The sequence below is a fragment of the Octodon degus genome, unplaced genomic scaffold (assembly GCF_000260255.1).
Source record: "Octodon degus isolate 3935 unplaced genomic scaffold, OctDeg1.0 scaffold00051, whole genome shotgun sequence".
Lineage (NCBI taxonomy): Eukaryota > Metazoa > Chordata > Mammalia > Rodentia > Octodontidae > Octodon > Octodon degus.
In genome coordinates, this window is record NW_004524627.1 from 4,721,663 (window position 1) to 4,784,056 (window position 62,394).

The window sequence follows — 62,394 nt, forward strand, 5'->3', positions numbered from 1 at the left end:
TTTTTTTTTTTTTTTTTTTTTTTTTTTTTTTTACTGGAAACCAAACTCAAGACTTTATGAGGAGAACTGTTATCGCCAGTAAAGTTTTCATGGCAGGAGTGAGATGCCTGCAGCTAAAGTCTTTACCCAGTTACCTGAGGTGGAGCCAGGTGTTGTTAGCTGTGTCTTGTCCTCTGAGGCACCACGGCTCCATCTATCATTATAGGCCACAATGGAGCCAGTGACTCACTGAGGTCCACTTACTATGAGTTGGTTGCCCATCTCCACACAAGGGGGCTAGGTTTTGGGCAGACTCACAAGTGAACATGAAAAGCCAATTGGTTAATTTCAGTCCTGCTCAGAGCCTCTTCATAGTGGTCTTCATCACAGAACGATTGTTATGAATTTGAGGCCAGCCTGGGTTACATAGTGAGTTGAAGGCCAGCCTGGACTACCTAGGAAAAACCTAGAAAACAAAGAAAGAAAATTAGAGCTGGAGATAACTTCAGGATCAGCTGCCTGGTCCTCCCCTAATCAAACAATGGGGTCATGTGAGGCGGGCTGTTTGCAGAAGTGGGAGGGGTCAGACTCGGCTCTGGCTCACCTGTGGAACGGTACCATGGCCTAGGTGGCCTAGGTCTGAGGGTCACTTTCAGCTCACAGGCCCAGTTGTCAGGTGCACAGTCGTCTACGCCATGCTTCTGACAGTACTTCCGAAGCTTCATGACTTTTGTTTGAGGATGAACCTAGAAGACCTGATCCCACTTGGAGCCTCTGAAATAATCACTGCTGACCCCAGAAACCACAGTGTGGACCTTTGTATAAATGCCCTTTTTTGTTCAGTGTATTAAGTCACAAGCAGAGGCTAGGGGATCCACACTGCACTTCCCTATAGCCCCTTCATCCTTAGAACTCTTCAGGATTCTAGACATACTGCCTCCTAGATGAAAGCCTGCATAAATCCTGCCCTTTGTCCACCAAGAGGGGCCTACCCTAAAGAGTGGGTCATGGTCCTTTTAATGCACAACTCCTGTCCCCAAGCCATGCACCCATCCCAGAGTGGGAGCCTGACAAGAGCACCCCTTCACTATCTAACGAACCCCTCTTCTGCTCAGTAGACAGCATATGATCATGAACCTCAGAAAACCCGCCTGGTGGGCCCCCTCAGTAAGGCTGAGTGATGCCTCCCACCACAGCATCCTCACCACACCCGACACATGTGGCACCGGTCACTTTGTGCCCTGGAGCTGCTCCCTGGTTCATCTCCTTCATCATCAGTGAGTCCCTGGAGCATTGAGCCTGCATCACCAGAGCCAGCTCAGCCTGAGTGTTACTGCACAGGATGTATGCACTGGTGCCTGCATGTGCTAGAAGAGGAAGTTCACCTGAGTGGCGTCGAGGTCTCGGTGGGGGCAAGGGCCTGACAGGCACTTGGAGAAGTGAGGGCTCTGGGAAGGGCCAAGACAGGATGCTGGCTGGAGAAGCTATGCCAGGGGCCCAGTGGGCACTGAAAGAGGAAGCAGATGGGGCACTTGGGCTGCCCTGGCAGCTCATAGTGTTACAGTCATAGAAAAGAGGAACTTGTCCTAGTCTGCAGTTGTAGCAAGAACCAGTCTCTGCCACCTGGCTGCAAAGAGAAAGGAAAGGTTTGTGCTTTTGTCTTTGCGGGAGCCTGAGCATCTACGGGATGGCTCTGGCCTCCAGAGGGCCCTGTGCCCTGTATCTGAAGTGACATCTGAGCACAGCATCTTGCTGCTGATCCCACCTCCTCCCAGAATGTGTGGTGTAAACGGGCCTGGAAAGGCTCTCAGGAACAGTTTAGAATAGCATTCAGGACATCCTCCTCAGTTCGACAAATGGCAGCCTTCAAGCTGATCTCTGAATGTATGAGGAGGTAAGATTCTGTATTGGTTGAGGAATCTGACCACAGGTTGTCATGACAAGAACAGGTGCACTAAGAAACAGGCTTGGTATCAGCTCTGCTGTGGGCACAGCAGCATCCACACACAGAGCTGTACCTGATGCAAGTTGCTCTGGGGAGACACCGTGACCCTGAGGGCCATTGCAGAAGCGCACAGGGACAGTAAGCACAGTGGACTCTGCGTGGCCTCAGGGACAGCACCTCATCAGACCACCAGAATGAGGCAAGGTGGACTGGAAGCCAAGGCTGGGGAGAGGAGTCACCCACCCAGACATGTCCAAAGGTCATGCTCTGTGCCTTCTGCCAGGCTGTTCTGATTGATATCAACTTCAAGCACACTAAGAATGTCAGAAGAAGCCAGGCACAGTGGCACATACCTGTAATCCCAGCATTCTGGGAGGCTGAGACAGAAAGATTGCAAGTTAAGCCCAGCCTGGGAAGGTTAGCAATTTAGCAAGAATTTGTCTCAAAATAAAACATTTTAAACGGACTGAGGATGTAGCTTAATGTAAAGTCCTAGGTTTGATCCTAGCATCTTTCCTCCAACTAAAGAATATCAGAAGACAGGCTGGAGTTCTGTGGTAGAGAGCATGTCTCACCCACTCAAGCTCTTAGGTTCTATCCCTAGTGCCATGGGAAAAACAAAAATGGAAAAAGAAAGAAAAAAATTAGGATTCTGTTTTAAAAAGCTACATGTGGTGGCATATATTTGTAAGCCTAGCTAACCAGGAGGCTGAGGCAGGAGGATTGTAAATTCAAGGCCAATCTAGGCAATTTAGTGAAGACCCTTCTTATAATAAAAAAGAGTTTGAGTTTATTCAGCTGTAGAGCTCTTGCCAAGCATGTGGAAGGACCTCCCCACCTCCGCCCCAGTCACAGGAGAGTGTCTCAGAGGTAGTAAGAAATAGAAAGTGTTGGATTTTAACTAGAAGGACTGAGAATTCTAGAGGGAGTGTCACTTTGGTGAATGAAGCTCAGGTCTGGCATCTGTACAAACCAGGAAACAACACCTAACTGCTGTCAGGCTGTAAGGGGCTGTGTAACGCGGTGGCAGCTGGGCAGTAGGTGGTGAGTGGCGGTGCTCCGCGCAGTGCTGCTTTCACACAGGACCTGTAAAATGCAGGTGAATTCCTGTAATGCCGCGATGAGAGCTTCCGATTTTTACTCCTGATTCAAGAGCGTGGAATCCTGGAGGTGGCTTCAGGTTCTGAATGGAAATGAAATGGGGCATCTTCCTTACCAAGACATCCCTTTAGATGAAGGCTGGGCCTCCAGTGTAGTTAGACCCTGTCTTTGCAGTTAGCATTTCAGGGCACTGCTTGAGTTGGCTTTTGCTACTTGAACCTTGTTTTTCTTCAGAAGGATCTCAGTTCACGGAGAAAGGGCTTCTCTTTATCTTGGCAGGAGGCAGGAAAGACTGTTATTTCCTAGTCCTACAACCAATTCTTCCTTTGTCACCTGGTAGAAGTGGAATGGGGAGGAGAAGACAACAAACACGCTGGGTGTGGGTTGCCCTGATGCTAATTTCATCTCTAGACATAGGTCATGCCCAGGTTTTGCAGATGCTTTCAAAAGAATCCTTCCCTGACAGGTGCAATGGGATTCAGGGTTCTAGTCTGTTCAGCTCCCTGCACTTAGGAGACCATCTCGGCTCCTCTCTCTACCTTGTGAAAGGGTGTTCTTCAAGAGAGAAAATAAGCAATTTTGTGAGGGGAGAATCACTTTGTGAAGAGTTAGGAATTGCTTAGGTGGCGGCAGGCAAGACTCAGAGCATGGGGCTCTGGCGATGGCAGCAGCTGCTCATGCAGCCCAGCCGGAGGGCAGACTCTGCTCCTACCAAGGTGAGCTGTGGGGGAGACTTCTGGCCTCCTGCATGGCTTTACTCACTCCAGAACCTCACCTCCTCCTTCCTCCCTGCCTCCCTCCCTCCCTCCCTCTCTCCCTCCTTCCTTTCTCCCTTTCTTTCTCTTTCTCTTTTTATTTTAAGACAGAGTCTTGCTAAGTCCCTAAGTAATCCAGGTTGGGCTGAACCTGCAACCTTCCTGCTTCAGTTTCCCAGAGTGCTGAGATTATAGACATGCACTCACAGGCCTGGCTCTGCCTCAGCTCATGTTTCTTTAGAAATGTATCTTTGCTCTTGCTGCCTTTTTTTCTAGTCTGTTGACATCCATCTGGCTGTGGTTTCTGGGAATGGAGGGTGGGAGCGTGCTGCTTCCCAGCCAGTCAGCCACTTGGAGACTTTTACTCAGAGCTTCAGAAAGGTTTTGCAAAGCAATAGTAACCTAAAGCTCTCCTTCACCACAGACACAGCAAACCTTGTAAATGATATGCAATTTGAGAGCAGTCCCAGTTCGCATTGGCCCTTCCCTGGCCATTTCCATCCTTTTTCAGCTTGCTCATGTTTCTGTCCTGGCAAGAGCAAGCTTGTGAACACCCAGAATCATGAAACTGGATTGACTGGTGATTGTATTTATGTGGTTGCTCCACTGCAAATCAGAAAGGTCACAAGTTCCAGTCCAGCCTGGTCAACTTCAGGCAAAATAAAACCAAGTGCTGCAGATGCAGCTCAGTGCAAAAGCCCTGGGTTCAATCCCCAGTACCGCAAAACAAAAGGAGAGAGAGAGAGAGAGAGAGAGAGAGAGAGAGAGAGAGAGAGAGAGAGACAGAGACAGAGAGAAAGAGACAGACAGAGAGACAGAGATCCACACAGAGACAGAGGCAACAGAGAGACAAGAAGACAGAGAGCACAGCAGGTGGCCGAGTGCTTTTGGAGCACCTATACCCATTTAGCCAGGTGGCCCCTCTCAGGTGCATGCACACACTCCCCATTGCCTTCCTTCTGGTGATGCAGCCTCAGATCCCTGCCCCATGAACCTGAGCCCCTGGCATCTGCATCACTGAGGCAGACCTTGTCTCCAAACATGCATACTCCCCATGGCATCTTAGGTGGATGAGTTTATCAGTTCCTTCCTTGAGAGCAGATGTTTAAGAGGGAAGACAGAGAAAAGGGAGGAGGTGGGCAATACAGAGGTGCTGAGGCCAATGTGGTGTCTGCCTTCCCCAGGGCCCTTCCTCAAGCCCTTACCACCACCCAGAATCAGTTACTGCCCAGTGCCCTTCAGTGCCTCCTATATTGGGCACCCTGCAGGAATGAATACCACTTTCTGGCTGGTGCAGTCATCAGCATGCATGGCTTGGCATGTTGACAGATTCCATAAATTTTTTAAAATCACAAAGCACATGGCTTAGCAGATAAAGCACACCCTAGATGGCAAGGGAGTGTGGGCAGGTATCCTTGTACAGTGTCCACAAGGGCAGGCTGCCTTTGCCCTGGAAATGGCACATCTCACAGGAGGGCTGCTTATGCCAAATTTGCCTGCTCTTACTTACATGACTTTTTCTTACTCTGGCACAGTCATTTTTTTGAAGATTATTCAGGGAAGCCAGTGAACAGTCACTGTTGCTGGGTCCTACAGGACTGTACACAACTCCCAGGAAGGAAGACTCAAGTTGCCCTGTGAGACAAGCATGCAAATTGGAGTAGACAAGGCTGGATGGGTATGGATGTGCAGGTTGGGCACTGTACAAAGATGCCTGCCCACACACTCTTGTGACCTAGGGTGTGCTTTATTTGCTAAGCTATGCTCTTTGGATTTTTTTTAATGTATGGAATCTGTCAACTTGTCACTCCCTAAGTCTGAACTTTACTCACCAGAGATAGTGCCTCTTAGAAAGCTACAAAAACCAACTTTGCATGTTAGGGTGTGCCAGACAGGGTTGGGCTTTGGGGCCTTGGAGACCGAAGGCCTTACATTACACCCCTCTTTTCATTCTGTACTCAGGGCTTCCAGAGCAACATTCAGTCCTTCTGCTGGCCTCTCTGCTTCCCTTCTCTTTCTTCCCTCCTTCCCTCCCTCAGTTCTTTCCTTTTTTGCCTCTTATCATCTTTTTTGTTTTTCTAATCCTTCACAGTATTGGGAAACCATTATGTATAGCAAAAGGTAGAGAACACAGGCAGAGAAAGTTGCAAGTGTGTTTGTGAACTGAGCCTCTGGAAGGCTTCTTGTATTTGACCCCAGCGAGGCCTCCTGGCTGGCAACCCTGAGGCCGTGGCTTCCCCATGGGTCTAGGCAATCAGTCTGGCCTGGCCTGTGGGATCTGGGTCTGAGTCTCCCTTCTGGTATTCACTTTGTTCCGCCTCCAGGCCCTATGCTCCCTGCCCATGCCTCCAGTTAAGTCCAAACAAAGACACACTCCCCCCACCCTCCCTTGTCTTAGACTGAGCCTCTTTTCTGGGCCAGGATGACTCATTTCTTTGTCAAGCCCAGCTCCCCACCAGCTTGTGTATTTGAAGGGAGGTTTTGCTGCTGGGCTCAAAACCCAGGAGGTCAAAGGCCATGGGAGGTAAAGACGGGATCTCCAGCTCTCCCCTGAGCACAGAGGGGACCACACTTGAATCCTCATGTACATTCTCAGATTGTGACAGGGCTAAAGGTGGCGCATGTACAGGTCTGCTTCAGCCTGTCCTGCACCCCACATGTGTCCCCACTGCCCACTCCCACTTACCAAAGAAGAGTCCGTCCCAGGGGAGCATAGGGGAGCAAATGTGGCAAGCCTTTCCCCTATGACTGCCAAGATCTAAGGTAGGAGTCCATGCAGGAGGACTCTGATTCTTTGTGTGAGATAATAACTTGGTGTCCAAAAAAGACTCACAGGGTCCCATGGGTTAGTGAGTTGGGGACTGAAAGGGCTGGGTGCTTTGACAGAAAGGTGAAAAAGAGTTTACTGTCCATCTTGGTTCATATACTCATTTGTGTAATGAATGAAACTCACACTTCCTTCTGAAGTTCCAGGTATGCAGAGTCCTCTCTACTCCAGGCTGACCTAGGACTGGCTGCAGGCAGAACCTGGGGGAAGGAAGGGAGAATAAGTCTGAGGTCTGTTTTAAAGGGTGTAAGGAAGGAATAAACTTTAAAAGGGAAATTTAAACAGAATTTTGAGATAGGAGAAATTTGAAGAAAGCTGAGAAAAAGTAAATCTGGAAAACTCCCTGTAATCAGGAGATTCCATTAGACAGGCTTCTATTCTTGACAGCCTCTCCTGCCTAGTTCCTTTCTTCTGGAACTGCCCAAAACTGGAGAGTTGGTGGCATGGCTGTCCCGAGTAAAAGAAGGCTCCAGAGTACTGATGCCTCTCCCCATAGGGAGGCCCTGGCTACCGGAAGGGAAAGCAAGGCCAGAAGCACCCCCTGGTTCCCAGCCAGAGGAAGGTCAGGGAGGGGGCTGGCATGTTCCCCATACTGCTCAGCCCCCTGCTGGACTCTCCCTCCCTTAGGCCAGTCACCAGCAGCTCCAGAAAAAATAGCCAGGCAGAAATCTCTTTCTACCTCATCCTGGCCCTGAAAGGATCTGTAGCCCTGTAGGGAGCCAGTGGTCTTCCAAGAAGCCCTTCACAGACAGCTGCCTGGGGCCTGAGGCTGGGGGAAGGGTACGAACCATTGGTAACTGCAAGGAAATGAGTCAGGGAAGGAAAAGATGAGAGTGAGAGGCCAGGCCACAGCCCAACACTCATCCAGCTAACCTACTTTCAGGGCTGAGCCAAAGGCAAGGTGTCTGGAAACCGAAAATGTGGGATCCAGGAAGATCTGAGTCTTTGACCAAAACCAGATGCCACTTCTATTTTAGCAAATCTGGATTTTGCTAGCTCTGTTACAAGCCTATAAAACAAGTTAGACATTCTGATGGGTCAGTGGGAGGGATGGGACATTGTAGTGGAAGGACCAACACTTTGTGGGATGAGGCAGCAATGAGAAAGTGGTGCTGTCTGCAAGGAGTGCTGAGCTGAGCAGGCTGCAAAAGGGTGGCCGGTGCTGGACTTGCAGCTGTGAGATCCCTACAGCATCCTCTGAAAAGGCAGGATGTCTGTGGTTGCATCTAGCCGGCCAAAGGGCAGGAATTCCCTTCCTGGAAACTGAACCTCTATCCCTGGACTGCCAACAAAACACAGGGATGGTCTTGCCTTTCAGTTCACAGATATCCTGAACAAATTGCTTGTCCATCACCAAGGCCACATCACAAGAGTGGACAAGCAAAGAGATTCACCCAGACAGCAGACGCCTTTCAGCCAGGAGACACTGGGGAGGGGCACTCTGACCACTGAGACCTGGAGATACCTCAGGCACTGTGCTCAAGGGAGTCACCAGGCCGAGTGCAAACACTGTAGGAGCCCACTTTTGTTTCAAGTGCGACTTGTCAGGGTGATAGAGACTATAGAAGGTTGGCTACCAGGGCTGCAGAGGGAAGTTGTTCTTCAGTGGCTGTAGACTCGGCTCATGATAGAGCCTGGAGGTGGCTAGTGGTGACAGCTGTGACATAGGTCCTCAACACCAAAGCACTGAAGGTTTTTAAAATCACCTTTCAGACCCTTGGGTGGAGGATTAGGTGATGGGCTGTGTAGAGTCTTGATCCTTTAGTTTTGCTGTACTCTGCCCTCCTATTCCCCACACTCACACTCTTCTTTTCTCTTCTAGAAGAACTGAAGGGAAGCTGAGGACACCCTGAGGAGGATGAGGCAAGCACTCTTGTGTGTGCTGATGCTTTGCGGGGCTGTCTCCGCCCTGCCCGGCCAGGTATGTGACCCTGCGTCTCTGAGGATCCTGCCCACGGCTGCCCAGCATAACCAGGAACCTGTCCTTCTGGCATCCCAGTGGTGGGAAGCTGTCCAAGAGGGAACAAGAGAAGCGGCACAGGCCCTGCATAGCCATAGCTTGTACGAACGTGTCCCTTCTGGACGAGAGGGCTGGGGTTCAAGTTCCCATGTCAGAACCTGGATGCTTATTCTGACTCCAGCAATAGTTCTTACTTCCACTCCCCTGCCTCTGCTTTCTTTGGAGATTGATTGATTGATTGATTGATTGATTGATTGATTGAAAGAAAATGTTTGGGTTGATCCATAAAGCACTTATAAAAGATACCACAAGCACTTTGAGGTATAGGAGCCAGAAACCTGCCCCCTAATGCTGGTTGGAAGAGATGTGCACTTTCCCACAGTGCCAGGCAGGCAGCAGAACCTCTCTTGTGAGGTTGAAGGAGCGAGGACCAAGCTATTCAGAAAACACAAGGAGCCACAGTGGTACTGTCCAGGGTGGTGGCCCCTAAGTACATGCAGCCACTTAAACTTAAATTAAGTAATACGAAACAAAATTGAAAATTCAGTTGGTTCACACTAGCTACATTTTAACCCCTCCTTGGCCATAATGGGATTAGTGACTGCTATATGGGAAGCATTTCAGTCTTGCAAAATGTTTTCTGGACCGTGCTGGGCTAGGAGGAGAGAGGAAGAGTTAGAGGCCAGGCAGGAAATGGCTGTTGTCCTCCCCAGGACCGCTGAGGCATCTGCCCAGCAGGTCCAAGAGGCTCTTCTTCTGGTGTATACTGATCCCCTCTTCCCTCTCTCTTTGCAGAAAACCCACATCCGGTTCAGAAGAGGTGCTAGGTCCTACAGAGGTGAGAAGAAGCGGTGGTGAGGGGATGGAAACAGGAGGCCGGTGCAGGCCCTGGGGCCAGGATATCAGGTGCCCTAGATAAGCAGGATTCCTCTTCTCCCTGTGAGAACAGATTAGTCAGCTCCTGAGAGGAGGAGCCAGCTACTGGGAGTCCCAAAGCAGGAGGAAGGCTGGGGCTTAGCGGCCCAGGGGCCTTGATACACTGAAGAGAAAACAAGGTCATGATAGACTGTGTAACCTGTGTAAGGCCAGGCAGTTGACAGGCCCAGAACCATGATGGCTGCTGCTAGGCCCTCCTGGGCCCTTCAAACTGCCAGGTCTTCTTAGCCATTGTTAGTTGGCATCTGCTTCCATCTCTTCCTATTGGTAAAATGGGGATAACTTGCCTGGGCTACATCACAGACACTGTGGCAAAAATCCCTTCCTAAGGTCCGTGGCTAGTGCTGACATTCATCCAGATCCCAAGGACAAAGATGATCACAGCCCTTGTCTTGACTGAAATTGCTTTCAGCCCACTTCAAGTCCCAAACTAGTAGTCTGGAGCCCCAGCCCTCTTCCCTCAGACTTGGTCGGGTCTGGAAGACATCAACCCCCACTGCCACTTTCTGCAGCACTTGGGATTGGACCCAGGGCCTTCAAACTGAACCACATCCCCAGGCCTTTTTTTATTTTCAGACAGTCTTGCTAGGTCACTAGATTGCCCACACTGAGCTTGAACTTGGTGCTCTGCCTGCCTCAGCCTCCCACACTGCTGCAGTTAAAGGCTTGTGCTCCCAGGCCTGACCTCAACTCTTTCAAAGTGGAATTTTCTCCAAGTCACACTGGCTTGTACTAGTTTTGCTGATGGAGAGCATCTTGGCCTTTGCAGGCCTTCAGAAGCAAGGACATTGTCTCCAGGGAGGATATGTCACTGCCTGCATTAGTTATAGTGTGTGCATGTGTGTGTGTGTGTGTGTGTGTGTGTGTGTGTGTGTGTGTGTGTTTTAATTGGACTTCTGGTTTGAAGGATTTTTTTTTTTTTTTTTTTGCCTTCAGGTTTCCCTCCTACCAAATTTTTTTTTTTTTTTTTGGACTGGCTCAGAATGTCTTCAGGGCAGGTTTGGCTGGCTTGAGGTCTGGGGATGGAACCGCAGCAACCTGAGCCTGACTGCTTTGTTTAAGCAGCCACTTAAAGAACTGAGCTAAGGGACAGGCCCCCTGGACTTGTGGTTTGAAAACAGAAAAACATTAAACATTAACAGAACTATTTTAACTATTCTCATTATATCAAACATACCATAGGAAGCAGCATAATTTCTGCAGATTTTTCAGACTAGAAGATCAATTTTTTCTATTTGGGGCCAGAAATTGCATATATTTTAATGGATTAAAATGAAAAGGGGGGCCTGCCCCTTAGCTCAGTTCTTTAAGTGACTGCTTCAACAAAGCAGTCAGGCTCAGGTTGCTGTGGTTTGATCCCCACAACTCAAGCCAGCCAAACCTGCCCTGAAGGCATTCTGTGCAAAAAAAAAATAAATAAAATGAAAAGTTATAGTATTACTTAATACATGTATTTTGAATGATAAATAAGTGCTTTTAAAACAAGGGCTCACCAGAGGGAAAAACAATCAAAGTGGTCCTTGGTGATAAAACATTAGCTATTCATTCCCTTCCAGTCACATTCCTAAGGGACCTACAATAGACTGTAGCCATCCCTCGTGTCCATGGGGATCAGTCCCAGGAACTCTGGCATCCACAAATCGCCCCCAGATCCTCGAGTCCTTTATGTGAAATGAACCTATGCATTTCTTCCTGTACACTGCATAGCACCTCTAGGCTGCCAATACAATTTTCTAATGCTACACTGTGTAGAGGGTGACAGGCATGCCCGTAGGTTGCAGTATGGACATGGCCACGGCCACCTTAGACCCAGGTTAATGAAGTCCATGGACGCAGAACCTGCAGACACAGAAGGCGGACTATGTGGTGAAAGATTTTCCTGTAGGCCTCCAGTAAGAGCCTAAGGAGGTCAACTGTCTGTGTTTCAGGGACCTGCAGGGATGAGAAGACGCAGACGACTTACCAGCAGAATGAGTCATGGCTGCGCCCCCAACTCAGAGCCAACCGCGTGGAATTCTGCTGGTGTAAAGGAGGCAGACCACAGTGCCACTCGGTGCCTGTCAAGAGTAGGTACCCACACCAGCCCAGGCTCTCAGCCCCAGCTTACATAAACCTCTGAAGGAGATGGGGCCAGACCTACTACAGGCAAGGGGAGCGGGCACAGCAAACAGGTGCAAACCTGGGTGCTCAGGGCAAGGTCTTCCCTTGCCCAGCCTCAGTTTCCTCCTATATGAACTGAGGAGGATGACAGTAGTATGTGTCATGGGCGGCTCAAGGTTTCCATGAGTTCATCTGAATAAATGAGCAGAACAGGGGCTGGGATGTGGAGGGCACCAGTAAAACATCAGTTCTTGCTGTCCTCGCAGTGGCTCGGAATGTGACAGGGGCTTCTTTGTCTTCATCTGACAGGCTGCAGCGAACCCAGGTGTTTCAATGGAGGGACTTGCCGACAGGCCCTTTATTTCTCAGACTTCGTCTGCCAGTGCCCTGAAGGGTTTATGGGGAAACGCTGTGAAATAGGTGAGTGCTGAGGTAGGGTGTGAGAGGCACCATACCCCTATACCCCAGATCAGTCTGGATGGGAAAGAAGGCACAGGGTGAGGACCAAGGCAGGCTGGAGGGGGGTCAGGGAACCACATAGTGGCCCAGGGGTAGGAGGCAAAGGCAGTTGCTGCCTGAGATCCTGCCAGGAGCAGCTGGGCCCTCACACACAGGGCTGTGCCCTTTCTCCATCAGATTCCAGAGTCACCTGCTACAAGGACCAGGGAATCTCCTACAGGGGCACGTGGAGCACAGCACAGAGTGGGGCTGAGTGTGTCAACTGGAACAGCAGCGTGCTGACTCTGAAGCTCTACAATGCTCGGAGGCCAGATGCCATCTGGTTGGGCCTTGGGAACCACAACTACTGCAGGTGAGCACCACCCTCCTGCATCTTCCAGCTTCTGGAGGGGAGAAGACCTGCATCTCACTAGGCAGGTTCTTAGAGAAACAAGCAGTATGACAAACAGACAAATGCAGAGGCTGGTCCCACCCTTGTGGTGCCTGAGGTCGGTGAGGAAGCCAGCAAACCAGAGTCTCAGACAGGTGTAGAGCAGTCCCCTCAGGCCCAGTCTCCCAGTGTTTGCTGCAAATGCTTGGCTGTATAAGCCTGGGGACTAACTTTCACAGGCCTGCCGCGTTATCAGGGCTGATCTCAGGAAGATCGACTGATAGCAAATGCTAACTACAGCCACTAAGAGCCTTCCCTGCGACACCTACATTAATGTTTGGTCTTTATCTGCCACTGTGGCCTATCCAGAGTGATGTCACACAAGAGTGGCTTTTGTCCGGCCTTTATCACTTCAGCACCCATGTTCATTTCCTTTAGCCACACTTAAACTCCACATAAAAACTGCTAGGTTCTTGCCTGAGTACAGACTGCTAGATTATCCTGGCCCTAATCCAACATGGCTGAATCCCCAGAACAACAGTTTATCTTCCCAGTAACCACTTGCTCCTTCTTCCCCACTCCAGCCCTGAATACAACTTCCTTTTACCTTTCCCGCCCACACAAGGGAGCCTCCAATCAGCTCCCTTTATGTCACTGACCCCGCCCCTCAAGCTCCGCCTCCAGAAAAAGTCCATAAGGCCTCAGGCTCCCTGTCTCACATCAGAGGATCTCCCCATCTCCTTGCCTACAATCCTCTCTGGGTCTTCAGAGTTATTAAAGCCCCCCCCCCCCTTTTTATTTCTGCTTCTCTGCTGCACTGCCACTGCCACCAATGTCGATAAAATCTAAGAAAGACAAACAAGTCATGCTCAACCCAAAACACACTATTTCCCTCAATGAGTACACAGAATCCTTTCCTGAGAGGTAAGCTTCATTCTTTTTTTTTTTTTTTTTTTTTTGGTATTGGGATTGAACTCAGGTTCTTGCACTTGCCAAGTAGGCACTCAAGCTGCTGAGCTATCTCCTCAGCTTACTTAACCTTCATGACCTCCTTGGCTGATTTTGCAGAAACCCAGACGAAGACTCGAAGCCCTGGTGTTATGTCTTCAAGGCAGGAAAGTATACTCCGGAGTTCTGCAGCACGCCAGCCTGCTCTAAGGGTGAGTGACAGCCACCCTTCTGCCCCCGCCATTACTTGGGAGATGCTTCAGGAGGACAGGGCTGACATTCTCAAAACAGAAGGAATCGGCTGGGAGGTGCTTATTACAGTTGCAGGGAGAATGCAAGTCCTCACCTGGCTTGGCCTCTGGCTTTGTGCTGGACCTTGAGCTCTTCTCTTCAGCCCTCTGACCTTCAGTGTCCTCACCTAGAGGAGTGAATGGGGCTGATGCAGTTGTTTCCAGTCCTTTTTAAAAATGAATGGATATTCTTTTTGCATTGGTAAGGTGCTCTGTCTTTCTCTCTCTCACTCAACTTCTTTTTTTTTTTATGTTATTAGTTTTTTATTTTTTTAAATAGAGTACAAGTTAGAGCTACAACGAAAAATTACAAATGATATAGAATTTCACTTAACAAAGTATGAATTTCACAGTATTTGTTGTAATACATAGTGTTGTCTTTCAACCAGTTATCCATATTACCAGATACACACATGTAAAATTGGAAGAAAAAAGAAAAAAATAAAGAAATGTATAATAAAATAAGAAAAACAAAAGGAAATTAAACAAATTAAAGCTTTATCTCTCCTTTCCATAGACAGGCAGAAATGCACAGGACAGTTGTCCAAACCATCCTGCTTACGTACATAGCTAAATCTCTTTCCTTTACTCCCTCTCCTGTCCTTCCCCTCAACTCAGGAACTTTTTTTTTTTTTGAATAAGTTCATTCCCTTTTCCCAGTACCTATTTTACCCTTCAGATTCCATTTTTCTCTTTCAGTTTCTCACAAAAGGATATAATACAATGTTTGCACATGCGGGTCTGATTTATTTTTCTTGTGCGTATGTTCTCTAGTATATGTAAACATATTTTTCATTGTCAAGCTTCAGTCCATGGGGTCTTACTTTGACCTTCAATTAACATTATGAACTTTATTCCCCCAAAATACCCTTAAAATAGGGTGTAAGCCAAGGGACAGTTGGAACACCTTTGGTTGTCTGACAGTACTTGCCTGTTTGTCATAAAGAAATAAAAACCAAGCTACAGTGATAAAGATTTTGCTGCATTATTGGAGTATTTCAAGTTCTCTTTCACTTATTAGCCTGGAGAGTATGAGATGCTTTATCAATCGGCTCACTCAACTTCTAATGTGAAATAATTTCCCAGAATGAAAAAAAAAATACAACTGGGAATATGAAGACTTTTTTTGTACAGGGTCTCACTATACAGATCTGATTTGCAGTGATCCTCCTGTTTTTCAACCTCCCAAGCGCTGGGATTACAGGCACGTGCCACCACACCCAGTGTCAATCGCCATCTCAGCATGCTCTGGGGACAGGGCCACACTCCAGGGATCCAGTCTGGCCCCTTCATCTGCCTAAGCAGGCTGTTTAATCCCCTAGACTATCTGGCCAGCCTAATATGAAGACTCTTGACAAGTCTAAAACATCCTTCCTACCCCAAGGATTTGGTCAAATTTGGAGTTGCAGTTTGAGATATTCTCACAGTCTGTTTCTAATTATGGCATTTGTGTAAAGAGGTGTATCAGTTTTTCTTTTTCTTTTTTTTTGGTGGAACCGGGGATTGAACTCAGGCCCTTGCGCTTGCCAGGAAGGGCTTATTCCACTGAGCCATCTCCCCAGCCCCAAGTGTATCCGTTTCAAATGGGAGAAAAGAAGGAAGGATGGGGCAAGTAGGTGAAAGTAGGTGGCACTCTAGGGCCGTCCTCTGTCTCCCAAGCCCATGAGTCCTTTGTAACACTGGCAGACAAAAATCCAAGAAAGCAGGACCTGCCAGCACAGCAACCACTGAAGGCCATGCAACCATCAAATACAAAGAGTTGTAACTCATATTCAAAGCAGCTTCAAGAGTCAGCACCACAGTGGTAACCTGAATAACCAGCCCCTGAGGCTCTGTTGCACACAGAACCCAGGAAGCCAAGTCAGTTGATGGAAGCTGGTACCTGACATGAAGTCTGGGCGAGCTGTGTATCACTATAGTGCTTTCCTGAGACAATTAACTTTTAAAAAGAAAAGATGTATTGTGGCTCACAGTTTTAGAGGTATAGTCTGTGATTAGTGAATCCTTTACTTTGTTCTTGTGGTAGCCATCGTGGTAGGAACCAGTTCTAAGATAAAGTGGTTCATTCATAGGCAGGAAAAGGAAGAAAGACAACTGTATCCATTCACCTTCAAGGACACACCCCCAGTGACCTAAAGACCTCTCAATAGGCCCCACTCCTTAAAGGTTCTACACCTCCAACAGCACAGGGCTGAGATCCAGCCTTTATTACGTGGGCCTTTGGGAGACACTGAAGATCAAACTGTAGCAAAGCTCATTTGTCATCTCTAAATAAAAGTGCTTGAAGACAAAAAATGGAGAAACTGGAGAGGCCACACCCTTCTCCACAGAGGAGTGGCCACCTTATGTTCCCAGGCCAGCCCTCCACCTCAATACCTGAGCTTGCCTGCCTCATTAGACTGGTCTTGTTTCAGCTTGAGATTTCTTTTGTTCCAGGAAAGAATGAGAACTGCTACGTTGGGAATGGGTCAACATACCGTGGCACCCACAGCCTTACCACATCCGGGGCCTCCTGCCTCCCGTGGGACTCTGTGATCCTGAGAGGAAGGGGCTACATGGCATGGAAGTTCCACTTCCAGGCTCTGGGCGTGGGCAAACATAATTATTGCCGGTATGCAGCATAGGGTTGGAGGGGTTTGGGCCTGGGTAGAGAGAGGATTTGAGGTGGGAGGTGGGAGAGGATTTAATGCTGAAAGTTATAGGAAAGGTCCGTTCAGCTGGAGAAGGAACTGTGGACGTTATCTAGGTCAGCAATGGTGAACCTTTTAGAGCTTTCAATGATGAGCGGCTGGCTGCAGCATGGGTGCTGCCCCAGGTCACCACCACTGCTCTAGGCCAAGTTATTCATTTTCTAGAATAAGATTTAGTTTTGAAAAATATCCCTAGTGTTTCTGTGCTGACCCCAGGTCCCAGGTCCTGCCCAAGACCATCAGTCCCCCTCTGTGCCCCATGACACTGCAGTGCCTGTAAAGGTTTCTTCACAGATCAGCTCCTAGTTTCTCCCAATAACCCTATGAGATGAGAGTATGTTACTGATAAAATAGCAAAGTCAAAAGAGAAATTTATTTGCCTGTGTTTGGGATCTGCTGGAGTTCCTCTTGCCCTCCCCCCTCCCCCATTCAGATGTGTACCATTGGTTTAATGAGCCTTGTCCTACCCCTCTGTGGCCTGCAATGTGAGTGAAAATGTGCCTGGAGACCTTAAATTCCCTTCTCACCTAGGAACCCAGATGGGGATGCCAAGCCCTGGTGCCATGTGCTGAAGGACCGCAAACCGACCCGGGAATACTGTGATCTGTCCCAGTGCTGTAAGAGCAGCCTTTGGGCACCTCCCTGTGCCTCATCTCAGTTCTCTACTGTACTCTGAGCTGCAGTGTGCCTTTTAGACTGTGAAAATGCCAGGCTTCAGGGGTCACGTGTGGTAGGGAGAGGCTTCCCTGACTCAAAATGGTGGGCGGAGATGCTCCAGGAAAGGGTTCGGGGTGATGGTAAGGTGCCAAAAGAAGAAAAAGAGCACACCGATTTCCCTCAAAACTTCCTGTCTGGCTATCTCTCTCTAGGGAGGTCTGCACTGATGGATGAGGAGAGGGAGGAGATCATGCCTCTGTGGCTCCTTAGAGAAGGGGGTGACTCTCCACATTTGCCTGATCCCCCAGTGAAATTAGAAAATGTGCTCTCAGAAGTCCCACACAGCCCGCACAGGCTCCCTGGGCTCCGAGAGGCAAAGCTGGGGCCTGTCCCGTCTCTCAGGATTGCACTTTTGCTGTGAGCTCTTCCATATTTCCTGCAAAATCCATTTATCACAGGAAAGCTGAGTTATAGTAAGGGGTATGAGACAGAAACTTCAAGCTGGCAAGATCTCAAAACAAACTTTAGTTTGGAAATTGCCCAAGAAGAGCTAACTCAGTTCCTGTGAACATAAAATGAGCTGGGATGTTCTGAAAGGATGCAGGGTCTGACTGGGAGAGGAAGGTGAATTCTTGGTCAACTCCCCATAAGGTCACCAACAGTGAGGCCTCAGGAGCCGTGCCAGGGGCTCCCTCAGTGAGGAGGCACCTCTTCCTTTCTGAGAAGAGGATGGGAAGGCTGGGTAGATGTAGAAGAAACATGCTGATGTTCCTGAGGAGGAAATTCACAATACTTCATTATTTTTGGCAAAGAAGTAGTTGCAGGAAAAAAAGAGAATGAAACAGCAGAAACATTGCTAGGTTGGGAGTAAAAGCAACCTGGGTTCTGCTCCAGATGACACTGTGGTCTTGGACAAAAACTTCTCCGCCTCCTTGACAGTCAGGTTGAGAGGGATAAGGGCAGTGGATACACATCCCTGCTATGTGTGTCCACTCCACAAGTGAAAATGATGTTTCTTATGGCATGGAAACTCACTATCCCTCTGGACCCCGGAGAGGCTCGGGCCAGCCATCCAGGTCTGAGCTCCCTCTCTGCTCCCCAGCCACCTGTGGCCTGCGCCAGTACCAGCGGCCGCAGTTCCGCATCAAGGGAGGGCTCTACGCAGACATCACCTCGCACCCATGGCAGGCCGCCATCTTCACCAGGAGCAAGAGGTCACAGGAAGACCAGTTTCGGTGTGGGGGCGTACTCATCAGCTCCTGCTGGGTCCTGTCTGCTGCGCACTGCTTCCTGGACAGGTAGGGGCAGCAGAAGGCGCTGTGCTCTGAGGCTGTGGGACCAGGCGCTTGAGAGTACAGCATTCTGAAACCGTTTCTTCCTTAGGTCTTTTCAGAAACTTTGGGTGGTCTTGGGCAGGACATACCGGGTGGTCCCTGGAGAAGAGGAGCAGAAATTTGAAGTTGAAAAATATATCGTCCACAAGGACTTTGATGAGGACACTTACGACAATGACATTGGTAAGATGTCATGATTTCCTGCCCATTCACGCTCCAGAGCGCACAGAGAACCCCACGTCCCTCACTGGCAGGGGAGGTTGTTCAGGCCCCTTCCCTCCTCCTTCAGCCTGCACTCTGCTCCAGGCCCCAGCTGGGAAGGGCTCCTCCCCACGTCAGCTGCACTCTCCCCTGCCCTCCCCCAGCCTTGGTGCGCCTGAAGTCGGATTCACGGCACTGTGCCCAGGAGAGCAGCGCTGTGCGCACTGTCTGTCTCCCCGACGCCGACCTGCAGCTGCCCGACTGGACCGAGTGCGAGCTGTCCGGCTACGGCAGGCATGAGGCATGTAAGTGGAAGGGTCCCAGTGGTCCTGTCTGTCTATCTGGTGCACGGCATGCAGTGGTGGCCCACACAGGAGCAATGGTGGTCGCAGGAACTGGCACTACACTACACAAATACAAATGAGGCTCCTGCCTCCTTGCATGTGAGGAAAAGGTAAAGGCAAAAGCCTGAATGGTACAGGTTGTTGTGAAGAACTTGACCTCCAAGAAAGTTCTGTGCAGTAGTGAAGGGTATGGGGTTTGCATGCTATGCTGTGGGGCCTTGGAGTTGTTCATTAGTTTTCTGTTGATGTAATAAATACATGAGATAAATCAACTTAAAAAGAGAGAAGGTTTTGGGAGTGTAGCACTTTGGGGATCTAGATATGTGGGTCATCATGGTGGGAGCTTGTAGCACAAGAGGCTGCTCACCTCATGCCAGCCAGAAAACTAGGAGAAACTAGACATGGCAGCATATCCCCAGGACCCCAGCACTTTGGGAATTCAAGCCCAGTGCAGGCTACTTGGCAGCTTAGCAAGACCCTGTCTTCTCACAACAAAAACACCTACAGAGCTGGCAATGGAACTCAGTGTGAAGGCCCAGGCATTGAGGCATGTGTGCATGACTGGAGGGGGTCCCAGGATCTCCAGTGACCACCGGGCCCCACCTCCCCAAGGCTCCATCACCTCGCAGTTGCACCTCAGGCTGGGAGCAAGCTTTTCACACTGAGCTTTGGGGGACAACTCAAGACCTGCACCATAGTACTAAAGCAGTCTTCTTAGTTTTATTTGAGATAGGGTCTGACTAAGTTGCCCAGATTGGCCTTTAACTGGTGTTCCTCTTGTGTCAGCTGAGTACCCAGAATTACAGGCACACATACCACACTCAGCTGGGCCTTGACTTCTGTATCGTGAAATGCCTCAAGCCTGCTTCCATAGTGCTAAGGTGGATGCCCAACTAGCTCCTTGCTAGATGATAGGATTAAATGAGATAATATGCTATGAAACCGGTGATCCTGCTGCCCAGGGAACATGCAGCATGTCTGGACACTAGGGGCTGTGGCCTCTGTGATGGAAGGCTGAGTGCACAGGACAGTCCCTGCATGAGATGCCCTCTGGGCCAGTGCCGCCCGTGCTGCTATTGTGAAACTCTGCACCAAATTCAGTAACATTGCAAATGCTTGATCAACATTAGCTGTTACTAAAATTTTTGGTTTTCTCTCCACATAACTTTCTCTACAACTGTAAGACATTTCCCCCCTCTCTTCCAGCTTCTCCTTTCTATTCTGAGCGCTTGAAGGAGGCTCACGTCAGACTGTACCCTCCCAGCCGCTGCACATCAAAACATCTGTCCAACAAAATTGTTACTGACAATATGCTCTGTGCCGGAGACACGCGGAGTGGAGGAGAACAACCAAACCTGCATGATGCTTGCCAGGTGAGCGCAAGCGTCTTTCTGTGCTGTGTGCCTTCCCAGGATAAAGTGCTCCTTAGCCAGTGTGCCCTTACCCAGGAGCCAAAGTAGAGCAATCTCATTTTGTTGAGGCCCTGGAAATTCTAGATGAAGATATCAGAGGATAAAGCAATTGCAGAAAGATCACAAATTACCCAAATTTAAGAAATCTGACTTCAGGAAATTTCCTGTGTCCACACAGGAAACTCCATCTGGTACACAATTTCCTGTAAATCAAGCTATCAAAGTGATCAGTGAAGCAGAATCTTAAAAGTTATTTGCTCTTGGGCCAGTGAGATAGTTCAGTGGGCTAAGTGCCTGCTTAGGCAAGTGCAAGGACTGGGTTTCAATCCCTGGCATGACATGCTGCACAAGCCCCTCTGAGCCAGCCACCAAGAACGGGCATGGTGGCATATACCTATGATCCCAGTGCTGGGGAGGCTAAAAACAGAAGGATCACTACAAGTCTGAGCTGTGAAGTGAGACCCTGTACCAAATACATTTTAAAAAAGAAGCTATTTGCTCTGTAGGTGCTAGAGAATTGAAGTCTGCTTCATGGTAGGACAAGGAGAAGGGCAACTTTCTAGGAAGCAGTATGTGGGTGGGCATGAGAACAAAGTTTTAAACACTCATATTAAGCTCTTATACCCCAGGAAGAAACCACTTAGGTGCTCTGTGTTGGGACCCTCACCAGAGCTCGCACTTGTATTTCATGGTTAAAATATACTGGGGCACAGTGATATGAAGGCCTGAGCACGCTGAGATGTTTGCACAGCTCAGACACTTCAGTACCTAAGTTGTATCTGGCTCTCCTTCAGGGCTGAGGGGTGGGGAAGGTACAGAGACAGAAGGAAACCCAGTCTCGTGCCTCAAAGGCTTTGTGGGCTTTGCTGGCATACAGTAATCGTGATTTCCCGTGGGTTTCTTTACAGTACTTGTCTCTTTGTATATGATTTCTTCAGAAATCTCAAGTGCATCACCTTGTTATAGTCAAAACAAGGCTGTACACAAAGTGAAACCTCAAAGTGTCTGCATGCTTAAAAGTCAAAAACAAAACAAAGAAATCATTTTGTTTCAATACTACAAAAACAGCTCATAGTCACCAAGAGGTTTACTGTCATTCATTGTTCTCAGCACTTTTCATTTGTCCTCCCAATTGCCAGGAGGGTTTCCTGCCTCTGGAGGTAAATAGTTTTATCTGTGTTTACAGTCAGGAAACAAACTCAGCTGAAAAAAGTCTTACTTTTTTCTCATTGCTGAAACAAAATACCTAAGCCCCAAAGTTAAAGGGGAAGTTTATTTCAGCTCACAGTGTGTAGAGCGTTCAGTCCACAGTTGGCTGGCTCCAAGGTAGGGTGCCGTGGCAGAGGGCCATCACAGAGAGACAGGGTGTGAGCGCTACTGTAGCCCTACCCAGAACTGTGCAAAACCAATCAGTGGACTAATTTATTAATCACCCACTTCAGATCCAGCCATCTCCACTAAGCCCCCCACCTAAGACTTTGGGGATACACCTAGACACAAACCACAACAGTTGGCAAGTGGTAAAGTCAGTTATTCTATCAGTTCTGGGGTTGAACCCCAGGCCTTCCACACAGTAGCATTTGTTAAACAACCCATCCCTGAACCATTATCTCAGGAGGTACTACGAGATTCCCCAAAGTAAACATGGTAAACCTATGGCATGTGTGTTACTGTGTTTTCCTTTTAAGGCAAAGTATATTAACATGTGAGTTTTTTAAAAAACTAAAACCTAAGTATTCAGGTTTAATTGCGTTGTTGGCACTTAGTGATAAATAAGTGGGTTTTGAGTTGTAGTTGGTCACTCAATCTCTGAAAGGTTTGCCCTAGAGGATCAAGATGGAGGGATAAAACCTTTGTTCTCAGAACTTCACACTAAAAACAAAAACCCTAATTTTCTTATTCTGCTGTTTGTGAATAGTTACCCTGTGGGTCTTTTGCAGGGTGACTCAGGAGGCCCCTTGGTGTGCATGAAGGATCAGCGCATGACTCTGGTTGGCATTATCAGCTGGGGCATTGGCTGTGGGCAGAAGGATGTTCCTGGTGTGTACACCAAGGTCGCTAATTACCTCTCATGGATTGAAGACAATATGCGACCATGACCAAGAACACCCAGTTCCTGCACTCAGAGGAGAACCTGCTTTCCTCCTTTTCCAAAGACACTGCAACACCAACTGTTTCTCTGTGCCAGTTTCTCATAATCCACCAACTGTGGCAAGGAGGAGAATCAGCAGAAGAGAATGAAGTGTAACTTTTTGGGGGTAAGGTTTTAGGGACTGAAGTCTGACTTGAGAATGTATTATGTCAGGTGAGAAGACAGGTCAATAAATGCTACCCTCTCTTGAGATCCAGCAGGCAGAAAAGCCTGGCCTCATCATGGGTCAGGAGCACTGGAGCACTGGGACCTCAGAGGAAAGCGGGCCTCAATAGTAAGAAGCGACCAGGTCCTGCAGGACAGGAGGACTGCCTTAGAACTAGAATGTGTATTTATAGTTACAGGAGAGCTGACGAGGTCTGAGTGAGGGACGGGCTGGCTGGCCAGGTCACGCTCTCCAAGACCACCCTCAGAACTCAGTATTATCTTGCCCCTTCCCATTCACTTTGTGCTCTGAAGAAGTATTCCTTATGTGTACAGTAGAAGTCTTTCTTTATAGACTTTATAGAATGGGAGAATTATTTCATCTTAATAATTGATGAGCTAGGCTCCAGCATATTTATATCAATCCATTTTAATTTTTACTTTCTATTGTCACAACTTTGTATTATATTATCCTTAATAAATTCAGATATATTTTTCACAGTGTTCTCCATCAGAGTGGAACTTTTGTTACAGACACTGCTTGGTATTCATATTCACATTCTTTGATCATTTGAAGTATCTCCTTTCAACATGTCTGGAATACCTGCTGCCAGTACTGTGAACAGTCAGGGCAGGGACTAAGGGAAGCTTGGTGTGAGGACAGCAAAAGGCACTTGATGGGTCTGCGCCCATATGAAAGTCCACTGGGTCATCATGCTGGTGAGCCAGCATGGCCTGGGGATCCAAGACCAAGGGCATACTGCTCCTAGACTGACTTGCATCTTCTTCCCCTCGGTTAGCCTCAATCTTCCTTTACTGCTTGTTTTCTGTTCTTACCAAGCCTTCTCCAATAAGCAACTGTTACGATACCCTACCGCCCATACAATGTTACTGCCCATACAATGTTACTGCCCATGCAATGTTACCGCCCAAGCCAGCCTGCTAAATTCTCTGTCTCCCTGCCTCTTCCTGAGAGGGTTCTTGCTTCTCTTCATCAGCCCTCCTGCACCTGAGCAATAAAGTTTTCTTTATCTGTTTTCTGCTTTTCATTCATGCCAGAGGAAGGAAACATACAGCATCGATAGAAAAAAAGCAAGGTCGGATGGATATGGGCCAAGACATGACAAAAACTTACTGGAATTCAGTTGCAGTAGAATAAGGAGTCTTATGAGAAACACATACATATGGAGGGTTTTCACAAACTGGGTGAGACATGGACAGGTGGTCAGGTTCGGGAAAGGCAGTCCCAACACAGAGTTCAATAATGGACCTACGGAATGTTGGAGGCAGAGACAGAGGAGGGTGGGGAGGAGTGGGTAGTATTGGAGTGAACCTCACAAAGAACTGTAGTTTGGAATTTAGATTATGGAGCCTCTGAATGCCAAACCAAGTTTGAACCTAATTCTGGAGCACCAGGGAAGGGACCAGCTGAGTATGCCTTTGGGAGATTAACCACATGGTGGCCAGAGTGGGAGCCTCTGGGAAGTAATTTTGTAGCATAAAAGAAAAACCGACCTAACCATGACATTGCTAACACTGTAACTTTTTGATTCTTGCTTCAGACTAGAGGCTGATATCCCCCAACCCCATTCTATTCTACCTTTCTGCTCATCAGGAGAATGAACTCCTGAGGACTTGTCCACACCTGTGTTACTTAAGTACTGCTGTCTTGCTGCCTCCTGCTTCCTAGACTACATTCTTCCCATCCATGAGAAGCTACCTGTGTCCTGGCTGCTGCTTGCATTATTGTCAATGAAATGCTGGCTTCAAGAATATATCTGATGATGCAGTGCTTGCCGCTAGGCATGTGCTGACAGTTTTATAAGAGGGAAGAATGTTCTTTATCTTGTGGGAGACTGTCAGGATTGCCCAGCTAGAGGTTTGTGGATGACAAGTAGCTTAAACTCACAAAAGAAATTCTCTAAGGCTCAGGACTTTGATGGGGTCTGGGGTGGAGGTGGAAGGCAGGGGCTGCCCTGAAATGCTTAAATCCATAGTCCACTTAAATCAGTGCAGGTCCCAGACTTGCACCATACCATTCCTGACTTCATGCTACTTGCCTACAAGTCCTAAGATTTTATTTTAGATAGATGTTCATCTCAGCTGTTTCCAAGAAACACTGCTTGAGGAGAGTGGTAAGCAAGAATCCCCTTGACTTTTCATCTGTGGCCAAAACACAGCGTCCACCTCTAGCTCTAAAAGTGAGCTTTTCTTTAGACAGTGGCTTTGTGGGCTGGACTGAGTGGCGAGGCCTCCTGGGGTGTGAATTCCAAGGCAAAAGGCCCCAGCATTCCTCGGAGCAGAGCCCTGGAAACTGCAGAGCAGACGAAGACAACTGCTCACAAGAGGCCACCAACTGACTGACAGCCCAGAAGACAGTCATTTCAGTTATACTAAAATATCAAAGAGCAACACACTACCCAGCATGGGCAAGAAAATTCACACAAAACGTCTGGAACTTGTCAGGGGAGGGGAAATGAGTTCAAGAGGAAATTAAATATTATTTCCTCAGTATCCCTTGTTGATTATTAAAACAAATGGACGCCAACAGTAGCAGAGAACAAGAAAGATTTCCAGGGGCCTGTATGCTTGGCTTTAAGAGTGAAGACCTAGCAGAACAGAAGCTAAAACTTCTACAGCTCCACTCATTCCTCTCTCAAAACTTGTCATAAACTTTTGGTTCCACAGTTAACTTCAAAAGCCAAAGACCCACCCAGTTTCCAGTACTTAGGATGTTGGAGGAAGTGTGAGTTTCAAGTGAAATACACTTAAAAATTCTGACCATTACAAACATTAGTACTGATGGCAATGAGTCCCCACCTACTGGCAATGTAGGAAAGTACAAGTATATAAGAAAATTTCCTGTCCCAGCGCAATGCTACAAAAACATCAGCCCTCACCTTTGGGAAGCAGTCCCAAGACACCTGTGAACACCTGAAACCACAGCTAGTAATCCCACACGCACTACTTTTTCCTATATATACATACCTACACTTACATTTCCCTATATGTACACAATATAGTTTAATTTATAAGTTTTAATTTATTAAGAGATTAGTAATAACGAACAAAATAGAACAATTATAATAATGTTTGTTTACACAAGGGAAACAACCAAAGCCATGGGCATAAGCAAAGTCTTCTTGAATAGCACAGAAAATAATGGCAACAATCAACAAATGGGGTTACATCAAATTAGTTTCTGTATAGGAAGGAAATCAACAGTGAACAGAAGCCTCAGAATGAGGGAAAAATCCCTACCAGCTACTCTTCCACCAGAGGGTTAATATCTAGAATATACAGTATTTAAAATCTTAACACCAAAAATATAATAGTCCAATCAATAAATTGACAAAAGAACTCAACAGACACTTGAAGAAAGAAGTACCAGTGACCAATAAGTGCTTTTAAGGTCCAACATCTTTAGCTATTAAGGACAGGCAAATCCAAACTACATTGAGATTCCACCTCACTCTGGTCAGAATAGCTATCATCAAGAATACAAAAAATAAGGGCAGACAAGAGCTCAGTGGATTAAAGCACCTGCTTAGGCAGACGCAGGGACTGGGGTTCAATCCCCGGGTGGCTGGTATGGCAACTAAGACTGGGTGTGGTGGCGCGTGCCTATAATCCCAGCACTTGAGAGGCTGAAAACAGGAGGATCATTATGAATCCGATTGTGTAGGGAGATCCTGTAGACCCTGTACTAAATATAAAAAATAATAATAATAAATGCTGGCAAGGATGTGGGGGTGGGGTGGGGTGGGACAGGGGGAGGAATGCTTCTACTCTACTCTGCTGGTGGGAATATAGATTAATATAGTCACCATGGAACAGGAAGAACTAGAACTATCATTTGATCAGCTATACCATTCCTTGGTATATACTTGAAAGAATTAAAGTTAGTGTACCGCAGAGATATTTGCACCCTGTACTGTGGCACAATATACAAGAACCAAGCTATGGAACCAGCTTAGGTGCCCATCAATAGATGGATGGGTAAAGAAAATGTGGTATACATCCACGATGAAATATTACTCTACATAAATAGGTTAAAAGTTTGTCATTGGTGGAAATATGGATGAATCTGGAGATCATTAAGTTGAGCAAAGATGCCTGACACGAACATAACATGTTTTCCCTAATAAATGGACTCTTAAAAAGATGACAAGAAAGTAGAAGGTAGACATTACTAGACAAGAAAAAGGAAAGAAGGGGGAGGGGGAGGAGGGCTAGTAATAGGGAACATGGTTATGATCAAACACATTACTCATGTGGAAGTCCCACCCAACATGGATAATCAGGCAGATAATTAAAATATAAATGTGCCTGTGCAAATCTGCCAAAAGGAAATCTAGTGATCTGCATAACCAAAGTATAACAATAAATATGTGACCAAAACACATTACATGGCTTTATCTAAAAGTTACATGACTGTGGCCTCTTTCTCTCCCTCTCTCTTACTCCTGCCCCCCATGGAATAAGTGGATTAATGCCATTATTTTGGGGACCTCTTACTGAAGTCTCTGGATGGGCTCAAGTCTTCCTAGAGTGACACGCCATTAGCAACTGCCATAAGCTTTCCACTCATAGAGTTGAAGCCTCATGCATCTTAACTAAGCGATTTTAACACACTGTGGCTGTGAGTGTTGCAGCTTGAGGTACAAGAGCAAAGTTAGTACAAACTTCTTTTTTCCTTTACAACTTCAGAGAAATTCCATTTTTACCATACATCTTAGCATCCCCAGGGAATATTTTTTTTTCTGTTTTTATAAAGAGAAAAAAATTTCAAAACAAGGTAATAGGATGGTAACAATGGCTAATACATTGCACATTGTTATCTTTCTATTAGTCATTCAGAGTACAAGATATAGGCATTTAGTTGTCCAAACAATATTAGCACAAATGCTTCCTTTCAATGAATTGATAGAAATTAGTACTATAGCTATCTTTTATGTTTTTCTTTTACCTTTCTTTTCTTCTCCATTCCCCTATAGCAGTTTCTCTTCCCTTTTGAAGTTTCTTCCCATTTTATAATACCTGTTGTACATTTTGGATCTTATTTGCTGTTTCACTTCCTCATACTGGTGAGGCTGGCACAGTTCATTTATTAGTATGGTCTCAAGTTGAATCCATTTACCTGTAACAGTCTCAAGTTTATCTTTTTTATAGCTGAGTAGTTTAATACACCCTTATACAAAAAGACCACATCTTTTTTATCCATTCCTTGTTTGATGGGCATTAGGTTGTTTCCAAGATCTAGTGGTTACAAATTGTGTTGCTATGAATATGGGTGCATGTATGTCACTGTGGTATGAAGTTTTTAATTTTTCCAGGAAGATACCCAGCAGGGGAACAGGTAGGTCAAATCAGACCTCCATTTCTAGGTTTTTTGTTTGTTTGTTTTTGGGTGTTTGTTTGTTTGGTTTTTGTATTTTAGTACAGAGTCTACAGGGTCTCAGTACACAGATCAAACTCATAGTGATCCTCCTGTTTGCACCGTCCCAAGCACTGGGATGACAGGCATGCATGCCCTGGGGGTGGGGCTGGCACAGCAGACCAGGGATCAAACCCTGGTCACTGTGCCTGCCTAGGCAGTATTTCTAGGTTTGTGAGCAACCACCACACTGATTTCCAAAGTGGGTGCTCCAATCTACACTCCCACCAAAAGTGGGAACATGATTTTTTTTACCCACAGCCCCACCAGCATTTGTTACTGATTGATTTCTTGATGATAGCCACTCTTTTCCAAAGTGTGATGGAATCTCATTGTTGTTTTAATTTGCATATCTCTAATGACCAGTGATGCTGAACATTTTTTTTTAACATTTAAAAAAAAATTTTTTTGGAAGGGGCGCTCAGAATGCCTTCAGAGTTATCTTTCCATTTTTCATATCTGCTTCAATCTCCTTTTCCAGAGTACTACAGTTTTCAATGTAGAGGTCTTTTACATCCACTAGATTGATTACTAGGTATTTCATTCTTTTGGATGATATTGTGAAATGTGTTATTGCTTTAATTTCTCTCTCAGTGAGTTTGTTATTTGTGTAGAAGAACACTATTGATTTTTGAGTGTTGACTTTGGATCCAGCAATGTTACCGAATTTGCCTATTAAATCTAGTAGTTTTTTAATGGAATTTTTGAAGTGTTCTACGTAGAGAATCACGTTATCTGCAAATAATAATTTAACTTCTTCCTTTCCTATCATTATTCCTTTTATTTCTTTCTCTTGTATAATTGCTCTGGCTAACGTTTCTAGGACCATATTGAGTAGTAGTGGATACAGTGTACATCCTTGTCTTATTCCTGATTATAGAGAGAAAGTTTTCAGTTTTTTTCCACTTGTTATGATATTGGCTATTGGTTTGTTATAGATGGTTTTTATCAGATTGAGTTAAAGGCCATCTATTCCAATTTTATGTAGTTTTCATCACGAAAGGGTACTGGACTTTGTCAAAGGCTTTTCTGTATCTATTGAGATGATTGTATAATTTTTTTGTTTTGGGCTGTGTTAATATGCTGTATTATATTTATTGATTTATATATATTGAACCATCCCTGCATCACTGGGACGAATCCCACTTGATCATGGTGTATGATCTTCTTGATTTTATGCATTCTGTTTGCTAGTAACATTTTTTTTTTGGCAATACCCTCAGGATTAAAAAATATTTTTTAATATATTTGATATAAGTTCTCACTATGCAGTTCATACTCATAGTGATCCTCCTTTTTCTGCCTTCCCAACACTGGGATTACAGGCATGTGCCACCATGCCTGGTCTCAGTGGCCAGCTCAGGGTGCCCAGGGATGGGGCCAGCACAGTATGTGGTGCCAGGGATCAAACTTCATTCCCTGAGTTTGCCTAAGCAAGTGCTTAGTCCACTGAGCTATCTCATTGGCCCTATCTTTTTTTTAAATTTCATTTTAGTTTTTCCCATAATTTTATTGATAAACAAATAGCAACGAGACAGTTTCCAATCAAATTGGTAGGACAGTTTCAATAATTAACACATTGCATACATTCTTTTTAGTGGTTAATTGCTGTACAAGATGCAGGCATGATATCCTATTTACAAACACCATTAGAACAAATCACTCTATTCATTAAGAGAATGTAACTACATATCTATCCTAACCACCTTGAATACACAGATACAAAATGGACATTCATGTGTATCCCCCTTTTTTGTTAAGTTCCATTATTTGAATATTATAGGTGTGTAAACTCAGCAAAATGTTCTAAAAGAGTCCAGTAGCCGATAATAGTACTGGGTCTTCTGCTTGATTGGCAATGTCAGAAACTGTTGACCTGAGTCCCCGACAGCTCAACATAACAGCAAGGCTTTACTTCTTGTATTTCCTTTTTATACTTTTCTGCTGGATGATTAAGACCAAGGTAAAGCAGGACCTATGCAACAAGAGTTGTAGCTTTTGGGTCTGATAAGGTCAGTGAAATCTCAGATTGTAGAACCTTGGTCAGTGTCAGCCATGTGGATGAGTCACAGCCATTGTTTGGCCTCTGTGCTCTCTGTGAAAGCCTTAGAGAATGCTTTCTCTCCATGTGACTCTCCTTAGGCACACTCTACATCATCGATCACTTTCCTCTTTGGCCGCATAATCTCCTTGATCAGAAAATTTGGGACACTACTGAGTTACATGACGTTACAGTACAAGTTCTCATATGTCCTGAGTCTTAATTGACCTTAGAAGGCTAGGGCCAAAATGTTGCCTTTCCTTGCAGCCCTCCTTCTTCTCTAATTTTGGTCAGCAAACTTAGGTTGTTAACCATCCAGAAGACAAGCTTATTGTTATTACCATACAACTTAGGCTGTTAAGCTTAACCTCACTGTCTGTCTGCATATCAAACATCTTAGGCATAATATGGAATAGGTATTTTTCATCAAGTATTGATATGTTGAACTTGAAGTCCCTACAGAATATGATAAAAAAATTTGAAATTAGAATATATTTTTAAAATAGGCATAAAGAATTATATACTTCTTATGTTTACACATAAGTCCAAAAATCTCACCATATACAACCTTGAAGCAGGACAGTCCCACAATATTCCTTTTTCTGTCTCTTGCTTTCATTCACCACCCCCTTCTTCTTGAACAACCATCTACCCAAGAGACATCATAGCAGCAACTGGCATGTCATGACAAGCAGCCCATATTCACAAGACCAGAATGACAGGCACTTCGAGCACGAAACTACTATTACAAATTACCGTCTGCAGTGCAGTAGCTTAGTTCATGGGTATCAGTATATATAGTTAGGGTGAGAATCTTTCCAATTAACTGCTAGATTAAAAAATCTTCTGAAGAATCTCAGGATCATTGTTTTGTCATTGGCCCCATCTTAAAGATTTTTGCACCTATGTTCTTTAAAGAGATTGGCTTGTGGTTCTTTTTCTTAGTTGGGTCCCTCTCCACTTTTGGTATCAGGGTAGTGTTCCAGTAATGAATATAGAAGTACTGCTTCCTTTTCAATTTCATTGAAGAGTTTGAGAAATAGTGATGATAGGTCTTCTCTAAATTTATTGTAGAATTTAACAGTGAATCCATCAGGACACAGCCTTTTCATTATTGGTAGGTTTTTAATTACATCTTCAATTTCACTGTCTGATATTGGGTTATTTAGCATTTTTGCATCTTACTGATTCAGCTTTGGTAATTCATATGATTGAGAAATCTATTTTTTCTGCAGATTCCGTCTTACTAGAATGCAAGCTTTGAAAGTAAGTATAGATGATCTTCTGGATTTCTACAGGGTCTGCTGTGATTTCACCCTTTTCATTCTTAGTTGTGTGTATTTGAGTCTTTTTTCCCTCTTTTTGATAAAGTTGGATAAGGATTTGTCCATTTTATTTAATCTTTCAAAAACCACCTCCTCAATTCATTGATTCTTGGTATTGTTTTCTTAGAATTCAATGCATTAATTTCTGCCCTGATCTTTGTATGATCTTTTGGCTGAGGCTGCTCTTCTTTTTCTAGAAGTTTGAGGTTCACTATTAAGTTGCTTATTCATACTTGTTCTGTTTTTTTATAGAGGTATTCATGAATATAAATTTCCCTTGCAGGACTGCTTTTATTGTGTCCCATAAGTTCTGGTATATTGTCATTATTATTTAGTTGTATAAACTGTTCAATTTCTTAATTTCATCTGTGATCTATTAGTTGTTCAGGAGGGTGCTATTTAATTGCCATGTGTTTATGAAGTTCTTGTGGTTTCTTTTGTCATTCATTTCCAATTTAATTGCACTATGGTCGATAGTAGGCATGGAATAATTTCAATTCTTTTGCATTTACTTTCTAAGCATGTTCTATGAGCTAGTGTGTTTTCTATTTTGGAGAATGTCTTGTGTGAAGCTGAGAAAAATGTATATTCTGATGTTGTGGAATGGAACACTCTGTAAACATCTACTAAATCCGTTGATTCAAAAGTTTGGTTCAGTTCTAAGATTTCTTTTCTTCTTCTTTTTTTTTTTTTTTGTCGTTGATCTTTTTGTGACAGTGTGATATTGAGATTCCCCCTATGCAATTATACTAGTACTTATTTAATTTTTCATGCCTGTCAATGTTTGTTTTATATAGTTGGGTACAATAGTACTTGTTGCATATATACTTTCAGTTGTTATACATTCTTCTTGTATTGCTTCCTTTACAGGAATGTGGCAACCTTCTTTCTCTCTCCTAATCAGTCTTGGTTTAAAATTCACTTTATTTCCAAATAGAATAACTACCAATGCTTTTTTTCTGGGTTCCTGTGGCATGGAGTATTGTTTTTCACCTTTTGACTTTCAGTCTATGAATTTCTTTTTTAATTAAATAGTATATCTTGTATGCAGCATATTGTTGAACCTTGCCTCTTGATCCATTCTGATAATCTGTCTTTTAATGGTGAATCAAGACCACTAACATTGATGTAACTGATATGTATTGATTTATCCTAGTCATGTTTATTTCCTGTGGTTGGCTCTCCCTCTTTTTCCTCTTTTTTCCCCCTCCCTCTGTTCAACAGTTCACCTTGCCTGGTGGTTTCCTTCTGTTTGGGTTCATGGAGTTGTAGTCCTTGTTATCTCTTTTTAGAATGTCTTTCAAAACATTTTTGAGTTCTGGTTTGTTGGTTATAAATTTCCTCAATTGTCATGGAAATAACTTATTTCTTGATTAGTTTTAAAAGATAGTTTTGCAGGGACATCAGTTTGGGTTGAAGGTTGCTTTCCTTTAGAACTTGAAACACTGCACTTCAAGTTCTCTTTTACTTGAAGATTTGTGCTGAGAAGTTATCTGTGATTCTGGTGGGCTTTCCCTTATAGGTAATTTCTTTTCCCTAACATCTTTTAAAGTTCTATTATTTTTTATTTCTGGAGGCTTGAATATGATGTGCCAGCTATAGATTTTTTTAATCATATCTAATTGGAGTTCTATATGCTTCACTTACCTATATGTCAAATTCTTTTTCTCCACTAGGTAAGTTTCTGCCATGACTTCTGCAAATTCATTTGTGCTATCTCCTGCTTTTTTTGGACTCCAATAAATTAGATTTTATGGCTATACAACAAAATCTATATCCAGAAAGTTATATGCAGTATACAAGTCCTTAATATGTCAATTTTGCCTTCAGCGTTTAAAATTTAAAGTGGATTATGGAAATAATAGAGAAGTGGAGGAAGAGGGAAAGATTAGAAACAAGGCTTAAGGACAAACAGGGATCTTGCTAATTTTGGGAAACTGATGCAGGAGATTGGAGGGAAGGATAAAGGAAGAGATCAGAGCCTTTTTACCAAGATGGTGCCAAAAGCGAAGAAGGAAGCCCCTGCCCCTCCCAAAGCTGAAGCCAAAGCCAAAGCTTTGAAGGCTAAGAAGGCCGTGCTGAAAGGCATCCACAACCACAAAAACAAGATATGAATGTTGACCACCTTCCGCCATCCCAAGACACCGTGACTCTGGAGACAGCCCAAATACCCTGGAAAGAGCAACCCTAGGAACAAGGTTGGCCACTATGCCATCATCAAATTCCCCCTGACCACAGAGTCAGCCATGAAAAAGACTGAGGACAACAATGCACTCATGTTCCTTGTGGATGTCAAAGTCAATAAGCAACAAATCAAGCTGTAAAGAAGCTCTATGACATTGATGTCACCAAGGTCAATATCCTAATCAGATCTGATGGAGAGAAGGCATATGTTCAACTGGTTCCTAATGATGCATTGGATATTGCCAACAAAATTGGGATCATCTAAACTGAGCTCAGCTGGCTAATTCTAAATATATACTTTTTTTCTCAGGAAAAAAAGGATGAGATCAAAAGAGCAGAACCACAACCACAAAGAGGCTAGAAACCACACTTGCACTCATATAAAAACAAGATCAAATGATGGAGAAATAACAAAAGCATAGTAACAGCAATAAAAGAGAAAAAAAATGCACTTCCAGGTTTGTCTCTACTAACACTTGGAGACAACATGCGGAGATAAGAGTCCTGATCCATGTTGATTTATCCCAGCGAGTCAGTAACAGTTTTGGGTTTTTTTGGCATGGTAGTGGATAATCTCAGAGTGCCTACACCTTCTGCCCAAGACCAGACTCATTTTGTGTGCAGCCATCAGTGCACTTTCTGTGCGGCTGAGCCCAGCTGGGAGTTGCTAGATGGCACTAACAACTGATGGGTTCTAATCTCCACCGGCCCCTCTCTAAGATGGTTCTGGGTCAGTTTCTGTCTTGCATGGGACAACTGATCCCTCAGCAGTAACTGTCAGCTAGTGCAGTCCTTCATATCCACTGCTCCCCTCCACTACTATCTCTTCATTGGAGGCCTCTGGATCACCAGCAGGTTTAAACTACTCTTCTCATGCAGTCATCTCAGGGAGAAGGCACCAGCAGCCAACTCCTTCTTCACTGAAGTTTCTCTGTTCACTGTCACCATGGGCTTCAATTCTCACTTCACATCTTTCCTGAGCCCAGGGGACTCACTTGCCTCTTGTCTTCCTCGCGTTTCTCTATTCCAGTGTCTGGACAGTGACCTTCCAAGAGGCTCTTTCTCTGCTGCTTACTACTTTGCCATCTTCTTGCATCTTTCTCTGAGTCCCATTAAATTTAAAGCAGGAATTGTAGTCCCTTCCCTGGAGGAAGGTCTTGCCTCTTGTGCCTCAGACTGTTCACTTTTTCCTTTTGGGGAAGCACCAGGATATATATATATATATATATATATATATATATATATATATATATCTCCAGCATCACTATTCTTGTAGTTTGAACCTTTATTAAGAAAAAGAAGGGTTACTTGAATACAAATACAATACCATGACAGTATAATCCCTAAGGGACCATGGTGCAGTCAGTGTTAATGGTGCATTTGCACTGGACAAGAGGATGATTCACATCCAGGAAAGATGGAATGGAACAAAGCAGGAGGAGACTGGGGAGGACGATGCAGGGCAGTGGGTGACTTCCTCCACCTATCAAAACAATGCACAGTTTAAAAACATATGAATGCTTCTTTCTGGAATTCACCATTTAATATTTCAGACCTCAGGCACTGAAAATGGAAAAGGCAAAATTGTAGGTAAGAAGGAGACTACTGCACTACAGAATGGCCAAGAGAAAAAGAAGCCAAGTAGTAATAAACACTAGACACTTGTGGTTGGTAGACAGTCTCCAGAAGAAAACTGATACACATGAGAATCTCAGTGTGTACGCTGTCGACTACCAATCCCTATCTTCCAAGGATCCTCTCCTACAGTAAATACATCTGTCTAGTGTCCTGCAGTCCTGCTTCCTACCTACATGTTTGCCACAGGAGCATGTGAGGAGAAGAAAGCACCAAAATACCAGTGGCAGCTCCACTTGTCTTCTTTCCTGCCCTGATGAAAAATAATTTGGATGATCTGAAACTTGGTTGCCACAACCTTCAAAATGACCTTAATATCCACATCCCTTATCTTTCAGAGGTGAATAGAGTATCAAACTACACATGTGTGACCTGGGGCCTTGTCACTTCTACTGAGGAAGACATGGCATGACATTATTGTTCATGCTAGGAACAAACCACACAGACCACTGAACACTGGAAAAATTCAACTTTATTAGGGTTTCAAGCTACTTCAGTTAACCACACACAGATATGGAGAGCTGTTAGATGTCCTGTACTACTCATGCTGAGACACTGGTGGGCGGCAGGTGTGATGCTTGTCTGCTACATCCACATGTAACACTTCACACATGCTTAGGTTCGAAGGTCCTGCACTCTATAGACACTTTACTTTCACTTAGTATATCTCATAAAATGGGATGAGTTGCCCTAGAGGAAATAAAACATAACTCATAAAACAATGTTTTCAGGAACCAAGATTACTGGTTTCCTGTGACCTAAGGAACCTTAAACCCTTCAGAGCCCTCAGGAGAAGTGGTTTCTGGAATCCCCACACAGAGATACTTCCCCTTCCAAGGTAGGATATGTACAGGCCATAGGAATCTAGGACAAATTCTGGAGTGCTGAAGTATGAAACATCTGGCTGTGTATAGCACAATTTATCCTAGAGGAAAACCATAAAGCAGTATTATGCTGTGGCAGAAATAAGTTCTGGATGCAGCAAGATAAAACTAGCCAAAAAAAAAAAAAAAAAAATAAGTATTGGGAAATGGGGCTTCAGAGACAAGTTCTACATTTTGGAGAACACAGTTCTTCCCTTTTTTCCATGCACAATATAGAGCACAGATTCACTCCCTCAGCTATAATTCAAAAATAATTAAAGCCCCAAACCTGTCTTTTACCTAAATATTAAAATGGGTAATTAAAACATGGGTGCAGAATAAAAATTAGCCATTCAGAAAGCCTTAAGTAGTCCTTAAATTGTCCTGCTTCTGTCACTGACTTGGTTACATACCATCAATATTGCCTGTCTTCTTACAGAATTAATTGTATTCAAAAATTTTAAGGGACTTGTCTTAAAAGTAGACCGATAAAAGTTACCATTAGCAGATATATTACAGACGAGAGTACGGAACATGAGACTGAGGAAACAACTTTACCATGAAGCTTTAACAGCCTCTCAGGCCCTCACTAGCCAGTAGTCTTTTTATTCAGGGCTGCTGATGGAGAAGCTTCAGGCAGGAAAGCTTAAGATCCAGTACCACAGGCACAGACATGGTACGCATATGAGTATGGGGATCACTGAGTTACAGTTGTGGACTCCCTTTCTGGGGAAGGAGCTGCCATCTCCACTCCAATGCTGACTCGTGAAATCTGGCTGCACTGAAACTCTCCTATGCTTTAGGAAATTCTGAAGAAGGATCAGGTAACCAGAAAAGGCTAGCGAATTCTGCCGAGTGATGTGAGTACAACTGTTTTGGCAAGAAGTTGGATCACCTCACAGAAGATAACAGCCTAAGTATTAAAGGCAAGCAACAGTTAGAACCTGAAAGGGAAAATCTTATTCTATTGGAGTTTCCAGGGCAAGAATGGACTTGGGTGTAAGAAGGCTCTATTCATTTCCAGAAGTACAAAGGATTTTTCTATATTAAAGGGATCAGAAAAAACCAACTCAACTCTACTATTCCCAAACCTCCTTACAGAGAACTGATCACTTTTCTTGGCCCATCTTTCTTACAACTCTTCCTTAATATTATTTCCCCTTCCTCCTTCATAGAACACACACACACACACACACACACACACACACACACACACACACACGACATTGAACCCAGAGTCTGCTAGGCAAAGACTTTACCATACAGTACAACCTCAGCCCATTTTCTTCAACATTCATTTTTTACTTTATCTTTTCCTTTCCCTTCCCCCTTTCCTTTTTCTTCTTTCTTGTTTATCTTTCTACCTTAAAAAGAATCAATAAAGAAATCTTTCACTGGCTTTAGATAATTAAAGCCAAGCAAGCAACAAATGCTTATCATTTTCCACAGGAGCCACGTTAAGAGCAGTTAAACATGGTGGTACCACCGGTCTTCAGCACACACCTCCTTCAGACTAAGCTGGCACTCACTGTGTTTCAGTTTAGTCCCATTTTCCCTGGTAACCCTTTTCTCCCTTCATGAATTCCATGGCACTCAAGGCTAAGGAAAAAAGGGAGCTGGTGAGTCCTGGGGGGACTGACCTAAGAGACAGGCTGATTTTTTTTACTTTTAGACAAGTAAGAAATGAAAAAGTGTTCATGGTTGTTCCTTCTACAAAACTCTCCCTTCAGGTTCGAACTTGGAATTTTCCAGCTTTGGTCATGTATTTTATACCCTTAAAGGGTTTGTATTTTTCTCCATACATATCCAGACGATTCACTTTGAGTCCTGGAGAGGAGGAAGGAAGGAAAGATAAAATAATGGGAATTATTCAGGATAACTATGTCTCATTACTACTTACATTCATTTAATTCAGTTTGTACAACAGAAATTTCTGAAAAAATAAACCACTTCCATGAAGCTGACAGATTCTTCACTCTGAGCAGATATGCTGACAACAAGAAATTGCTTCAACCGTAAGTTATCCTATGAGAAGATCTCTTGCTAAAGTGGAAAGGATAGAAAATTATTTGCAGTCTTAAATGACAGGAAGAAAAAAATAAGATGACATTATGTTTTTCTGAAGTTACTGGACTTAGTAAATAAATTAGTAAGAACAAAATTAATGAATTATAATGCAATAAATTATAACTAAATGAGAATGAATTAATCAATGAGAATGAGTTCTCACTGTAATGAGCAAAAAATTGATGCTATATATAGCTTTATAGTTTATTAAATGCTTTAAAATAAAAGCTTATAATTTAACTTAATTCTAATCACTTAAATGAGGTTTTTTAGTAAAGAAAAACAGGAACATTATAAAAACTTAAAATCATTTCCTTTCCACTTCATGGGGTTGTAAAATAATAAAATACAAGAGCTAAAGAGTGCTTTGCATATAATAAATACCCAGTAAATGGCAAGTTATGATCATTATCATCCTAAAGAAGGTGCAGACCAGAGAGCCTAGGCTGCATAGGTCCAATGGTTCCACAGTGATACTCAACATAAACAAAAGTCTTTTGTAACTTTTTCAATTACTAGCTAAGGATGCAGGAGCACTCATCTATTGAAGACTTCAGGAAACTCCAATCAACAATGGTAACACGACAGAAAAGCAGCCCACAAACACTGCTGGCTACCAATGGCATTTCTTTTGCAGGTGTGTCTTAGACACTCAGGTCAACTTATAAGTAAGGACCTTAAACTTCCCCCAGAAGTATGTTGGAAAAGACTTCCTTAAGATACACATCAGGTAACAAAACCACATCTTAAAAGTAGGGAGGAAGGCCTCCCTCCTAATGCCCACACCATATGAGAGAAAGCCACGTCCATTCCCAGATAGCCACCCAAGGTATGGGTCACTCACCGGAAATGGCCAGCTGCTGGATCTTAAACTGCAGGTTAATTGTGGGGTTTTCATCTGGCTTGGAAGCTCCAGCCTGTAGACTCATGGTCCCCTTCAAACTTGGTAGCTTTTGAGGATTTATTTTTCCCACATCCCAAGACAGCATCTTTAAAAAGAAAAACAAAAATTTTTTTTAAAAAGTGGTCTAATTTATAGTGAAAAAAATGAAGTAAACATTATGTTCCTTAATTCCAATCACTTCATTGGAGGTAGCGGAGCTCTAACCCGAGGTCTTCTGTTCAAGGAATCATAAGCTGCCTTTGAGGTGTTTTTCAATAGAGTCCTATTTGTCACCAAAAGTTATTTCAAAGGAGAAACTGTCTCTTTGTTAACCTTGCCTTCTAAACAAGGTCTCAAGTCTACCTGCAGATATACTCATGTAATTCAAAATATCCTGTTTCTCCCCCTACCTTTGTCACTGGGTCAAATGTATGCGTCCCCTGGGATGGAGTGAGGCTCATGTTCAGGACTCCTCTGGGCATCTGGCTGAGGACAGTCACTCCCTCTATGGTCTTCCCCATCGTTTGCTTCGGCCCCACTGTTATCTCAAAGCGTCCAAGCGAATTACTGCCCCGGAAACTGATACTGTGTTTCACATACACTGGAATTGCAACCAGACTAGAAAAGAGAGACAGAGTCTACTTCACAAATGTGCTGGAAAAATTATTTCCTCTCTTTATATTATTTTCTTTCTTTCCTTCCTTCCTTTTCTTTTTTCCCAGTTTTTTCTCCCTTATCTATGTCCTTATTCCTTTTCTTAAAAATATAAAAAAAGCAGTCATAACTCTTGAAATATTAAGATGCTATCTAGTAAATAAACTAAGGGGTTTTTTTTCCTTTTTTTTTTTTTTTTTTTTGGTATTGGGGATTGAACTCAGGACTCTGTGTTTGCCAGGCAGGTGTTTATGCTACTGAGCTATCTTCCAGCCCTAATTTTTCTGTTGACTCTGAAAAATATTAGCAAAATCAAATCAAAGAGCACACCAAGGGTACTATATGCAAAAAGAATAATAATCAAAAATGGAGTCATTATGTTTCTATGCTTTGTGAAATATAACCAGTCATTTTTTATATTGTGGAGAGTAACACTCATACCTCAGAACTTTTTAATAATTTCTTTTTTTTTAATGTATTTCATCCAGGGTCTGCAGGGTCTCACTATGTAGATCTGACTCATAGCGATTCTTCTGTTTTCCTCGCCTCCCAAATGCTGGGATTAGAGGTGTGCCACCACACCCAGTCTCAACTGCTGTCTCAGTGTGCCCCGGAGGCTCCAACAGAATGGCACTTAATTTCTTGAGGGTGTTTTTATCTGACTTCACAGGAACCTCACAAAATCCAAGAGGTACAGTTGTGATTTGAAAGGAGAGGAAACAGAGAAACCACAGAATAATTCCAAAATAATAATAAATGTTCTTGGCATTTGCTAAGTAATTCTGGTGTGCCAGTTGCCATGCTGAATGCCTTTGGCCTGTACTACTGACCTCACGTAACCTCCCAATAAGTATAAAGTGTTAAGTGCACAACGGCTGGGTAGATGAACATTGAAGTCTTTATATTTAACCGATGTTACATACCTTGCCTAAGGTCACATACTCCATGTACTATTCTCAAGGTGGAGTTAAAGCCCAAACAGTCTGATTTCAGGGCCTCTGACCTCAAGCACCCAAATATTTCCCTAAATGACTGATTCCAAATCACACAGGAAGGTCCTGGCAGCTGTGAGGTCTCAAGATATCTTCAATGCATACCTTTGGCACAATACTGCTTCCAAAGCTTTTTCTACTCCAAACTGAAGAGAATATTCAGGACTATTTACTGTTTCACAGCATGATTTAGAGTGTTTTGGGGAGCCAGGATATTGAATATAGTTATGCTGAGTTTCTAATTTAGGAGAAAAAAATGTTCTTCTTTGGACACGATAACAAAAGTAACTGCAGCAAACTTAATGAACCCTTACTTCATGTGAAGGACTACTTATATTCTCACACCTAATCCTCATAAAAAGGTAATTTCATTATTTTCAGATAAGAAAACACAGAATAGGGAAGCAACTCCCCCGAGGTGACAGTTAATAACTACTGGAGCTGGGACTTGAGGCCAGGCAACTCTAGAGCCTAATTTGTAATCACTACAAATCCTGTTTTCACATAAATGTATAGACACAGTTCCTATCTGAGTGATGAGAGTTGCTTACTTCTGTGCACTGACATGGTAAGAGAGTAGGCGAAAGTTCCCGTCGGGAGGGATGAAGGAGAGGATCCGCTCAGACTCCCAGCGCTTGAAACGAACACAAGGATGGAAGCTGACGTCATCCAGCAGCCTGGGGTTCTGCAGTCACCAGGCAGGAAAGTGAGAAGTCAGATCGACACTGTACTTCTTTTAGGAAAAGCAAGTTAGATGCTATTTTAACCAAAAGATATGTGCACACACAGAGAAATTCTGTACTTGCAGAAAATTCAAACCTGATATTAAGATTTGGTGCTTCCCTAATTATGTCTTCTTACTCTATTCATTCGTACCACTCCATCTTTCGAGAAGCATTTAATTTCCCATCTCAAGAACTCAAGCTCTGCCCAGAATTTACCATGAAGGAAAGCGTAAGGTCTGGCATCCCAGTCAGCTTCACACAGGCATCAATCACCCCCTGGATCTCTGCAGTGATTGTGGAGCCTGAGACAGGAAGGAGACAAAAAGGTCACAGACCACTTCTCTGGTCCTCCCACATAACTTCCTTATTTCTTCCTATCTTTCCTTCCTTTTTTTTCTTCCCCCACCTTCCTTTCCTCCTTCCTTCTGTCTCACCATCAATTCACTTGTATTTGTGTATCCTTTCAAACTTTACCAACTCAGACCAAGTATAAGATGCTATTAGGAAGTAATGGGCACAAAGGTTAACGAGGCAGCTACTAGCCTCAAGTTTTCAATCTAGTAGCAGAATCACACAGAACATCATTACCCTAACCAATGGTGCAGAAAACTCATCAGCAACTGCTCTCCCCTCGGTCACAATGGGCTCCATGCTCTGTCAAATGGATACCTGTGGTCTGTGCCCTGCAGGGCCTAACTGCAGCACCTGTCACCGCTGACCATTCTTCTGTCCCAAATGCTCCTCTCTCCTAACCGCTCCTTACTTTTCTCATTTCCCCAGGTCCCCACCCTTAGTGTCTTTCCAGGCCAAAAGGTGAGTGAATTTGTTATCTGACGCCCTGGACCTGCTCCTACTTTCCGTACTCTCAGGATGGTCCCAGCTATCATGTTGCCTAAGCCAGCAGCACAAATGGATCTTTGACTGTTTCTGTTTCCTCAGTCCCCACATCCTGTCCATTGGTATAAAATAGTCAAATACAAAACTTATAGTTCAGTGAATTTTCAGACATGCATACATCTATGTAAATAGCACCCACATCACGATATGGAAGCTTTTGATTCTCCTGGCATGTCCCTTAATGTCATTCCTCAGTAATGACATCCCCCAAATCCTGACTTCTCGAATCTTAAACTGTGCCTATTTTCAGGCTTCAGATAAAAGTAACCAAACTGTATATAATCTCATACATCTCACTTTTGTGCTCAATACTATGAGATTCATTTATACTGTGGACTCTACAGTATATAGTTCATTCTTTTCACTACTGCACAGTATTTCACTGTCTGTGTACATCAAAATTTAATTAACCTTTTTTTTTTTTTTCTTGTGGAACTGGCTTCTTAAACAGTCCTGAGGCTCAGACTGCTGTGGTTCAATCCCCAGAACTCAAGCCAGCCAAACCTGCCCTCAAGGCATTCTGGGCCAGCCAAAGGGGGGGTCCTTCCTGTAGCACCGGTGACTGAACTCAGGCCCTTGTGCTTGCCAGGCAAGCACTTATTCTACCGAGCTATCTCCCCGGCCCCAACTATCTCCCCAGCCCCATTAACCATTCTGTATTTCTGGTGGATATCTGCTTATCTCCCATTGGACTAATATGCAAAGTTGCTTTGTTGCCTTAATTTTAAGGTCACATCACTTACTCAGTTCAGTCACCCTGAACCACTGTATTAGGACAACTGCACTCATCAGTGATTGCACCTAAATCAATCCCGGTCTTAAAAACTTCTATTCATCCCACTGCAAAGCATACACACGATCATCTGTGCGCACTCTGCTTAGGACAGAGGATGCCTCCTCTGTGCTCACATTTTTTTTTTTTTTTTACCTCCTTTCTGCTTCACCAGAGTTTACCTAAGCCTTCCTGATATGTCTTATTCCTGATCAGCACCCATGAGCCGGTAGGGGCTATGGTGCAACAAGCTTCCAGTTAGCGTGTTGGGTGGGTAAGTTCACTAAGGGGACTCTTCTATGCATTTCTAAGCTCTAAGACTTCTAGTCTTAGAATTTACTTAATTCAGAATAGACAGAAAAGAAGATTCCCTGGCTCTTTTTTTTTTTTTTTTTTCCATAATTTTACTGAGAAACAAATAGCAATGAGACAGTTTCAAACCAAATTGGTAGGACAGTTTCAATACCCTGGCTCTTAATAATTACAATTTTAGTTCTGAAGTTGGAATTGGGAGTCAAATATTTCCAATTAACAAGGAGAAATCTAATCAAGATATTAGTTTGCTACTTCCCTTTTTATTCAAGAAAGTAAAAATTCTATAAAGAAGTAAAAGTATGAGGCAAACACTGGTGTGCATCTTAATATTAAATTTCATTCCTATTATGCAGCACAGCAGCTAGCAAAGTCAGCACTAAATTAAAACGAATGATCCTCAGAGGGGGCTATGTCAGAGACTAGCAAGGGCAATGCGAGAAGGGCACTGCATTTTTCTATCTCTCACAACAACATAGGAGCACCCACCTGACTTATCAATGATGGCATCAATCTCTTCAATCACATCAAAATAGGCTTCATTGTTGGTGTATTTCACGCCCGTCCGTCGCCAAGGCACCACCGACAGCTGTCCCGTGGGAAGCTGGTCACCCACATTGGTGCTTCCTAAAAACGGTGGCATTGGTCCTTGTAGAATCCAATGAGCACTTTAATGCCAGTTCTGTTCTAGTAAATTCTAGTAAGGAGAGAACGTTTCCCTAGAAGGATCTCTGTGCTCACCATTCCTGTGTTATCACATAGAGGAGCATTTTCCCAACTTCTATGTAGGGCAACTTCGTCTATTTTTAAAACTCACTGTTGCCACCTGGTCTGCCTCAAGCAGAGTAAAGGCTTTTAAAAAGTTACCTGAGAAGCAGATATCATAGTGTGGTTTTGAAAGTAACATGAACTTAGTGTCTCAAATATCACAATAGCTTGCAGCTTAAGTAATACATTAATTTTTCTGGAGGATTGTTATTCTACATATTGATATAAGATATTGATGGGTAAAAAACTAATTCTAGTTTGAAAGAGGTTCTCAGGTACATTAATGGTTGGTATGAAGATGTACACATCAACATGATCCAGCTCACACCAATAATGAAGTTTAGGCAAAGAATACAGATTATATCCTTCTATAAGCAGAGGCCTGTAAAAAAGAAAATAAAACAGGGGTCTCCTTAGGTCTTCCAGCTAATCCTGACTAGAAGGAGTTAAAAACAATTTGAGAGATTCCCCTGGGAAGCAAGTCAAAGACAGAGGTAGGGAGGAAAAAAAAGATTGGATAAAAAAAGCTATCACATGGGCCTTAGGACTTGCATCAAGAGACCAGAAAAAGAACTGACAAGCCAGGCACACAGAGAAAGCCAGGTACACAAAAGATACGCCACCCTATTGCCAATAAAATACAGGGAAAACAAAGGAGGTGCTGACTAAGGCGATATGTAGACACATATCACTAATGTATACATATATAAACATGTATACTCACTCTAGAGTCACTATGTTGCACACTCTAGGCTCATTAGAGAGTACAACAAATATCCACACACCCCTTACTAATGCTAAGCTAACCAAGACTAAGCCCCCCCAGAACAACCAGCCACTCACCCCAAAGCGGACGCCTCAAAGGTTAGGTCAAGGACAAGTAAACAGACAGGAAAAAGCTCCACACACACCACTGGAAGAAATGGCATTGGGCAGAAGGGACCTGGAAGCCAATACAGTTATGGCAGCTTCCAGGTGGAAGGGAGTCATGTAACCCTTATAAAAACAGCCGTGAACAAAGGGCCCACCCATGAATACTTTATCTTGCCACTGAGAACAGGATATGTTCTACACAAAAGATGTATGTAACTTTTGATGAGACATAGAGACCATAAAGAGCAAAATCACTCCACATGACATATGCTCAAATAAGGCCACATCGAGGAGGCAGGCAGCCACTGTGGTCCACAAACCATACCTGTGATGGTGTTGACAACTGTCCGAAGGATCGTGGGAGGCTTGATCAGTTCTTTGAGGATGTTTGACTCAGTAGCCAAGGGAAACCCATTGTCAAGCATTTCTTCCAGGACCTCATAAACCACAACCACATTGTCTTTGATCACTGGCTCTGAACATACTCCAAAATAATCCTGATGAAGATAGAACATAAATATTTATCACCAGAACCTGTAAAAAAAAAAAAAAAAAAAAAAAAAGTATGTTCCTATAGAGTACGGGTCTGCCCCACATCTACATGGTATTTTTTAGTCACTCTCATTCAGTGAGGGAACAGAACAGAGTCAGGTTTTTCTGGGCCACCTTGTACCAGTGCCGGGTATTAATTATTAGGAGCTTCAAGCAGGAGGATATCAACTAGCCTCCTCAGTTAATTTCCTAAACTTGATGAAATACACATAATACAAAATTCAATCTAGGTTATCTGTTCTTAGGAACAAGACTTTAAAAGAATAACGTACAATTGTAACAGTAGATACGACACAGAATTGTAAAATCTTTTTTTTTTTTTTTTTGTGGAACCGGGGATTGAACTCAGGCCCTTTCGCTTGTCAGGAAAGCGCTTATTCCACTGAGCCATCCCCCTGGCCCACTGTAAAATCTTTTTAATCCCTCCTCTTGTGCTTTTTCCTAACACTCATGCAGCAAGTTAGAGATGAGGGACAATTAAATGACAGGTGATGAGCCAGCAGGGCAGAAAAGTGCTTTGCGTCTTCCCCCATGCTAGGATTCTAAGAATACTTTGTCCTTTTACCACTGAAGCTAACATAGCTAAGCACGGTAGCACACGCCTGCAGTTCCAGCACTTGGGAGGCTGAGGCAGGAGGATGACTTAAGCTCAGGAGTTTCCAGGACAGCATGATAACAAAAATGAACATGGGCAATCCCTCAGCACAGACAACCCCATCTCAAGCTAAAAAGAATAAAAGAGATAAATTTAAATACTGAATTATCTGGGTTTGGGAAAAGCACTGAATACTACAATCACAAGACCTGGATTATAATCTCAATTATCACTTACTGGATTTGGTTTTATTTTGTTGGTGCCAGGAATGGAAACCTGCACATGCTAAGCACATGCTTTACCACTGAGCCACACTTCCCCACCTGTCACTACTGGATTAAGTCATGTTAATATGGGTCTTGATTGCTTTAATCAAGATAACATCATTTGGATGTAGAAGGAAGTTGTAAGTACTCAATAGAACTGCTTACATGAGGCCGGTCAATGCAGGCCCTGCCCCTGGGGCATGCTGAGACAGCAACTGAGACTGGGCATAATGGTACACGCCTGTAATCCCAGCACATGTGAGACTGTAAATAGGTGGATCACTACGAGTCCAATCTAGTAGTGAGACACTGAACACCCTGTAAGCCCTTCTCAAAATAAAAACAAAAAAACAACTGTATACATGATGAAGCAAGTGAAAATGCTTTGTACAGTATAAAGCTCCACATGAAGGGAATGGATGTCAATGATTTAGGAAGAAATGTCTGTTGTTAGCAAGCCCTTCTTTTTTATAGTCTCTGAGATGGACATGTGACCCTTCCCAACTTTACCCAATGAAGGGATATTACCCTTCTGAGAAGTCATATCCTTCTCATGGAGAGCTCTGATCCAAGTTCTTTCTTTTGCTAAACTGAAATCTGTACAAATTCCCTATAATAGTGATCGTTATATATAACGAAAATTTACCAAAAAATTGAATTACAAAAAATAAGGCTAAATAAAACACCATGCACGATATTAAATGACAAGTGACAGGTTATGAGATTATATCGACAGAGCCGGATTTAAAATACATAAAAACCCCTATAAACTATCACATATATTGGAATATAACCTTAAATGACTAAATTCTTCTATATCAGTATGAACAAGAAAAACATTTCCACTACAAAAAAGGTCAATGGACATGGAAAAGTAATTCACTACAGACAGAATAATCAGTAAACATTTGAACAGGTTTTGACCTCTCTAGTAAAAACAATGTACAGATAACAAAATGTCAACAAACTGTCAAACTGATTTCTAAGTTATTTACAATACAGTTGTACAGTGCGCAGAAACTGCTACTGAAACAAAAACTGGTGTTCACATTTTGAGGGCAGCTTGACACAAGGCATGAAAGTCCCTACAATGTACATACTCCCTGACCCAGTATTCCCATTTTTAGTACTGAAAAGAATATTCACAAAGATCTAAACAGAAAGAGTATCACCGGACGCATTAGAGCACACCTGCAACGCCAGCACTCTAGAGACTGAGGCAGAACTAAAAATTTGAGCCCAACTTGGGAGACTTAGCAAGACCCTGCCTCAAAATAAAAAAAAGGGGGGCGGCTGGAGATATGGCTTGCTGGGAGAGTAATCTTGGGTTGAATCCTCAGTGCCACAAAATAAATAAACAACGTTCGTAGCTGGACACAGTGTGGTGCCTACAGTCCCAGGTACTCGGGGGGTGGAGGTGGGATTGAATTGTGAATTCAAATTGTGGGTAATTCAGCCAAATTTTGTCTCAAAATAAATAAAAGCATAAGAATGTTAATTTCTTGTTATCTAAAACAAAAAAGGGCTGAGAGATAGCTCAGCAGTGTAAGCGCCTGCCTGGCAAGCACAAGGACCCAGGTTCGATCCCTGGTACCTCATGCTGTTCCAGCCCGTGTCTAGTAGGCCACTGAAACCAGGCATGGTAGTGCACACCAGTAATCCCAGCTCTGGGGAGGCTGAAAGAAGAGGATCACTATAAGTCCAAGCTCTGTAGTGAGAGCTTTTACCAAATAAATAAATAAAAGATTAAAACAAAAAACACAAAAAAGCACCCTAAGAATGAAATAAATATGAATGCCCATTTTGTATCTATGTATTCAAAATGGTTAGGATAGATATATAGTTACATTCTCTTAATGAATAGAGGGATTTGTTCTAATAGTGTTTGTAAATAGGATATCATGTCTGCATCTTGTACAGCAAATAACCACCAGGAAGAGAGCATGCAATGTGTTAATTATTGAAACTGTCCTACCAATTTGATTATTGAAATGTGTTAATTATTGAAACTGTCTCATTGCTATTTTTTCTCAATAAAATTATGGAAATAAATAAATAAATAAATATTATAGGTGTGTAAAAAAAAGAATGAAATAAATAAATAACTGTAGTTTTTAACGTGGAAAGAAACTACAGAGGCATTGAAGATGATACAGAATATCATATGCTCATAAAATATTTTTAAAATATGAATTTAAAAATGTGAGTTTTGCTTACAAATATTCTATCACTCTCTCTAGAAATGGTAAGCAATATATACAACTGGGGGGGGGGGGGCTGCCCATTAGCTCAGGTGTTTCAGTGCCTGCTGGAACAAAGCAGTCAGGCTCAGGATGCTGTGGTTTGATTCCCTCATCCTCAAGCCAAACCAGACCTGCCCTGAAGGTATCCTAAGTGGCCAAAAAAACAAACAAAACAAAACAAAACAAAACAAACAAACAAACAAAAAACAACTAGGGCTGGCGAGATAGCTCAGTGGACTAATCACTTGCTTAGGCAAGCACAGGGACTAAGGTTCGATCCCAGGCACCACATGCCACACCAGCCCTGTACCTGGGCATGCTGAGCGGGTCACTGAGTCTAGGCTGGGTGGTGCACACCTGTAATCTCAGCACTGGAGAGCCTGAAAACAGCAGGATCACTGAGTCCAAGCTGTGTAGTGAGACCCTGTACCAAATACATTATTTAAAAAAAAAGGAGTATACACAGCAGCACATGCAAAGAGTGGGCTTAACGTGCTCCCACCAGCTTGAACCCCAGATGCACGACTGCCCCATTGGGCAGCACAGACAGTGGCACTGGTGGTACAAACCTTGCAGTGCAGCTGTCACATGTGCCACCAGTAACAAGCAGTCACATCAGTGCCCAGCAGCAAGACATACTAATGGCAGCCTCGTTATGAACATGTTCAAAGACTTTTGTGTTTCTGTATATTTCTGAAGTTTCTGTAATAATCATGTCTTCTGTAATTAGAGGGGGCTGGGAGATAGCTCGGGGGGCTGGGGAGATAGCTCAGTAGAATAAGCACTTCCCTGGCAAGTGCAAGGGCCTGAGTTCAATCCCCAGTTTAAAAAAAAAAAAAAGATTCTTGCCCTTTAATAAGGGCTGCTGCTTCAAAACCATACTTAAAATTGTAATTAGAAAAAAAGCATTGATAGAATACTTCTATGTGAAAAAATATTGTAAAGAATACTTTTTTCTTGGTGGTGCTAGGGATGGAACCCTCAGCCTTACACATTTAGGGTAAGTGCTCTGCTTCCTAACTGTCTTACAGAGCAAGTTTACACATTTGCCCTGTCATTATCTAAAATGTATCTGAGATAAACTTTTACCTTTTTTTCTTTTTCAGGGACAAACTCTCACTACTCATACTATAGAATAGTTTTCAGATCATGTCACTACTTTATAATTATTTTTTTTTTATTTATTTGGCACCTGGGATTGAACTCAGGACCTTGTGCTTGCAAGGCAGGCACTTATGCTGCTGAGCTATCTACCCAGCCCTGAAATTTCTTTTGACATGCACAGTTAAAAAGATTGTGCTCACTTCAGCAGCACATATATCATACTGAAAAGACTCATACTATGTGATCTAAACTGTATCAGATGTCAATTACCAGTGAAATTGTAGCATCCAAATCGCTTAGTAATTAGATATATGTTCCAAAAACAAAAAATGATGATTCCTTCTCAAGAATGATTTTATTTTAAAAATTGAACACTTCATCAGATTGTACAAACCAGATGTAACATAACATAAACAGCTAAAAAAAAAGAGCTGCAAAATGTCAAAGTGCTATGTCACAACTGCTTGCAATTCTTTAGCTGGGTCCCTTTCATCATATTCTAGTACTAGAAAAATAATACTGCTGGAGAGGCTGAACAACAATTTTAAAAAAGTACTGAAATAAGGATTGTACATTTATTTTTAAGAACTGCTTCAAAAATGACAAGGTCTGAAGCCCCAGGCTTTCAAAACAACTGTACCGTTTCCCCAAGTTCCACAGTGGTTTCAAATGGCTTAAACAACTCTCCCATTACCTGGTCTCTAACAGTTACATAACAGTGGTATGGCGAGATGAGGCATGTGCAGCTTCACCAATGATACTGTTGATTCAGAAATCATATACACAATACCCTATAGGAGTGGTTTAAAATCATGGTTTCTTCTATTTCTACTTCCTTCACAGAATGAGGCCTGTAGCACTTCTGCTTTTGTTTGGTTGTTTTTTAAAATAACACTAGGATTACCCCCAGGTCTCAATCATGCTAGGCAGCACCCTATCACGGAGCTACACATATCTGCACTATGTAAAGAAGCTACATACTACATGAAAATTAGAATCACAGAATACTACTATCAAAGTACTTATAGGAACATAACTTATAAAACAGTTCAATTCTCTTGAGAATAAAAGCAGCACTAGACATGTGATACAGAGATGACTACAAATGAAAGAACTTGATTTGCTTTTAAATTTTTGTGTTCTCATTCTCTTCTCCAATTCCACAAGTCCCACACGTGATTAACTCCAGACTTCACATGACATAGAAGTTAAACCAAAGGGCCTTTGCTTCTAAGTTATGCAAACAACCACAGCCTAAGTTGTGTAATTCTATTGGAGGGGAGCTATTGTGTGAATCCAGTGAGAAGCGTAAAGTCCTGTGGTATGATCGGGACTCATGTCCTGGGATAACTTACCTGCCCTCTACACCAGGCCCCCAGAATATCTTCAAATATAATAACTCTACCCCACAAGTATGTCATGATTCTTAGAGGCACAGAATATTTCCTAATCTTACATTTGTAACAAAAGTTCATCACTAGCACTCACATGCTATGGATAATCATCTTAAACCAAAGGTAAAAAAAGGGTTCAGGGACTGGGGAGATAGCTTAGTGGAATAAGTGCTTGCCTTGCATGCACAGGTCCTGAGTTCAATCCAGGGAACCACAAAAAAAAAAAAAAAAAAAAAAAAAAAAAGCTCATACTTAGACAGTTAAAATAAGTATTTGGATTTTTCTACTTCTTCTAAAACTGTACATCTATTGCTTTTTTAAAATTTTTTTTAAATTTATTTATTTATTTATTTATTTATTTTATTTGTGTGGCCAGCTCAGCCCACCAGGGGGCGGGGCTGGCTGGCATGTAGTGCTGGGCGATTGTTCTAAGCTTTGCTAAGCTTGTTCTAAGTAGGTGCTTTAGACCACTGAGCCATCTCACCAGCCCCTATCTATTGCTTTTTGATATAACTTAGAGCAACATTTAACAGTGATTTAGGATCAAGACTAATCTGTGAGAAAACTGTAGAATCAGAACGAAAAATACTATATAATTTACATGGTCAATTCAAGGGTAGATTTATCATGCCAGAGATTTATCATGCAAGAGATTCAAAAATACCCATTTTGTTATTATGGATGCAGCCAGTTCAACAAAGAAATAAGATCCAAGAGTAGTGATGTATGCCTGTAATCCCAGTACTCTGGGAGGCTGAAGCAAGATTACAAATTGAAACCCACCATCTGGGTGATGTAATAAAATCCTGTTTCAAAAAAAAGGTCTGAGGATATAGCTGGGTGCAAAGACTCCAGGTTCAAGCTCTAGTAAAAAACTTAAAAATAGGGTTGACCAAATAGCTCAGTGGATTAAAGCACCTGCTTAGGTGGACAGAGCAGCCTGCCGGGTTTGATCCTGGAGGGCCACGCTAGTCCCGCCCCCCAGGGCATGCTGAGTGTGGTGGCACACACCTGTAATCCCAGCTCTAGGGAGGCTGAACACTGGCAGATCACTACAAGTCTGATATACCTAGTGAGACCCTATAGACCCTGAACTAAATACAAAAATAAATAAATAAATAAAAGAGAGAAAGAAGAATTTTAGATGGGCAAGGAAGTAGGCAATATCAGTTTGGATTTCTTAAACACTGTCCTATCTTGAGATTGAATACAACAGAAACAGGACTACACAGATACTTCACAGTTTGCACACATGAACCATCCACACTCACAAACCTGAAATGTGTCCACTACTCGGTGGAGGAACTCAATGACAAACAGGGGTGGGACCTCCGTTTGAATCACTGCCACAAAAAAAATCTTGTGGCGGTAAACACTCAAAAGGTAGTGGTGAGGGGTAGGAATAACTGGAGGGACGTTTTCTGCCTCAGTAGCTCTCTCCTGTGCCTCAAAAAAGTAATCACAAACAGAACGGCTGACAACACTCTTCCAGTGTTTCTCCAGGAAAATGTCTCCAGAGGAGTTGATCAGGAAGAGACTGTGGATCATGATGGAGATATCAAGGGAGAGGAAAACCTTTTCCAGTCCAAAAGCCTTTGGATTTGGCAAAACTTCACCCCTAAAAACAAAAAAAAGTTATATTCAGTTCCAACCAATTATAACCCCATCCTCATCTTTTCCTGCATTCTCAGACTTATCCACCCTGAAGTTTTCTCCCCATGAATTCCAAAGGGTGATTATCAGCCATTTCACTGTCATTCAACCATATACTCCCAGTTATTTTTTTTCTTGATGCATATATTACATTTTCAGCCCCTATTTCCAGTTATCTTAACTACTGCCTGACTTATATCCATTTAAAAGACCACTTAATCTTTAGATAGCTATTTTCTCTTCAACTAGACTGGAAATTCCTTGAAGAAAAGGACGATACCTTCTTGTTGCTACATGGACAACACCTCCTTGCAAACAGAGGGGCAGGAAGGCTTCAAAGAATACTGGTGACTTCGACATAATGTCCTGGCCACAATGCACATATGCAAGAAATGTTCCTACTGTACACTAGGAACTGGGACTATAACTTGGTCTAAGCTGGAAGAAAGCCAGCGTAGCATGTGTGATGCCTCACTGGCTCAATCCCCAGGATCTATCCCCCTCTCCAATAAATAGAGTAGCAAATGGGGCAGTGAGGGATTGAATGGCTGGAACTGAGATGTGTGTTGTCATATACACACCACTTGTATGAAAAAAATAAGAGTTTCAAACATTGTGTTAATAATTTAATAGTTATAAACTTCACATATATTAGGTAAAGTATATTAAAATTAACCTGTTTTATTACTTTACTGGTTACTAGGAAATGTAAAATTACATATGTGGTTTGCTTTCTATTTTTATTGGCCATAGTTGCCCCACGGGATGGAAAGCTGCCAGCACAGTCCTTATTCAGTCAGATCTCACCCCTGAGCACTTATGCAGGGGTAGTTTTTTACAAAAATCCTGGGGGAGAGCTCAGGTCCCCTGAGCAGCAGCATCCCTACTGTGCCCGTGGCTGAGCTAGACCCCAGCTGCGGCTCAGCAACCAAAAGGCTGTGTCTTGGCCCAGGGGTCACGCCGAAGGGCCTGCTGCACCGGAGCCCCCGCGAGCCACGTCTCGCTCCGGCGCGGACTGGGCGGTGGAGAGCGGGCGACTGCTTTGCAGGTCCCACCACACAGGGGAACCTCCAGGGAGAGCGGACTGAGGGGCTTTAAGAGAGGAGCGAGTTCCAGCAAGCTGGGAACAGGGAAGGATCGGCCTGGCTTGCAGGCGCCCACGCGTTGCCATGGCAACCCCGCCCCCCGCCCCGGGCCAGGCGACCGCCACCTCAGCTGCGCCTTCCTCCGGATCTGCGCCGCGCCCGACGCTCTGAGAGTCCCTCCGCCCGGCGCCACCGTGACTCTGCCCACCCACCCCGCCTCCGCTCCCTCCGCCCCCCTCGCCCGTTCAGACCCCCACTGGACCCCGGCCCCACAACCCGGACCCTTGCCGCCGCTCTCCTCACCCGGCCTCTCGCAGAGCCCACTACCCCGCAGCGCCGATAGGCACCGCCTCCCGCGCGGCGACCACCGCCTTGCGCTGATTGGCCAGCAGAGAGCCTCGCGCGGCGCAGCCGGCCGCCTAGGTCTTAGGCAGCTGATTGAGCAGCTGGGAGTCGCTTCTCTCCTCTGATTGGTGGCTCTTCGTGGCTTGCCCTGTTGAGCCCCAGTCCCCTGACTGGCCCTTGTTGGGGGTCCGCTAACCACCGATTGGTGCAGCTCTGTGGCTCCCAGCCCTCATTGGGAGGTGACCACGAGGACTGGATTACAGTCATCCAATCACAAAAGACCCAGGCTTTGCGGCTGCACCTGGAAGGGATGCGGAGGAGGGGATACTGTGGAGGGGGAGGAGTGATTTCCAGGGCACAGTATGTTTAATACCGCATCATGAGTAATAAATCGTGAGCAGTAATTATCCTCCATTAGAGCTCTGCGTTTAGAAATAGACGTGCCTTGTTATTTGGGTAAAGTAAATGTGATTGTCCTGCCTGACCTTGGACACAATATCTCTCCTTTCAGAATCTCATTTCCCTGACGGGAAAATGATTGGGTTGGGTTGGTTTAGGTGTGTTAAAGCAAAACAAAACAAACAAACAAACAATTAGTATATATTTGCAACACATGGATGAATTGTATTTGTCTCTGTATATATGGCGTCTTCGTGCTTTTTACTCCCTCCTCCAGGTTTCCTTCCCATCTCCGCAAGGTCTACCTCCCTTGTTTTCTGTCTCCCCTCTTTTATTTTGTTCATTAAGTTATTTATATTTTGGATCTCTCAGAGAAATCCAAATTTTAACCTTCTCTGATTTGTTTCATTTACTATTACGGCCTCAAAATCCATCCATTTTTCTGCAAATGATTCAATTTTGTCTTTCTTAATGGCTAAATAATACTCCACTGTGTATATCTGTATACTACATTTTCTTTATCCATTTATTGAAGTGCATGTAGGCTGCTTCCGTGACTTAGCAATTGTGAGCACAGGTATGTCTGTATTACCATGATCTGATCACTTTAACTCCGGAAGATACCCCTAAGAGATGTACTGGGTGAAATGGAATCTCTATTTTTGGGTTTTTGAGGCATCTCCATACTGATCTCCATAGCGGTTGTTGGAGTTTACATTCCTACCAACGATGTAGAAGTGTTCCTTTTCTTGCACAACCTCACCAGCACTTTTTTTTTGAGTTGTTGCAAATAACCATTCTATCTTGAATAAGGTGTAACCTGTATTGTTTTGATTTGCATTTCTCTAAATTCCAGTACTATTGATCATTTTCTCATGCATTTAGTGGTCTATTTAGTTTTTCTGAGACAAGGATTTTTCACTATGTAACCCAAACTGGCCTGAAACTCACAAACCTCCTGCCCCAGCCTCCTGAGTAGTTGGGATTAGAAGTATGTGCCACTATGTCTACCTGATATTACTTTAAACTGAAATGGTCTGAGTCATTTTAATCCAGTGGAATGTGAAACAGATGTCAGAAGACAAGAATCTACTTTAGTTAAACTAAAAGTAGAGCCTGAAGTAAGACAAGACGTGGAAAGGATTTGGCAGAGATGATGCTAATGTTGACCTACATGAGTGCTTTGCCCTCTGTGGGCTAATTTCCACTTTGGTAACATGGGGTGTGGGTACCAATCCCCCATACATAAGACCTTTGCTGAAGATGACATGGGTTGTTCTTTGCCATCCTTGGGAAAGGGAAGAATTAGTTGGCTAACTCTGAACTAAATGAAAGAAAAAACCCAAAGGCAAAATGACTGCATGATGTGACCCTGTGTAAACTTTGGTGCCAGAATGTCTTGGCTTGAAACTTGCACCAACATTTCCACCCATGTGATCCTAAAAAGATACCTTCACCTCACGGATGGCCAAAGTCTTCATATCTTGAGGACACTTAAATACCTGCTTCAACAGAGTTGGAAAATATTACCAATTATTATTACCTAAAAATAAGCACAAAATACAATAACATTCAATGGATGTCTAAGTGCTAGAAACATAATCCCCGTGGTTAGCATTTCTCATTCACTCATTGAATTAGGGCTTTCTGAGCTGAGGCCCTGCCACATGTTTTGGGCAGGGTGTAGAAGATGCCGTCAAACTATGTCCCAGAAAATCTCTTCTTGAACACTGTCTGGCTGGGAAGACAAAAGGTCTGATATGTGATGAGTGAGGAGCACTGTTAGGGGTGGCAAGCGGGGGATGGAACTGACCTGTACCCTCAAAGTCCTTGTAAACTAAAGCCTGGGGCCAGGGGTCCGGAATGGAGGGATGAAAGAATAGAGCATACAGGGAGAGCTCAGGAGAAAAGAGAGGGCAGTGCAGCTGAGCTAGCATGAGAAAGATAAGGAGATGGGGTTAGGAAAGTAAGAGGAACCAGGTGAAGTGGAACTGTTCATAATAGTTGTGAATACTCATAAAATACCACCTTTGGCACACCGTCCATTCACCTTGTATTTGTTTTTAGAAGATGGGGTCTTTCTATGTTGTCCATTCTGATCTGGAGCTCCTAGCCCCAAGTGATCTTCCTGCCTTCATCCTGAAAGTACTTTGGACTACATGTGCGCAGCACTGTGTCCAGCATCACCTGGGTTAGTGAACCCACACAGGTGCATAAGACCAGCATCTTTGTCCTCATGGAGCTTAAATCCTAGTGGGAATAGACAGGTATTAATTAGTAAACATAATAAGGAAAGTATGTATATTAGGTGATAAGCACAATGTGAAAAATAAACCTAGAAGGAGGTGGAGATTTCAAGGGACTGGAGGGCAAGTTGTAGTTTTGCAAATGGGAATGAGGAGCCTGGGAACGTAGCTCAGAGGTAGAGGGCTGTCTAGCATACACGAGGCTCTGGGTTCCATTCCCAGTATTTCCAGGACAGAATGGAGGAGAACAGGAGGGTAAACAGCACTGACAAAAGACATTAGGCTGATATTTGTAGAAGGTCAGGGAGTGAGCTACTGGGGTTCTGGAGCTTGAGTTCAAATACACTTGGAGACCTCAGCTGTCTGGCTCAGAAGCCACACCTCCTGCTTTTCTTACAAACCAACAAGCAGAGTGAAATATGAAGAAATATGAAGCAGAGTGGCATGGTTTCTGATTTCTATGTTCAGAAGATGACGTGTGGGTTGACATGGAGCCAGCCAGATCAAGGGTGGGAGGTTATCAGACTATCACAGCAATCCAAAGCTGCTAGGAGGTACAGCCAGGGAGACTGGGGTGAAGTGGAGAGTGCAGAGACTGCCTGTGTAGGTGGGAGATAGGAGGACAGATTAATGAAGGTGAGTGGGGAGGGAAAGTGAGGCTTCTGACTGGGCAATGGCTTGAATGGAAGTGTCAGTAGGTGAGATGAGGTAGTGCTCACTCGTGGAGGCCTTTTGGGGTGACGTAAACTCAGTCATAGCAATGCCCAGGGTCAGGTGCAAAGCTGACACGCATTTGTTGAATTGAGTCAAATAATTAAGATCTTTGGAGCTTGTACAGAACAGTCCCATGATAAGAAAGGCCACAGGAAATTATTGACAAATCATCTATTTTATGAATAAAATTCTCTAAGGAAAGATTTTTTTTTAAAGTTGCCACTGATAAACCATGCTAGTGTTCCTTTTGCTTTTGCTGTTTAATTCTAGTTTTTTAAAATTATTTATTTATTTATTCCTTTAGTGTGTGTGTGTGGCCAGCTCAGCCCACCTGGGGGTGGGGCTGGCTGGCATGTGGTGCTGGGGGATTGAACCGCGGTCCCTGTGCTTTGCCAAGCTTGTTCCAAGTAGGTGCTTTAGACCACTGAGCCATCTCTCCAGTGGACCTGGCCCTAATTCTAGTTTTTAATACCTCTCATGGCTAAGAAAATTTCCTGCCATGGGTCGGCCAAATAGCTCAGCGGATTCAAGCACCTGCAAGCAGGTGTAGGGGCAGGGGGTTTGATCCCCAGCCCCACCCCGGGGCATGCTGAGATGGCGATTGAGACTGGGAATGGTGGCACACACCTGTAATCCCAGCTCTTGGGAGGCTGTAAACAGGTGGATCACAATGATTCTAATCTAGTAGTGAGACCCTGAACACCTTGTAGACTTAAAATACAAAAAGAAAGAAAGAAAGAAAGAAAGAAAGAAAGAAAGAAAGAAAGAAAGAAAGAAAGAAAGAAAGAAAGAAAGAAAATTTCCTGCCATAAAAGGACAACCATGGGGCCAGGGAGATAACTCAGTAGAATAAGTGCTTGCCTGGTGATGGAAATTGACTGCAGGGCCTGGAGCATGTCCTCTATCAAGAGCCACAACCCCTACAGCTCAACATAACACCATGGCTTTACTTCTTATATTTTGTTTTTATACATTTCTGCTGGATGGTTAAGACCAAGGTAAAGCAAGCCCTATGCAACAAAAGTTATAGCTTTGGGATCTAATAAGGTCAGTGAAATCGCCTCTGGATTTATGCTGAGATTCTGTACCTCAGATTGTAGAACCTTTGTCGGTGTCAGCCATGTGGATGAGTCACGGCCATGGCTTGGCCAATGTGTTCTCTGTGAAAGCATGAGAGAATGTTTTCTCTCCATATGACTCTCCTTAGGCACACTCTACATCATCGATCACTTTCCTCTTTGGCCCCATAATCTCCTTCATCAGAAAATTTGGGACACTACCGAGTTACATGATGTTACAGTACAAGTTCTGATATGTCCTGAGTCCTAACTGACCTTAGAAGGCTAGGGCCAAAATGTTGGCTCTCCTTGCAGCCCTCCTTTTTCTCTAATTTTGGTCTGCAAACTTAGGTTGTTAACCCTCCAGAAGAGAAGTTTATTGTTATTACCATACAACCTAGCCTGTTAAGCTTAACCTCACTATCTGTCTGAATATCAAACATCTTAGGCATAACACGGAACAGGTATTTTTCATCAAGTATTGATATGTTGAACTTTAAGTCCCTATAGAATGTGATGAAAAACATTTAAAAATTAAAATATATTTTAAAAATAGGCATAAAAATGTATATAATTCTTATGTTTACACATAAGTCCAGAAATGTAACCATATACAACCTTGTAGCAGGAGAGTCCTGCAACATACTTTTTCCTGTCTTCTGCCTTCATTCATCACCCTCTTCTTTTTGAATAATCATCTACCCGAGAGACAGCATGATAGCAACTGGCATGTCATGACAAGCAGCCCGTATTCAGAAGACCAAAATGACAGGCACTCCAAGCATGAACCTACTATTACAAATTGCCATCTTCAGTGCAGTTGCTAAGTTCACAGTTGTCTGTATATATAGTTAGTCAGGGTGAGAATCATTTCAATTAACTGCTAGATTCAAAAATCTGGAGATTCTCAGGATCATTGCCATATCCATTTTCTACATATATCTGTATGGCTTCCCCTGTCATGTTTCCTAGCTCTTCTCCTTGCTCTCTCTTCATTGTCTAGTCCTCACAATGAAGATTGTCTAGTCCTCTTGCTTTCCTTCTAGTTGTATTATACCTTTCTATTTGTATTTCTTCTTTAGAGTTCTTATACTAGGGAAACTATACAATATTTACACATGTGTGTCTAGTTTATTTCACTTATGAGTATATGTTAAGTGCCATCCACTTCAATATAAAGGCTTCGAGTTTATCATTCTTTACAGCTGAGTAATACTCCATTGTATAAAAATATCAATTCTTTTTCATCCATTCCTCAGGTGATGGGCATCTTGGTTGTTTCCAAGATTTGGCTATCACAAATTGTATTGCTATAAACATAGACACACATATATCAATATGATATGATGTTTTCAGATCCTCTGGGAAAATTCCCAGTAGAGGAACAGCTGGTTTAAATGGGATTTCCAGTCCAACTTTTCTAAGGAGTCTCCATACTGATTTCCATAATGGTTGCACCAGTCTACATTCCCATCAGCAGTGGAGAAGGGTTCCTCTTTCCCCACAGCCTCTCCAACATTTGTTGTTGGGTGATTTCTTTATGATAGCCATTCTTTCTGGGGTGAGATGATATCTCATTGTGGTTTTGCATTTTGTGGATGGCTAGTGATGTGGAGCACTTTTTCATATGTTTATTTGCTTCTTTAATTTCATCCTTTGAGAAGTGTGTGTTCATCTTGGACGCCCATTTCTGGATTGGGTCTTAAATTTTGGGGTCCTAGTGTTTTTTAGTTTTATAAATTCTAGAGAGCAGACCTTTGTCTGAATACTTATTTGTCATGATTTTTACCACATTTGTGGGTTGTCTTTTCACTGTTGGTAATTTCTTTTGACCTGCAAAAACTTCTCAATAAGAGCAGGTCCCAGTTGTTAATTCTTTCAAGTGTTTCCTGTGTAATTTTATTTTTGTTCATGAACTCTTTGCCTACCCCTATGTCTTCAAGAGTTCCTCCTACTTTCTCTTCCAGGAGATTTAGTGTTTCTGTTTTAATGTTTAGATCTTTAATCCATTTTGACTTTAGCTTAGTTCATGGTAATAGGCCTGGGTCACGTTTTAGTTTTCAGCATGTAGAGAGCCAGTTTTTCCATCACCATTTGTCAAAGAGGCTATCTTTCTTCCAGTGAGTATGTTTGGCACCTTGGTCAAAGATAAGGTGGCTGAGTGTGTTTGTAGGCATTTCAGCATCTTCTAATCTATTCCATTGATCCTCAGGTATATTTCATTTCCAGTACCATGCTGATTTTATCACAGTAGCCTTGTAGTATAATTTCAAGTCAGGAATTGTAATGCCTCCTGCCTTGTCTTTGCTGGCCAGGATTGCCTTTGCTATTCTAGGGCTTTTCTGGTTTCAAATGAATTTTAGGAATGATTTCTCTAGGTCTGGGAGGTACGTTCGTGGTAGTGTGATAGGGATTGCATTAAATCTGTACAGCAATTTTGGGAGTATGGCCATCTTCACAATATTAGTTCTTTCTATCCAGAAGTATGGATTATCTTTCCATTTTCTGAAATCCTCTACAATCTCTTTTTTTAGAGTACAGTAATTTTCCTTGAAAAGATCTTTGACTTCTTTAGTTAGATTAATTCCAAGATATTTCATTTTCCTCGGTGCTGTTGTAAAAGGTATTGTTTCTCTAATTTCCTTCTCAGTGTGTTTGTTATCTGTGTAGAGGAATGCTATTGACTTTTGGGTACTGACTTTGTATCCTGCTATGCTACTGAATTTCTGTATTAATTCTAGTAGCTTCTTGGTGGAGGTTTTTGGGTCTTCCAAATAAAGTATCTTGTCATCTGCAAATAATGATAATTTAACTTGTTCTTTACCTATTCTTATTACTTTTATTTCTTTCTCTTGTCTAATGGCTGTAGCTAAAGATTCCAGAACTATATTGAATAGGAGTGGTGACAGAGGGCATCCTTGTCTTGTACCAGGTCTAAGAGTAAAAGATTTTAGTATTTCCCCACTTAGAATTATGTTAGCCATTGGGCTTTCATAAATGGCTTTTACCACATTGAAATAGAGGCCATCTATTCCAATTTTCTGTAGGACTTTGAACATGAATGTTGGACTTTGTCAAAAGCCTTTTCTGTATCAATTGAGATGATCATGTGGTTTTTATTTTTCACTCTATTGACATAGTGTATTACATTTATAGATTTTTGAATATTGAACCAAGCTTGCATCACTGGGATGAATCCTACCTGGTCATGGTGTATGATCTTCTTGATGATTTGCTGTATTCTATTTGCTAGGAATTTATTGAGAATTTTGACATCTATGTTCATGAGGGAGATTGGTCTGTAGTTCTCTTTTTTAGTTGCATCTTTCCCTGGTTTTGGTATCAGTATAATACTTCCTCCAAGTTTGTGAGGATTGCTTCCTTTTCAACTTCATTGAAGAGTTTGAGGAGTATAGGGACTACATCTTCTGTAAATTTCTTATAGAATTCAGCTGTGAATCCATCTGGACCTGGACTTTTCTTTGTCAGTAGGTTTTTTATTACATCTCATATTTTATAGGCTGTTATTTGGCTGGTGTGTGTGTGTGTGTGTGTGTGTGTGTGTGTGTGTGTGTGTGTGTGTGTGGCCAGCTTAGCTGACCAGGGGGCGGAGCTGGCTGGCATGTGGTGCTGGGGGATTGAACCACGGTCCCTGTGCTTTGCTAAGCTTGTTCTAAGTAGGTGCTTTAGACCACTGAGCCATCTCAC

At 43.4% G+C, this 62,394-nt stretch overlaps 2 protein-coding genes across 5 annotated transcripts in view; one reads left to right on the top strand and one right to left on the bottom strand.

Annotated features, from left to right (window-relative positions):
• Plat (plasminogen activator, tissue type) overlaps positions 1 to 23,113 on the top strand; it is a 25,888-nt gene extending 2,775 nt beyond the window's left edge. For 2 of the 4 annotated variants that reach the window (XM_023717282.1, XM_023717283.1), the window contains exons 2-14: positions 8,430 to 8,528; positions 9,363 to 9,405; positions 11,432 to 11,569; positions 11,913 to 12,023; positions 12,240 to 12,414; positions 13,501 to 13,592; positions 16,107 to 16,281; positions 16,892 to 16,977; positions 18,120 to 18,315; positions 18,401 to 18,534; positions 18,717 to 18,857; positions 20,103 to 20,269; positions 22,249 to 23,113. In XM_023717282.1, coding sequence (XP_023573050.1) covers positions 8,466 to 8,528; positions 9,363 to 9,405; positions 11,432 to 11,569; positions 11,913 to 12,023; positions 12,240 to 12,414; positions 13,501 to 13,592; positions 16,107 to 16,281; positions 16,892 to 16,977; positions 18,120 to 18,315; positions 18,401 to 18,534; positions 18,717 to 18,857; positions 20,103 to 20,269; positions 22,249 to 22,407 — 1,680 coding nt within the window. In that variant the 5' untranslated portion in view covers positions 8,430 to 8,465 and the 3' untranslated portion in view covers positions 22,408 to 23,113. The remainder of the gene's footprint in view (positions 1 to 8,429; positions 8,529 to 9,362; positions 9,406 to 11,431; positions 11,570 to 11,912; positions 12,024 to 12,239; positions 12,415 to 13,500; positions 13,593 to 16,106; positions 16,282 to 16,891; positions 16,978 to 18,119; positions 18,316 to 18,400; positions 18,535 to 18,716; positions 18,858 to 20,102; positions 20,270 to 22,248) is intronic. The other 2 variants (XM_004633068.2, XM_023717284.1) reach the window with 1 other exon arrangement.
• A 14,632-nt stretch (positions 23,114 to 37,745) lies between these two features.
• On the bottom strand, positions 37,746 to 54,347 carry Ap3m2 (adaptor related protein complex 3 mu 2 subunit). Its single transcript, XM_004633070.2, has 9 exons — positions 54,228 to 54,347; positions 52,462 to 52,804; positions 45,358 to 45,529; positions 43,881 to 44,018; positions 41,627 to 41,712; positions 41,237 to 41,370; positions 39,450 to 39,657; positions 39,001 to 39,145; positions 37,746 to 37,916 (listed from the first exon to the last, which is right to left on the bottom strand). Exons 2-9 carry the CDS (start codon positions 52,732 to 52,734, stop codon positions 37,816 to 37,818), a joined length of 1,257 nt encoding a protein of 418 aa, XP_004633127.1. The 5' UTR covers positions 52,735 to 52,804; positions 54,228 to 54,347; the 3' UTR covers positions 37,746 to 37,815.
• Between the last annotated feature and the right edge of the window lie 8,047 nt (positions 54,348 to 62,394).

Bases quoted from the DNA above. Each gene is read 5' to 3' on its own strand.
- Ap3m2 (XM_004633070.2), bottom strand. From the start codon at position 52,734: ATGATCCACAGTCTCTTCCTGATCAACTCCTCTGGAGACATTTTCCTG. The intron at 41,371-41,626 runs GTAAATTCTGGG...TGGTGACTGCAG, and splicing joins ACCTTACGCTTTCCTTCATG to AACCCCAGGCTGCTGGATGA. The intron at 39,658-41,236 runs GTAAGCAACTCT...TCTCTTTTCTAG, and splicing joins TACCATGTCAGTGCACAGAA to TCTGGTTGCAATTCCAGTGT.